At 41.3% G+C, this 72,089-nt stretch overlaps 1 pseudogene across 1 annotated transcript; it reads left to right on the forward strand.

Moving 5' to 3' along the window:
• Nucleotides 1–21,399: 21,399 nt before the first annotated feature.
• LOC311590298 (nuclear receptor-binding factor 2-like) lies at nt 21,400–42,212 on the forward strand (annotated as a pseudogene). The gene is made up of 3 exons: nt 21,400–21,430; nt 34,426–34,524; nt 41,532–42,212. The product of its transcript is annotated as a nuclear receptor-binding factor 2-like (transcript).
• Nucleotides 42,213–72,089: the final 29,877 nt, after the last annotated feature.

Below are 72,089 nucleotides of genomic sequence, written 5' to 3' on the forward strand. Positions count from 1 at the left end.
ACATAGCCCAGAGTCACCTGAATCTTAGTTGAGGGATTGCCCCGTGGGGACTGATAGTTGATATAAGAGGCAAGGCCCCAGCCTACAGTGGGCAGCACCACTCCCTAGGAGGGTGGTCTTGGGTTGTGTAAGAAAGCTAGCTGTGTATGAGCTGGCAGCCTGCAGGGGAGATAGCAAGAAACATTCCTCTGTGGTTTTCTGACTTTGGGTTCCTGATTGAGTTGCCTCCCTGACTTTTCCTCAGTAAATTCTTTCCTTCACTAAGTTGCTATTTGTCAGAGTGTTTTCTCGCAACAACAATAAAGACATCAGAAGAAAGGACTAGAATGGTTTCTTGGCTGATAACTCACTGCATAAGTATAAACACGTGAATGAACTCCTTTCACTCAGCTTTATAGGGCAACCACTAATACAAATGCCATCAAAATGTAAAAATGCAAGGAGATGGTCTTTGCAGGTTACATGTAACCAGTAAACTGGCAGCTGTACTAACACTGGAAGCATGCCACTTATCTGGCTTTCTATCCTGACAGCTAGCCATGCTCACATACCAAAGTATGCTAAATATCTTGATGGGTTTAAAGATACTTAAAGTGCTAATAAGACATGAGACTGTAGAACAATACAGGCTCCACTGGGTTAAAATAAGCTTTCCTATGGTTACCTCCTCCTCCATTACCGATATCCAAGACAAACTCCCTGAAGTTCCCTTTGAACCCCCACTCTTAGCCACAACTTCTAATCATTAGTGAACCCCATTGGATGTCATCCAAGATATGCCACCTATCTCTTCATGTCTTCCATCTCTTTTTGTGCTAGTCCAAACCAGACCATCACCATTTTTTTCTTTTGTCCTTGCAAGGGAAACCTCAGGCCAACAATCCATGAGGGTGGTACTTTTTTATTGACAAAGAACACATTTGTCAATACAAAGAACACTTCCTTGTTCACTGCTGTATCAGCCAGACTGATAAGGTGTCATGCACCTAGTGAACCTCAACAAAAACAACAACAACAATTTGTAAATGAACCGCAATCAAGGATGCCCATGGGCTGGATATCTATAAATAAGAAGGCTGAGAATGTTTGTTCCAATGGTTGTAACTTCCACTACAGAACAGAAATCACCTACATCCAGTACATTTCATGAGTTTTTCACTGGAGTGAGCAGTAATTACATATGATAAATCAAGCAATCAGTTCTACGCTCTGGTACAACTTTGCCATCCCCAAGTATGTTTACTGAAACATCTATTTTTTTTCCTCTGTAATTCTGTTTCTCATCTGTTGAATGCATGGCTGACTTTATATAATAGCGAACAGTTACTCACTTTGTTTCTCTTTAGTGGTGTGGTGAAGACATGTATGCTAATTCCTGCCCTTTGATTACTAGTATTCTGAGGATGATTTCAAATGGATTCTGTCTTTGTATAATTGTAAATGAGTTTTGGTGTATTAAACTATTAACTGTAGATGACACCTTATTATGTCAACAGTTTTTATTTCATCATCAACGTTCTCAGAGAAGCAGAAATTTGCACTGGCACCCACTTTACATTGACATGACTGGCTCTATAGTCACCATAGCAGAATGTCTATTTAGAAACTAAGCCAGCATTAAAGGCAGGATGTTCATACTGGATCACAATGAGGTAAACTATAGCAATATCTAATTCTGGTGCTCAGGTTTCTAATTACTATTTTCTTTCTTATCCAAATGATATGAATAAATGACTATTAAGACACATGGGTCAGAAGCAATGTGACATTAGCCCAACCAATATAGAATAGGATTGAATTGACTAGATGATGTGGTAAACTTTTGGAAAATATGTATGAAGTCATGCAGACACAATGAGGTTATTACCAGCCTTTTGCAGAATTATAGGTGCTTAAAATTATAGCCTGATTAAAAAATCTTTCTTGTGTGGAAGAGAAACTAATAACACTAAGACCTATCAACTCTGAGCTGTTTGAAAATTCAGAAATTCAAGTCAGGCTCACTAGGTCAGATGCTAAATAATAAGATGATCATCATTGTCCTTGAGGTACAGATCACAAGTGGATGGAGTGAACTCATTCTGCTTGCAGACAGCATTTGTGGGGTTGTGGAGTTATGCTGAGGTGTGAAAGAAAGCTCATTTACTGTGCGTGCTTGCACACACAGAGCAGCAGAAGGAGAGACAGAGGCAGAGACAGAGACAGACAGACAGACAGACAGACAGATAGACAGACAGACAAATGAACAGATAGATAGAGACAGAGACAGAGACAGAGAGAAAGGCAGAGGCAGACACAGAGAAATATAGACAGAGAAGGGAAGGAGAAAAAGAAAGAAAAGCATGAGACAAATAGAATTAGCAGCAGCAGCAGCAACAATAGGAGGAGAAGGAAGAGAAGAGGAAGAAGAAGAAGAAGAAGAAGAAGAAGAAGAAGAAGTAGTAGTAGTAGTAGTAGTAGTAGTAGTAGTAGCAGTAGTAGTAGTGTTACCAGGGAAATAAGGTTCTCTGGGTTTGCTTGTTTTTGTTTTTAATTTTAAAAGCCTTTTTATTGGTTCTTTGTGAATTTCACATCACGCACCCCAATTCCACTCATCTCTCCCTCTCATCGTACCTGTCCTCCATGTTTGCATCCTCCCTCATTGTGGAAGCTGTAGAGTGTATCTCATAGTATACCTTTTTGTACACATTTGTTTGCTGGCAAATATTCATTGCAATGACTTCTTGGTCTGGTATGAGAACTCTGGATTTTACTATTCTATCAATACTGGTACCTCATTGGGATGCTTCTTGTATATCATTTTGTTGCCCTGTATCATAGAGATCCTGTCATTTTGGATTTGTAGGACTGGCCCCTTCATCACCCATTGCAGCAGTTCACTGATGGGGTGGATGTTGGGGTGGGCCAATTCAAAGCCCTGGATCTGGGCCTGAGATGTATCTGATCTGATCAGCCCACCTCTCTCATACTCTCTGGGATGGATCACCAGCAACCCCTGCAACCAAGGAGGGACCACTCTGCCAGCGCTGCAGCAGATGAGAAGCAGACGCAGCTCTCCTGTTCTCATGATCATAGGGATGAAGCCTGGAAGTTCTAAACTGATATACTATGGTTTCCATCTACGGGAATTAATGTACCAGAGTGTAAAATAAAACATTGCTTGGTTGATTTATCACTTACCATTTTGTAATTGCTGCTGCCTCCCCTGACAATCCATCAAATGTACTGGAGCCAATCAACCACCAAGAAAGAATTCATTTGGAAGTCTAATCTCCCCATGACATCCTCAGGATGTGGGAGGAATAATTATGTCTTTAATGAAATAATTTACTTACTCTTCCCAGAAAACCTCCCTCAATGCAGTTGCTTATTTAAACTGTTGCATAATTTTCTGAGTTCTAACCCTTTAAATGATCTAATGTTTACCTTGACATTCTGGGCTTTCTTGCTTATTTCCTGAAGCTCTTTCCCTTTACTCAGCGCCATTGCTGAATATGCTGTTCCCCCCCCTCCCCCGCCTCAAACTCTAAACAAACATATGACTTCTTCTCTTCTTCTTCTCCATCTCTGTCCTTCTGGAGCTGCAGGGATTTTCATTTTTCTGGCCCTATTGTTTGTCTTTAAAACTAATAAAAGGGTTCTTGAGCTTTCTTCTGAGTCTGTTTCAAAAACATTTTCCTAAAATTTATTCTTTTCTTATATATTACATCCTGACCACAGTTTTCCCTCCCTTCTCTCCTCCCCTCTCCTCCAGATTCACTCCTTCTCCTATCCCTTTAGAATAGGACAGACCTCCCAGGGATATCAACCAAACATGAAATATCAACTTATAACAAGACCAGGCACATCCCCTCATATTGTCTGGATGAGGCAGTCCTATAGGAGGAAAATGGTCACAAAAGCAGGCAAAAGAGTCAGAGACAGCGCCAGCTTCCACTGTAAGTATTCCTACAAGAACATCAAGCTACACAACCATAACATATATTCAGAGGACCTAGATAAGACCCACTGTGTGCCTGACTCCAAAATGTGCCCATTCATATTCCTCCAAACTTTCCCCAAATCCTAAAGAGGACTCTGCACCCCAGAGATGTGCAGACCCAACATCAGTTCAGATATACTAGTTGTCTTGAGGAGACCAGGAGGACCTCATCGGATCACAAAGGCTTCAGAAACCAAGCAGGTTGCTGGAACAAACAGACAACTAGATAGCTAAAGGCCAGCATAAGAACACAATCAACAAAACCCACATTACCCCCTCCCCTCCCAAAACACTGGATATTCCAATGCAGAAGAAACAGAGAAAAATTACCTTAAATCTATGCTTATGAAGATGGTGGAAGCATTTAAAGAAGAAACAAATAAATCTCTCAAAGAAACGCAAAAAAAATACAATTAAACAAATAGAAGTCTTTAAAGGGAAAACAATATCCCTCAAAGAAATGTAGAAAAATACAATCAAACAGGTAAAGAAAATGAATAAAATGGTTCAACACCTGACAATAGAAATAGAATCAATAAAGAAAAAACCAAAATGAAACAAAATCCTGGAGATGGGAAACTTAGAGAACAGGAACCACAGCAGTAAGCATCACCAACAGAATACAAGAGAAGGAAGAGAGATCTGAGGCACAGAAGATAGAATAGAAAAATTGATGCATCTGCCAAAGAAAATATTAAATCAAAAAATTCTTAACACAAAATATCCAAGAAATCCAGGACACCATGAAAAGGTGAAACCTAGGAATAATAGACATAGAAGAAAAAGAAGGGGAGACCTGGTGACACTCAGAGGAAGGACAGCAGGTTACCGAGAAGAGACTTGATACCCTATGAGCATACACAGGGGGAGGTAATCCCCCTCAGGAACAGTCATAGGGGAGGGGAATAAGGAGAAAATGGGAGGGAGGGAAGAATAGGAGGATACAAGGGATGGGATAACCATTGAGATGTAACAAGAATAAATTAATAAAAAAATTAAAAAAAAAAAAAGAAAAGAAAAAGAAGACTCCAGGCTCCAAGGACCAAAAAGTATTTCCAAGAAAATCATAGAAGAAAATTTCCCCAACCTAAGGTAAGACATGCTGTTGAATGATTATTAACATTCAATACTGATTTATTATTTTAGTAAAATCAGTGGTTACTCCTTAAACAATTTTATACCCAAATAACCACACAGAGAGACTAGGATCTATTTAATTTGCCTATAGCACAATACTGTGCAATAATTACTATACCCTAAACCTCTATGCTAGTATAGTTTCCTCCCACTCAGATTTCCTACATTATACTTGCTTTTAAATTATCTCCTAGGCCAAGTTTATACCTCCTGATATTTCCCTGTCTCCTTTCCACAGCTCTGTCTCTTTCTCCTCCCCTCACTGGAACAGGAAGACCCACACTATTCTATGTTACTGTTCAACATTGGCTAGTTGGCTAATATTGGCAATGCAAAGAATAAATAGTGGCATGTTTACACAAACTTGAAACAGGAGATACTTAGAATAAACATCACAGTGCAGTGTCCAGACTGAATGCAGATAGTGGGGTAGAGAAGTTAGCATTTGAATGAACAAGGGTAAACTATATACCGTACAGAAGAACATTTTGCCAACAAGATGCATTTAAACATACAAGAGGCTTCCAGACTAGACCAGAAAAGAAGTTTCTACTGCCACATAATAATCAAAACACTATGTCTACAGACCAAAGAAAAAATATTAAAAGCCTCAAGGGGAAAACATTAAATAACTTATAAAGACAGACCTATCCAAATGACACTTGACGTCTCAGCACAGACCATGAAATCTAGAAGGGTCTAAGCAGATGTTATGTAGCCACTAAGAGACCACAGATGCTAGCCAAGACAAATATACCCAGCAAAGCTTTCAAACACCATAGAGGGAGAAAAAAAGATATTCCATGACAAAATAAAGTTTAAACAGTATCTATGCATCAACCCAGCCCTACAGAATATACTAGAAGGAAAACTCTACCCAACAAGTCAACTGCACCCAAGAAAATATATGATACATATAATTTCAAAACAGCAAAACCAAAAGAAGACAAACAAACAAACACACTGTCACTTACCAACACCACAATAAAAGAGACTAACAGTATTGGTCATTTATATATCAACATCAATGGACTCAACTCTGAAATAAAAAGACACAGGCTAACAGAATGGATGTGTAAACAGGAATCAACATTCTTCTGAAAACAAGAAACACAACTCAGTATCAGAGATACACATTATATCATAGCGAAGGGCTGAAAAATGTTTTCCAATCAAATAAACCAAGAAGCAAGCCAGAGTATCCATCCTTATATCTACTAAAATAGACTTTCAACCAAAAATAATCAAAAGAAAAGGGGAAAAACACTTCATTCTCATCAAAGGAAAAACCCACCAAGAAAACATCTCAATCAGGAACATCTATGCCCCAGTACAAAGTACCTGTTGAGGCCTACTCCTGTGGGTAGCATAACTAGTGATATTTTTATTTCAGATCCACCAGCCCCAGAAGCTCATCTTATAACTGATGTAAAAGAATCTCTAAACAAGGTCAGCTTGACCATAAACTATGTTTATGTTGGACATACCTTATGGACTTATTAATCAGCAAAAATTCCTCAACCATAAGCCCAGCTGCCCCAACTACCAGGCACATTTAGAAAGTTAGCTAGAACTTCTTGTTAGCAGAATAACTTGAGTCAGAGCTGACCATCCTCTTCTACCATCTGCCCCCAGTATGAGCTAATTTGCAGTTTTCACTTTTAAATATCCAATACACCCTCCCGTCAAGGACACAGTTCAGATTCTGAACTGGCCACTTCTCTGGTCTCATATAATAAAGCTTTAATTTTAAACTTCTGTATCTAAAATGAGTTTTCTCAGTTTCCATCCTGAATCCAAAATATGCACATTTGTAAAAGAAACATTATTAAAGCTTAAATAACACATTGATCCCCACACATTAATACTGGGAGACTTCAACACTCCACTCTCACCAATGGACAGATACAAGAAAATTGAATTAACCCATTGTTCTTTATCACACCACCATGGATTAAAGCTGGACCCCAACAACAACAGAAGTAACAAAAAGCCTAAATACATATGGAAACTGAACAACTCTGCTCAAAGACCACTGGGTCAGGGTAGAAATAAAGAAATAAATTACTTTCTAAAATTCAATGAAAATGAAGGCACAGAATACCCAAACATAAAAGCAGTGCTAAAAGTAATGTTCACAGCATTAAGTGCTTTCATAAAGAAATTGGAGAGATCCCATACTAGCAATTAAACAACTCACCTGAAAGCTTTAGAGGAGGAGGAGGAGGAGGAGGAGGAGGAGGAGGAGGAGGAGGAGGAGAAGAAGAAGAAGAAGAAGAAGAAGAAGAAGAAGAAGAAGAAGACAACACACCCAAGAGTAGTACATAGCAGGAAATAATCAAACTCAGAATTAAAATCAATAAATTAGAAACAGAGAGCAATACAAAGAATTAATGAACCAAGAACTTGTTCTTTGAGGAAATTTGACAAGATTGACAAAACTCTAGCCAAACTAAGTAAAAGGAAGAGTATCCAAATTAACAAAATCAGAAATGAAACAGGAAACATAACAACAGAAACTAAGGAAATTCAAAGAATCAGTAGGTCTTACTTCAAAAGCCTTTATTCCACAAAACTGGAAAATCTATAGTAAATGGACAATTTTCTTGATAGATTTCACCTACTAAAGTTAACCCAAGGTCAGGTAAACAGTTTAAACAATCCTATTGCCCCTAAAGAAATTGAAGCAGTCATGAAAAGTCTTCCAACCAAAAAAAAGCCCAAAGCTGGATAGTTTTGGTGTAGAACTCTACCAGACTTTCAAAGAAGAGCTAATAATATTATTCCTCAAACTATTCCACAAAATATAAACAGAGTGAACATTGCCTAACTCATTCTATGAGGCCATAGTTATCCTCATACCAAAACCACACAAAGACTCAACAAAGAGAATCGCAAACCGATTTCCCTCATGAACTTTGATGCAAAAATACTCAATAAAATACTCACAAACTGAATCCAAGAACACATTAAATATATCATTCATCATGATCAAGTGGGTTTCATGCCAGGGATGCAAGGATAGCTCAGTATACAAAAAACCACTAATGCAATTCACCATATAAACAACCTGAAAGAAAAAATTAAGTTATCATCTCATTAGATGCATAAAAAACTTTTGACAAAACCCAACACTCCTTCATGATAGAAGTCTCGGTGAGTCAGGGATACAAAGCCCAGACCTAAACATAATAAAGGCTATATGCAGCAAGCTGATAGCCAACATCAAATTAAATGTAGAGAAAATTTAAGCAATCCCACTAAAATCAAGGACAAGACAAGGCTGCCCACTCTCTCCATATCTCTTCAATATAGTACTGTAAGTTCTAGCTAGAGAAACAAAACAATAAAAGGATATCAAGGGGATACAAATTGAAAGTAGACAATCAAACTATCACTATTTGCAGATAAATATGATAGTATATATAAGCAAACCCCAAAATTCTAACAAGGAACACCTATAGCTGATAAACACACCTTCAGCAAAATGGCTGGATACAAGATTAATTTTTTAAAAAGTAGCCCTCCTGTATACAAATGACAAAAGGGTTGAGAAATAAATTTGGGGAACAACACCCTTCACAATAGCCACAGATAATATAAAGTGTCTTGGTATAATTCTAAGCAAACAAATCAAAGACTTATATGACAAGAACTTCAAGTCTCTGAATAAAAAAATTAAAGAAGATATCAGAAGATAGTTCTCCCATGCTCATGGATTGGTAGGATTCACAGTGAAAATGCCATCTTACCAAAAGCAATCTATAGATTCGATGCTATCTTCATCAAAATACTGACTCAATTTTTTACAGACCTTGAAAGAATGATTCTCAATTTCATATGGAAAAACAAAAAACCCAGAATATCTAAAACAATCTATATAATAAGAGAACTTCTGGATGTTTCTCCATCCCTGACGTCAAGCTATATTACAGAGAACAGTAATAAAAACTGCATCATACCGGCATAGAAATAGACTGGTTGATAATGGAATCAAATTGAAGACTCAGAAATAATCCATACACCTATAGACACTTGATTTTTGACAAAGAAGTCAAAACCATACAGTGGAAAAAAGACAGCATCTTCAACAAATGGTGCTGGTCTAACTGGATGTCTATATGTAGAAGAATGCAAACAGATACGTATGTTTATCACCCTGAATACTCAAGACCAAGTAGATCAAAGACCTCAACATAATATCAGATACACTAAACCTATTAGAAGAGAAAATGAGGTAGGGTCTTGAACTCATTGGCACAGAAGACAACTTCCTAAACAGAACAGCAATAGCACAGACCCTAAGAACAATAATTAATAAATGAGACCCCTTGAAACTTAAAAGCTTCTTTAAGGCAAAGGTCACTGTCAACAAAAGAAAATTGCAGTCTACAGATGGGGAATAGATTGTCATCAACCCTACTTCTAACAAAGGGATAATATTCAAAATGTATAGAGAACTTAAAAAACTAAACACCAACAAACAAAAATGGGTACAGAAGTACACAGAATTCTCAACAGAGGAATCTGGAATGGTGGAGAAGCACTTAAAGAAATACTCAACATAATTAGTCATTAGGGATATGCAAATCAAAATGACTCTGAGATTCCATCTTACACCTGTCAGAATGGCTAAGATCAAAAATTCAAGAGACAACACATGCTGGCAAGGATGTGGAGAAAGGAGAACAGTACTCCACTGCTAGTGGAAGTGCAAACTTGTTCAACTACTTTGGAAATCTATGCGGTGCTTTCACAGAAATTTGGGAATAGTTCTACCTCAAGACCCAGCTATACCACTCCTAGGCTTATACCCAGAAGATGCTCCACCCTACAACAACATTTGCTTAACTATGTTCATAGCAGCCCTCTTCATAACAGCCAGAATCTGGAAACAACCTAGATGTTCCTCAACCAAAGAACGGGTAAAGAAACTGTGGTACATTTACACTATGGAATACTACTCAGCTATTAAAAACAAAGAAATCATGAGATTTGCAGGCAAATAATTGAATTAGAAAAGAACAACATGAGTGAGGGATGACCCTCATAATATGTTCTCATTTCTAAGTGGATTTTAGCCATATAGTACAGAATTAACATTACTATAATTCATACACCCAAAGAAGACAAGTAACAAGGAGGATCCAAGGAAGGATGCTTAAATGTCACTCAGAAGGGCAAATAGAACAGACAGAGGTAGCAATTGAAGAGAGGAAGCACAGAGATATGAGGGTGGAGAGCAGACGTGGGGAGAGCAGAAGTGGGAGGATAGAAGACCTATAGGAAAAGAGAAGCTGTGAGTGGAGCGTCATCTCTGTGACAGGTTGGAGACCTAAGTCAGGGTAGCTTCTTGAGAGGATAGGAGGGGGATTCTGGCAGATAATTTTAGTAGCAGGAGCCATAGAGATTAAAGAGGACTCCCCCTAACTATACAAGACTTCTAGTAGAGGGAGGGGAACACCAACAAACCCACAGAAACTTTGACCCAAAATTTTCCCTGCCTATAAGATGTGCAGGAATAAAGATAGAGCAGAGATTGTGGGAATGCCCAACCAATACCTGGCCCAATCCAAGACCCATTCCATGGGAGAGAGCCAATCCCTGACATGATTAATGATACTCTGTTAGGCTTGCAGACTGGAGTCTACCAGAGTTGTCCTCTGAGAGGCTCCACCCAGCAGCAACTCAAAACAGATGCTGAAACCCACAGCCAAACATTGGGCAATGCATAGGAATTCTTATGGAAAAGTGGAGGGGGGGGTGCGACCAGGAGGGGATAAGAGTTCCACAAAGACAACTAACCAGGGCCCAGAGGGGCTTGCAGAGACTGATGCACCAACCAAGGAGTGTGCATGGACTGGACCTAGGCCCCCTACACAGATGTAGCCGATGGGCAGCTCAGACTTCATGTGGGTCCTCTAGTAATGGGAGTGGGGTCGTTCTCTGAAATGGACTTTATTCTCAGCTTTTTGATCACTTGCCCTTGGTGAGACTGCCTTGCCAGGCCACAGGCTCAGTCCTGATATGACTTGGTGAGCTGGAGTAGATGGGAAGGTGGGAGCTCCTCATTTCTGAGGAATAGAGGAGGAGGTGAAGGAGAGGGAAGAAGGGGGGAGTGGAAGGAGAGGAGGGCTGGGGCTACTACCAAGATGCAAAATTAATAAACAGATAAATAAAAATAAATAAAGAGAAAAAAGATTAACTTCCCTTCTCAATGTCAACCCAGGCCAAAGTCTTTTATTCTTTTAATATACAGTGAGGCTAGACTTTCATCTCCCTACTTGGGCATCCCAGAGTGAAAAAGGAAATGAAAATGACAGAAGCTCAGAATAAACCTGGGATGCTCTCTGTATTCAAGTTTCCAACTTAGAGCAGGAACATTGGTCAATATCTCAAACTGGGGCACGCATTGTTGTCATGAACCCTCCAAAACCCAACTGTCAAGCTTTAGGCATGTCCACAGGTCCAGTGGGTATTTTTTCTTCTAAGTGTCCTTAAATTCCTCTACATATTTACCATTATATCTCCTTTCAGTAGTTTCAGGACATATCTCTGTAGGCCATTCTTGAAGTGAGAATTCTCCTGGCTGAAGTGCAGACTTCTAGGACTACAGAAGAGGCACAGAAAACAGATAAGAGAATCTGCAGCACATGTCTGTAGCAAACAGAGAAAGGGGTCATGTGTTTGATGATCACAGCCTTTGGAATGTGGAGCAGAACTCTGGACACAACGACAATGGAAAAGACAACTATGGATGAATCTTCCTGTTGAATGTAGAGACCATTGAAATGGTCTCCACAAGAAATGTGTGTGTAAGCAATGCGATCAAACATTAAAAGAACATACACTGTAGTCAAGTAGTTTCATTACAGGGATGAAACTTTGGTTTAACATTCAAAATCAATTAAAAAATAAGGAAGTCAAATATATTATCTCATTACACACATGTGCACACACACAGAGAGAGAGAGAGAGAGAGAGAGAGAGAGAGAGAGAGAGAGAGAGAGAGAGAGAGAGAGAGAGAGAGAGAGAGAGAAGGGGGGGATTCTTTTTAACAAAATTCAATATCTCTTCAACACAAGAGTCTCACTACCACAAGGCCTCACATCTTTGCACACTTAATCCTCAACTGGTAGCCCTGGTTGGGAAATGTGTGAACAGCCTCATTTGAGGAAGTGAGTATATGGGCCTTGATGCTTTCTAGCCTGGCTCCACTTCCTGGATCATGCTCTGATTCCTGAGGATGACTGTGACAGGACCAACCAAACTTCTGCTCCTACCACTGTATCTGAAGAACCTCAGTGAGGTTGAATTTTAAAATAATGAACTAATCCATTTTGCAGAGGAAGTTTCATAAGAGGGGAACATCCAAGAGAGTGTAGAGAAAAGAGCTATGATTGTTAAAGTGGTCAACATGATTGAGGAAAAACTGAGGACAATAGAAAATGTGTCCTGAGAGCAAACCCCACCCATCAGAGAGAACATGCTAATTAAAAAGATAAAAGCCTAAATTGAATGGGAAGGGCAGTGGAGGTGGGGGAGTAAATATGACCAAAGTACAGTGATACAACTGACAAAAATGTCATCACCTCATTATGTTGTGTAGCTAGTAAAAATTTAATAGAAATAGCATTAAACATATTAAATATTAATCTCATATTTTAAAAAATTAATATCAAGTCCAAACTCCAGAATCCATGGTTGAAGCTAATGCCTTTCAAGATAAAAATGAAGTCACATGTTTGAACCCTAACCTAATATGTCTGGTATTCGCACAGGAAGAGATATAGAATCACACAGAGAAAAGGCCATGTGAAGACAGAGGTGAGAGCCACCTTCCCATGGAAGAGAGAGACTTGAAGAAAGCCAATGCTGATCTCAGACTTCACGGTTCAAGAACGTTAGCCATTAACATGGCTATGGGGCCAGTAATTTCCTGTTGGTTAGACCCTTGATCTGTGATATTTGATTGCGGAAGGCAAAAGAAAAACAGATTTATGACTTCATGGACATCATTTGCCTCATTTTCTAGATCATGGTTCTGAGTACCAGTCAATGAAATCTCTTATCCTACACCAGGACAGGTGCAAGAGGCCGGTAACAAGGATGCAGGCAAACTCACCAAATTTTGTGGATTTGTATGTGGAACCTCGTTTTCATCTAAACACTCAGAACCCAGTGTGTTCAGATTTTTAGTCTTTGACCTCTGACCTAATAAAAGCCAACATGTCAAAACAAAACAAACAAACAAACAAGAACCCTAAACTAAACAGATGAGTGTTTTCAAAGGGAAATATTCAGAGTGTTTTTCTTTGACGGCATTTCACAGATTTTATTGAAAGAAGGTACTTCCCATATAGACTGCCAGTCTGTTTCCTAAGGTTCCCTTTCCTTAGGATGGCAAATTGAAGGAGGGCATGCCAATTCAGGGCTAAACCTCTCTGTAGAATATGGAGATTTGCTGTAATTCAGTGTGATGACTTTGCATAGTTAACTTGATAGCTGTGACCATCGTTCTTAGAAAATCTGTGCTGGTAAACTTGACCAGGCACTGGCTCATTCTTCTGCCCTATTGGATAATTCTCTACAAGGCACAGGTAGGTTTATACAATGAATCGAGTTCAAATAGAAGTTATTACTAGAAGTTTACTGTATGTATTGTCCTTGGCTGGTGCCATAGGTTGAGAAGGACCCCTGGGTCCAGATCTGCCCGTCATAATGTTCTTCTTGTAGGTTTCTAGGACCCTCTGAATCCTTCTATTTTCCCATTCTCCCATGCTTCTCTCACCTACAGTCCCAATAGGATGTCTTCCTCTCTGTTCCACATTCCTGGTAAGTGAACACTTTCATGGGACATGCCCCTTGGGCTAGTGTTGAGATATAAGTGAGTATATACCATTTGAGTCTCTCTGCTTCTGGTGAACTCACTCATTATGATCATTTCTAGTTCAATCCACTTGTCCACAAATTTTGGGAATTCTTCGAACCCCTATCCAGACCTAGCCAATGGACAGGATAGTCTCCACACTTGAGTGGAAAGTGGGGACTGACTTTCACATGAACTTTGGTGCCCCATATTTAACCAACTCTCCTGGAAGGGGAGGCCTGGTGGCACTCAGAGGAAGGATGGCAGGCATCCAAAGGAGACTTGATACCCTATGAGCATATACAGGGGGAGGAGGTTCCCCTCAGTCACAGTCATAGGGGAGGAGAGTAGGGGGTAAGCAGGAGGGAGGGAGGAATAAAAGGATACAAGGGATGGGATAACAATGGAGATGTTATATGAATAAATTAATAAAATATTAAAAAGAAATGATTACTAGATACTGACAAATAAACCAGCTCCTGCAAATTACTGTACATTAGTTGTTTTCAGCTTAATTTTATTCAGAATAAACACTCTTAGCCTCAGCCTCCAGTTGAGAATGTGAGTTCTTTCTATCCTGGGTGCAAGAGAATAATCTAAGTGGGTTTTAAATTATTTAAAATGGTCACCTAGCTCCAATACTTTCTAAGCAACTCTTTAAATCATTGATGAGGGTATCAGGCCTGCCATCTGGGTGGTACATTATAAAGGAATATGGAAATGTGTGCTAGCTTTAATTACTTTTAAAATTGTAGACTCAGAGTTGATCTTACTGAAATCAGATCATAGTCATCTAATAACTCGAAGCAAGGAAACACATTTCTGCTTATATTTTCCCCAAATTTTAAAACTTGATCCTAGGTTATGAACACTGCCTTGATTAAAGATCTGGACCTAACTTCTGTTCCTCCACCCATGGCTCCAGCCTTAGAGGCATTTCCATCTCTGCTGCTGCAGGAAAGTCCACTCTCCTGTCACTGGAATGTTGTCTCTGTGGAGCTCAGTTCCTCCACTCACTACATGGAGCAAGAGGAAAGGCTTAGCCAAGCAGAGACAGCCGATTTCAGTGCTGTGTTGTCAGCTGGTGGAAGTGGTGTAACACACAGATTGGCTCTGGAGACTGATTTTATTGGCCAAATCTAGTACGATGCTATGATGCTATGATCCAGTTGCCAGCAAAGTCTCTACACCACTGATCAAAATGCCCAGAGATGCTCTTGAGATGTTAAGACACAAAGTCCTGGATTTCATAGTAGCACTTTCATCCATCTGTACACATCATCGGACTTTGCTCAAACCTTATTTAGTGCTTTCCAAGCTTACCTAGAAGTTGTGTGCCCAATAGGTATCATTATTGTCTTCCTTGTACCTTGCATAGCATCTACTCTAGTTCTCTCTCTCTCTCTCTCTCTCTCTCTCTCTCTCTCTCTCTCTCTCTCTCTCTCTCCCTCCCTCCCTCCCTCCCTCCCTCCCTTCCTCTCCTTCCCTCCCTCCCTCCCCTTCTTCTCTGTCTCTCTCTTCCCTCCCCATTTCTTTCTGTCTTATCTACTTATGTACTAACCTATTTATGTATATGAAATATATGAGCAAGAAACATATAAATATTCCCTTGAAGTAATTTTCCCTCTATCTTATTTTCATGAATGTTTTCCTCCTGACATACCAACTACACAGCATTTTAAAGTCCATTTTCAAAGTTAGGATGCGCAGTCCTGGATTCCGTAGTAGCACTTTCATCTGTTCACATCATTGTACTTTGCTCATATCTGCTCCCTTCTCTCCCACTGTCATCCATCTTCTTCCAGCAGACCCGCTTCTTTCACATCTTATCACATAGTATTTTGTGATAAGCTTGGTAGCTTTGGAGCTGTTGATAATGTTCTTGGCAGTGACCTGGACCTTTCCCTACCTGCTCTCCTTCTCCCATTTCCTTCTCACTTCTAGTATTTTGGCCTCTTATGGAAAACCTATTCCAGAAGTCTATGGTAAGTGATTGTATCATGGAAGTAGATTTACACTGTAGTTCAAAAACACACAGAAAACTCACAGAGTTCATTGTCCTCAATCAATTGCTTTTTAGCACAAATACATTTTAAGTTGAAGGAAATTTAGAGACATTGATTAAGAATGCATGGAAGGAAGGGAGGGAAGAAGGGAGAGAGAGAGAAAGAGAGAGTTAATTGTCACTTTTTCTTGAAATTACACCGATGTCATATTTTTGCCCTTTCTGCCATTATTTTCTTATGTTCTGCTCTACCCTCACCAGTACTGCAATTTACTGTGCCTAGAGACTGGGCTTCTTGTCTCTTTCTGGACACAGCTCTGAAAGTATGCTGTTTGTTGAATATGCTGTACAACAAGAGCTAGTCGTATCCTCTTTTGTGAGTGCCTCATTCCTGGGAATTCCCATGCTTTGTACATTAATAAACCCTCCTTTCTTAATTTGTCTTTTATGACACAGATCCCAGCTGAGAATAAGGATTGATAGCAGCAAAATTAATTTTCTTCATGTGCCACAGTCTTAGCCTCAGGAATAAATATAAGTACTTGTTTTATCACAGCAAGGAAGTCACCTTTTAAAAAACTTTTTATTTAATTAATTTATTCAGATTACAACTCAATTGTTATCCCATCATTTCTATCTTCCCGTTCATCCCTTCCTCCTGCTTTCACCTTATTCCCCTCCCCTAGGTCTATGACCAAGGAGCTATCCTCCCCCACTATATGGTCATAGGCTATCAAGTCTCATAAATCCCTTACCACTAACACCTCTATCACTTCCATCTCTAGTTTATGCTTTTGTCCAACACACCCACACTCTCTCCTTATGACTGCACATGTATGGCTATACACACAAACAAGGGGGGGGTTGTAGAATTCTAGCCTATGTGCTGCCAGGCACAGCTCTTCTAATTATCATATTCTTTGAGGCTAAGACTTCATAGCTTATTAAAATTCTTATGTGGAGTCTCTTCTTCAGAAAAAAGCCCCTCATCAGCATGAGCTACCTGCTAGCTTCATAAAAATTAGGAGCCTCTAAGTTTATTTAGAGTCTCATGAGGCCACTCTCTACCACACTGTTTCTTTGAGAACCTATGCATTTTACCAATTCCATCTAACAAAGAAAAGAGTGTTTTTATCCAAGATCTGTGTTTTGGCAGCTCTTCTTATCAATCAGATAATCATTATTTCAGTGACAAACCTTACAAAACTAAGCCCTACAAAATACTGAATTAAATTCCTGGGTTCTATGTAGTACAATGCATTTGTGACACTGCCTATGAACTATGCTCTGATGATTTATGAACTGGCAATGTATCCATCATATATCCATATACCCAGCATATAATCATGAAGGTTGCCTAGAGAAACAGAACTGATTAGATGTGCAGTGTGCAAATCAATCAAAGGAGATTAGTTATGAATATTGGTTCCCTGGCTATGGGGACTGAGATGCCCCAGGACATGCTGTCCGAAAAATGTGAGAACCTTTCTGTGGCCTTAACAGTTAAGCATACTGAAACTGGTCTGAAAACAGGAGGGCCAATGAAGCCAGTGATATAATTCATTTGGACATTGTTCATAGTTCTAGGCTGAAGGCTTGAAACTTATGGGAGAGCTATAGGGAAGTGACATAAGTCCCAGACAGACCTCAAGTGAGTTCTGGCATTCAGTGTAGGAGAAGATTGGTTTTTCAGCTCAGGAGGAGATAGCATTCTTCCTTCTTTGTATTTTAGTGCCTCTGGGTACTCAGCAGATTGGGTCACAGCAACTACTTGGGTGAAGAGACTTTTTCTTAGTCTGGCAATCCCTTTCAGAAATATCCTCACACACACACACACCACAAAGTGTCCCACCAGCTATTTGCGTAACCCTCAACACAGTCAACTTCATTCATAAAATTAATTATAATACCTCTATACTCCGATGACAAGTGCAGAAGCTAAAGCAGCTTAGCCTTTTTGTTATGTGTTTTGCCACTTAGTCAATGATCTGACTGCCAAAGATATTCAGGGTTTTCCCCAGGCATGGCATGAGTTCAAATGTTCTTACTTTTTTATTCTAATAAAATGTTATTACATTATTTCTCCAGTGAATATTCCATGAATAGAACATTATTGTATTTTCATAGAGAAATTTAGAAATGAGGTGCTTGCTGTCACTTAAGTGCATTTAGTCTGAAATCATCTGAATGACTCTGATAATTATTTTTGTTTTATGTATGTGTAAGGTTTTTTCTACAAAATTGTGTTTGTTTCTCTCTTAACCTGGCTATCATGCAAATAATTGAGACTACCTTGTATTTGTTTAAAAATAAGCTTTACAGCACAACCTTGATCAGTTTAAGTCTATTTTTAGCCCTCCTTGCTATTTTATCTTAATCCCAGCAAAATTCCCAGTGATACTTGCACTTTGTTGCTTTCCTCAGCTCTAGATCCTTCCTCCTTATCTTTCTTGGACCTCTACCTGTCATGACCTATCTAGTGGAGTTTGTGTGACAAACATGACAAACATGACCCAAGGCAATGACCTCACCCAAGGAGAGCCTCCTGGAATGGATCTGTTGTTCCAGCCAGGTGTAACTGATTACAGCCTTCTTGTTTCAGAACATTCTGCCTTTGTTTTTACTTTTTATCAAAACTTTTCAAACCTAATTGTGTTGCTAGGAGACACCCTAACTTGGGACTGCAGCCAAGGGCCATCCAGGTTCCACTCCACTTGTGAAAACAAACATGGCTAAAAATTAATCACCAGTTAACAGTTTAGATTAAGACTTACAAATAAAGTGTTTAAAAAAGCTCCAGATAGTGACAAAAGAGCTAAAACAAAAACAACAACAACAAAAACCCTCTCTTGACTCACAGATGTTTGACATAATGAGAGAACATTGACCTTTGATAAAGAGGGCACATGCGTACTGATACCAGTCTTATGCCTTAAAAATAATCATTCAAGGTTGATGACAACATTATTACTCTGCATCCTGTATTTTAAATTGTATGAAAAAAATGTAACCACAGCAACACACACCCGCATTTCAAAAATGTGTATAAAAACCTAACTTACTTGTCTACAAAATACAGTCAGATTCAAACACTACCCCTGGTTGTCTCTGTTTGTCACTCACCTATCTTTTTCCACTGACGCTTCGAGGACCTCCATTCCCAAGGACTTATACCTGACTGAGACAGTCTGTAACATCTACCATGGCTGAATCTCATATTTCTTCTAATTACTCCTCCCCTGGCTGACAGGAAGTCCAGACATATTCTCTCCTCTGCTCATCGATTGACTGTAAGTTGCTTTGTTGGCATAATCGAACAGCAGAGTTTATACAACATTTAGAGAGGAAATTCCAGAACAAGGCTTGCAACCATATATGGGGGTAGAGAAATCAGCATTTGAACTACACAATAACCTTATGCCAAAATACATGTATATATAGTCTGTTTGTATATTTTTCTGCTTTAGAAAATATTACTATGTGATCCAAATTGGTCTAGAATTTGTCAATTTGTGATCCTTCTGCCCATACCTCCTAAATGCTTGGATTACAGATGTACACCACCATGCCTGACTTTCCAGTGATTCATTCATTTATCTTCATTTATCTGCCTCCTCCGTCCGTGTGTGTGTGTGTGTGTGTGTGTGTGTGTGTGTGTGTGTGTGTGTGTGTGTGTAAAAAGCCATGGATTTTTCTAATATAATGAAATAATAAAACTAAGATCCAAAGTTAGTGTGATGATCATTCAGAGACAGGAAAATTGCTTTGCTACCAGGTACTCTGAATCTCAAGAGACCTACTTGATGTATTTGTTTTGTTGTTGTTGTTGTTGTTGTTGTTACTATGATTAAATACCATGGCCAGTGGAAATTCTGGGCTGGTTCTGGAATCCAACACCTATCAGACCCACTCTTCTTGATATCTTGTATGAACAATGTTACAACAGTAGAAGATTAGGATGCAGAACTTAGGTGGCAGTAGTCAAAAGAAGTGGAATATTTGAGAGAGGTTGAGGTTGAAAGGAAGGACCATGGTTTGGTAGAGGGAGAAAACTCTTAAATAGTAAAATAATCAGTTAGGGATGTGCGATATAATAGAAAGAATGTGATCCCTGTGGCTTGGGGGCTGTTGACCTTCATATCTTTAGTCTATCCATTATGCAGACATTAACATGCTCAGTTCCATGTGACCTCAGGGTCCCTGAGTGTCATACTGAAGAAACAGTGAGCAGGTAACATGTCTCAAAAGGTAGATAAAGTTCTCACATATTACCTCAAGAGGTTTTCTTTCTTTTATTTTTTTCAAGCATGAATAGAAATCCTTAAAAAGAGAAGTAAAATTATCAGATTTGTGAAAGCAAACAATGGTAACAGAAGATGACATTTGATGTTTGTTGCTAAGGAGACAGAAAGCCTATGGACCAGCTCAGACCAGAGAGGAGATCATGAGAGAGATCATAGCAGAAGAAAAAGATGGAGATGGGGGTGGGGTGGGGGTGGGTAGCACCCAATTCATTAATGCAACAGGTTCTACTTGAATACCTTTTATCTTCTATGGACTTAGTTATATGTGTAAAAGGACAGTTACCTGATCTCAAGAAATTTATATTCTAGTGGGAAACACAGCAGTAAGTACTCACATCATAATAAGAATCTTTCATTGATTCCTATCAAGGCAAACAGCTCATATAAAAAGATGTTAAGAATCAAAGTATAAAGGAAGAGTTGAAGCAGGTGACGGGGGAGAGCTAAAGAGGGGGACTTGGGGTAACATTGGAGAGTTTAGATACTAAGCAATGGCAGATTCCCTTGGCCTTACATTTAAAAAAAAAATGGTTACTTCTTTGTGTCTGTGTGAGTGTATGTCATATGGGTATAGGTACCCTCAGATGCCAGAAAAGAGGGTTGCATCCCTTGGATCTTCAGTTATGGTTCATTATGACCTAACCACCTATGTGCAGGGAATAGACCTTGGAGCTTCCAGAAGAACAGCAAGCACTCACTATTAACCACTGAAATTTCTCTCTACCCCCTTTGCCTCTCATTTTTTAAAGATCACTAGCTGTATGTGCAAACAATGTGTTATGGTGTGATTTTAGTAACACAGGTGAACAATGTTCAGGTGTTAATTTAGGTGATCATTGCAAAGGCAAGTAAAAGCAGTCAAGATGTGGAAAACCCATCAAAATTCAGCTTTTGAGAGAAAGGTGTTCAGAAGATTGTTCATGAAGCCCTAAACAGGAAAATAGTTCCATAAGCCATGGCCTATCTTCATACCAACCATGTTGGTCCCTTGGTGATATCATTACCTGTCCCATGATAAGAAGAGAAGAGTGGGGCAACAGCAGAAGAGGACACAGCATATGGCAGGTGCGACACAAAGAGCCATGCATGTACATGTCGGAACATGACTGGCAGCCACAGTAACTCCTGGGGAGGTAATGAGGCACTAGTACAAAGTCACTACTAAAATATCTACTTCAGGACAATGGAGAAGTATGAAAGGGAAGGATTTTGTGGATAACAAATGGGCTACAGGAGAATTAAGAGAGGGTAGGGTAGCTTATGGTAATTTTGCTGATGAAATCTGGGCATAAGTGTGAAAGAAGAGTGTCTCTTAACTGGAAACAGCTTCCTATGAGAGGACCATGGCAATTTTATTTCTGGAAGATTCTTCCTTAAGCAATGGAAACCTAGAGTCAGGTCCCAAAGGAAATGGGGACAAATGGCTAACCGGGGTGCCTTTTAGCATACCAAAGTGTCTGCTTGGCCTCTAGGCTCACTCTGTACCTGAGGCTCCTCCTAGCACTTCTCATCCCCCCTCATCCACCACATACCCTAAACCTCTCCAGCCCAAAGGCTTCACTTCCCCTCCCCCAGCTCCTTTCCTATATGATCCTTCACTTCCCCTCCCCCAGCTCCTTTCCTATATGATCCTTCACTTCCCCTTCCCCAGCTCCTTTCCTACATAGCCCTCACTTCCCCTTCCCCAGCTCCTTTCCTATATAGTCCTCACTTCCCCTTCCCCAGCTCCTTTCCTATATAGTCCTCACTTCCCCTCCCCCAGCTCCTTTCCTATATAGTCCTCACTTCCCCTTCCCCAGCTCCTTTCCTATATAGTCCTCACTTCCCCTTCCCCAGATCCTTTCCTATATGATCCTTCACTTCCCCTCCCCCAGCTCCTTTCCTATATGATCCTTCACTTCCCCTTCCCCAGCTCCTTTCCTATATGATCCTTCACTTCCCCTTCCCCAGCTCCTTTCCTATATAGTCCTCACTTCCCCTTCCCCAGCTCCTTTCCTATATAGTCCTCACTTCCCCTCCCCCAGCTCCTTTCCTATATAGTCCTCACTTCCCCTTCCCCAGATCCTTTCCTATATGATCCTTCACTTCCCCTCCCCCAGCTCCTTTCCTATATGATCCTTCACTTCCCCTCCCCCAGCTCCTTTCCTATATGATCCTTCACTTCCCCTTCCCCAGCTCCTTTCCTATATGATCCTTCACTTCCCCTTCCCCAGCTCCTTTCCTATATAGTCCTCACTTCCCCTTCCCCAGCTCCTTTCCTATATAGTCCTCACTTCCCCTTCCCCAGATCCTTTCCTATATGATCCTTCACTTCCCCTTCCCCAGCTCCTTTCCTATATAGTCCTCACTTCTCCTTCCCCAGATCCTTTCCTATATAGTCCTCACTTCCCCTTCCCCAGATCCTTTCCTATATGATCCTTCACTTCCCCTTCCCCAGCTCCTTTCCTATATGATCCTTCACTTCCCCTCCCCCAGCTCCTTTCCTATATAGTCCTTCACTTCCCCTTCCCCAGCTCCTTTCCTATATAGTCCTCACTTCCCCTTCCCCAGATCCTTTCCTATATAGTCCTCACTTCCCCTTCCCCAGATCCTTTCCTATATGATCCCTCACTTCCCCTTCCCCAGCTCCTTTCCTATATAGTCCTCACTTCCCCTTCCCCAGATCCTTTCCTATATAGTCCTCACTTCCCCTTCCCCAGCTCCTTTCCTATATAGTCCTCACTTCCCCTTCCCCAGCTCCTTTCCTATATAGTCCTCACTTCCCCTTCCCCAGCTCCTTTCCTATATGATCCTTCACTTCCCCTTCCCCAGCTCCTTTCCTATATGATCCTTCACTTCCCCTCCCCCAGCTCCTTTCCTATATAGCCCTCATTTCCCCTTCCCCAGCTCCTTTCCTATATAGTCCTCACTTCCCCTTCCCCAGCTCCTTTCCTATGTAGTCCTCACTTCCCCTTCCCCAGATCCTTTCCTATATGATCCTTCACTTCCCCTTCCCCAGCTCCTTTCCTATATGATCCTTCACTTCCCCTTCCCCAGCTCCTTTCCTAAATGATCCTTCACTTCCCCTCCCCCAGCTCCTTTCCTATATGATCCTTCACTTCCCCTTCCCCAGCTCCTTTCCTATATGATCCTTCACTTCCCCTCCCCCAGCTCCTTTCCTATATAGCCCTCACTTCCCCTTCCCCAGCTCCTTTCCTATATAGTCCTCACTTCCCCTCCCCCAGCTCCTTTCCTATATGATCCTTCACTTCCCCTTCCCCAGCTCCTTTCCTATATAGCCCTCACTTCCCCTTCCCCAGCTCCTTTCCTATATAGTCCTCACTTCCCCTCCCCCAGCTCCTTTCCTATATGATCCTTCACTTCCCCTTCCCCAGCTCCTTTCCTATATAGTCCTCACTTCCCCTTCCCCAGCTCCTTTCCTATATGATCCTTCACTTCCCCTTCCCCAGCTCCTTTCCTATATGATCCTTCACTTCCCCTCCCCCAGCTCCTTTCCTATATAGCCCTCACTTCCCCTTCCCCAGCTCCTTTCCTATATAGTCCTCACTTCCCCTCCCCCAGCTCCTTTCCTATATGATCCTTCACTTCCCCTTCCCCAGCTCCTTTCCTATATAGCCCTCACTTCCCCTTCCCCAGCTCCTTTCCTATATAGCCCTCACTTCCCCTTCCCCAGCTCCTTTCCTATATAGTCCTCACTTCCCCTTCCCCAGATCCTTTCCTATATAGTCCTCACTTCCCCTCCCCCAGCTCCTTTCCTATATGATCCTTCACTTCCCTTCCCCAGCTCCTTTCCTATATGATCCTTCACTTCCCCTTCCCCAGCTCCTTTCCTATATAGCCCTCACTTCCCCTTCCCCAGCTCCTTTCCTATATAGTCCTCACTTCCCCTTCCCCAGCTCCTTTCCTATATAGTCCTCACTTCCCCTCCCCCAGCTCCTTTCCTATATGATCCTTCACTTCCCTTCCCCAGCTCCTTTCCTATATGATCCTTCACTTCCCCTTCCCCAGCTCCTTTCCTATATAATCCTCACTTCCCCTTCCCCAGCTCCTTTCCTATATAGTCCTCACTTCCCCTCCCCCAGCTCCTTTCCTATATGATCCTTCACTTCCCTTCCCCAGCTCCTTTCCTATATGATCCTTCACTTCCCCTTCCCCAGCTCCTTTCCTATATAGTCCTCACTTCCCCTTCCCCAGCTCCTTTCCTATATAGTCCTCACTTCCCCTCCCCCAGCTCCTTTCCTATATGATCCTTCACTTCCCCTTCCCCAGCTCCTTTCCTATATAGCCCTCACTTCCCCTTCCCCAGCTCCTTTCCTATATAGCCCTCACTTCCCCTTCCCCAGCTCCTTTCCTATATGATCCTTCACTTCCCTTCCCCAGCTCCTTTCCTATATGATCCTTCACTTCCCCTTCCCCAGCTCCTTTCCTATATAGCCCTCACTTCCCCTTCCCCAGCTCCTTTCCTATATAGTCCTCACTTCCCCTTCCCCAGCTCCTTTCCTATATAGTCCTCACTTCCCCTTCCCCAGATCCTTTCCTATATGATCCTTCACTTCCCCTTCCCCAGCTCCTTTCCTATATAGTCCTCACTTCTCCTTCCCCAGATCCTTTCCTATATAGTCCTCACTTCCCCTTCCCCAGATCCTTTCCTATATGATCCTTCACTTCCCCTTCCCCAGCTCCTTTCCTATATGATCCTTCACTTCCCCTCCCCCAGCTCCTTTCCTATATAGTCCTTCACTTCCCCTTCCCCAGCTCCTTTCCTATATAGTCCTCACTTCCCCTTCCCCAGATCCTTTCCTATATAGTCCTCACTTCCCCTTCCCCAGCTCCTTTCCTATATGATCCTTCACTTCCCCTTCCCCAGATCCTTTCCTATATGATCCTTCACTTCCCCTTCCCCAGCTCCTTTCCTATATAGTCCTCACTTCCCCTTCCCCAGCTCCTTTCCTATATAGTCCTCACTTCCCCTTCCCCAGATCCTTTCCTATATAGTCCTCACTTCACCTTCCCCAGCTCCTTTCCTATATGATCCTTCACTTCCCCTTCCCCAGCTCCTTTCCTATATAGTCCTTCACTTCCCCTTCCCCAGCTCCTTTCCTATATAGTCCTTCACTTCCCCTTCCCCAGCTCCTTTCCTATATAGTCCTCACTTCCCCTTCCCCAGCTCCTTTCCTATATAGTCCTCACTTCCCCTTCCCCAGCTCCTTTCCTATATAGCCCTCACTTCCCCTTCCCCAGCTCCTTTCCTATATAGTCCTTCACTTCCCCTTCCCCAGCTCCTTTCCTATATGATCCTTCACTTCCCCTTCCCCAGCTCCTTTCCTATATGATCCTCACTTCCCCTTCCCCAGCTCCTTTCCTATATGATCCTTCACTTCCTCTCCCCCAGCTCCTTTCCTATACAATCCCTCCATTTCAGCCCCTAACTCTCTTGGTTCTCTCCCTCTTGGTCCTCTGGTCTAGGTCCTCTTGGTCCTTGGCTCCTCTCTTGGCCTGCTTGCCCTCTCTCCTCTTCTTTCTTTCTTCTCTTCTTTCACTCTACCCACCTCTCTCTCTGCTTCTGGCCTGATTCAGTCTGGACTTTTCCAGAAGTCCCATAAAACCTTTCTCCTCAACCATACCTGGGAACAGTCACATCCTTATTTCATTTACCTAGCGACATGATACTTCTTTTCTGCATCTCAAATGGAAACCTCTCTATTTAAATTAATCTTCATCCTGACTCTTGGATCCAAGGGTCCCTTATACTTTATTTAATGAGGTCTAGTGAGGAGACTCAGGGTCTCACTTGGACCCGTTTGTAGACGGCCAAGGCAGAATGTACATATGCAGAAACGGTGGCAGAGTTCATGCAGATGTGGCTCTTTTAATCTCAGTGTAACTTCTGCTTCATCAGGGAGCCGAACTGGATTGGCAAGCCAACCACTAAGTGAGGAGAAAGAGCCCTGCCTGGCATTAATTCCTATCCTGTAAACTCATTTCCCACAGACATGTCTTGCTTAGGTGGTTAGGTGTGACAAGGTACTACAGAAGTGAGAAAAGCAGCCAAAGATGTGGCTAATTACAAGCCTTGGTCCAGAGTGTATGTTCCATGTCTCATTATCAGCTCTGCCACTTACCTGAGATCTTGAACAAATTAATTCAACTCTCTGAGCCTTAATTTCATCATGTGTATAAAAAGTAAGCAACACAATTCCCATTTTCTAGGTGCTTAATTACATATATTATTTTAGGTCCTTTAAGTGGGGGTGTTGTCGGTTAAACAACAAACAAGCTGCAAGCTATTCCAAAGCTTGTCAGGGATCATGTGGTCAGTAAGTGACACAGCCACAGTTAAAAGCCAATCCTGTCTCAGTCCCAATGCTTCCCGGCTTTGATGGGCTGTAAGGCTGTGGTAGGAACTTGATTGAATTAAATGAGATCAAATGAAGAAACAGAAATAAATTGGCCACCACAGTGCCTGGCGTGTACAAGTCACTCAGCAGATACCAGCTGCTTCACAAATATTTAACCATGACCAGTCAGTTCATTTCTTTAAGGCTTTGTTCTCGTGCTCTTTGAGTAACCTTTGACCTCGAGTAGATTAAATGTCTTAAAACACCCATTATGCACACACATTATCCTGAAATATATTAAGTAAAGATGCAAACATTTTGTGCTTATAAGAGATTGAGTACTCTCACAACTGGTCAAAAAGTTTCGAAGAGCAAAGAATGAATTTAGTTAGGAGTCATTACGGAGTTATTAATGAAGAAGGTAGAAGTGAAGTCAAGGAAATTTGCATACACCTTAATTGTTAACATCGTTTCCACGAAGTCTACTTTTATAATGGAGATTAGTTCATACAGCAAATGGGCATGACTCATTTCAGTACTCCAAGCCGTGAATCACTCAGAGTAACATGATGGGTAGTTTTAATGTAACATCCTTGAGGTCTACATCCCTTTGTTAAGTGCTTCTACTGAATTTAATAAAAAAACCCAAAACAGTTCTGGTCTTCCTGTAATTTTGCAACCATTGTAATTTCCTAGAAATTCCTAGAATGAAGCTGTGAGTCAGATCAGAAAACTGCATGAGAAGCTAAGCTGGATGTCAAGGCAGAGAGGCAATTTTAGAGTGACTGTTGTGACTAACACCAACTGAGCTGCTATCCTCAATCCCTGACACTCTCTGTGCATCTGATGCGGCCACCATATAATCTGTCCATCATTATCAAATACCTGAGATAACAAAATTATAAAGTGAAAGGGGTTATTTGGGCTCATGGCTTGGGGTTTGAGTTCTTGATCTGTAGCCCAGTTGATCGGAGTACGGCAGGGGTGCATGGTAGAGTGCAGCCACTCATCCTATGACTAGAAAGTGAAAGGGATCAAGAGAAAAGACCAGGGTCCCACAATCCTGCCTGACGACACGTTCCCCAGTGATCTGAAGATCTGTCCACCCGGTGTTATCTCTTAAAGTTTCCATGACTTCCCAGGAGATTTGAAGGGAAGGAAAACAAAACATTCTCTTGTATGATTCTAGGTTCTCAGCTGAGGCTCTCTAACAAAAATAAATTTAAAGGGGAAAGGGAATAGTGCATTAACATAATTTCTGCATAAAAATATGGGATAGATGTGGGGATGGGTTACTCAAAGGGGGGATTTGAATTTGAATTTGAAGGGGTGATCAACTAGAGGTAAAATGAAGGAAATGGGGTTGGTACTGGGGAGGCAGCTCATAAGAGGAGGGCAGGAGAGCAGTAAGAGCATTGTGAACCAGGGTAAGGCATGCCCAGCGTCTCTTGTAGTCAGCAGTTCTCTTCCTGGTGCAGAATGGGAGACTGCCTATGTCCATAAATGGAAAATATACGCAGTCTTTAAAAATTCTCCAGGGTCTAATGTTTCCCAAAATAATATTTATGCCAAATAGGTGGATTTTCATGCCAATAAGTTTGCACTTGTGGTTGCCTATGGATGTTAGGCTGTGAATTTTGATTGGCCATGATTCATCACATAATACAAATGTTCTCTATTTTGATAGTGGGAAATTACATAATTTCATATATTTGCCAAATCTCAAACTGCACACTTAGAAAGGTAAATTATATCTCAATAAACCTGACTTTAAAATTTCTTTTATAAAATGTCCAAAGTCTTTACTGTTCCTTGCTCTTACACTGTGAAGGCTATGGAACTACTCTGTCTCCTCCAGTGTTGCCCCATGCCCATTTTACCCTAGATCTTCTCTCTTCAAAGGTCATTGCAGACTGCCCTCTGCATGAAGAGCAATGCTTCTCTCACTTGGGATATGTGGCTTACAGGACACCTTCCTACCTCTTTCATCTTGACTTTTGTCATTGTGTGGTTCGGACTTCCATTAGTGAGCAAATTTTTGCTGCTATGTCTAACACATGGGACGGGGGTGGGGGAGGGACAGAGGGAGCGGGGAGAGGGAGAGGGAGGGGCAGGGAGAGGGAGAGAGAGAGAGAACACACCGGATTTGTACTCAGTACTTTGGCCACTTAATGTTTCACTGAAATGTCTGCTTCTCTTCTCCTGGCTGGATTCTACTTATTATTTAAGACTCATTGTTCCCTGGCACTGAGCTCTACATCCCTTATTAGGTTGTGTTTAGTGCCTTCCTTCGGTTCCCCAGGAAAGTCTCTGATGATGGCTGAATAAGGCAGGATATAGTATTCATTTTATCTTATTATATTTTATTTTGTTATGTTGTATTTCTATCTCCTTGAAGCCTATTCTTTTCCAATGAAACACAGGAAGGAAGAGGAAGTGGAGAAAAACTGGAAGGAGTGGAGGGACGGGAGGGGATACGCTAATCAGATTATATTGTATGAGAAAATGATCTGTGTTTAATAAAAGGAGGAGAAACGAAGAAGAAGCCAGAGTCTTTGCAGTGAAGTCTTCTGGGAAGTGTTTCCTGAGAGCCAGCACACGGAAGCTGCATTCCAGAGGCAGCCAAGGTTGTACCTCACGCTAGCAACTGAACTTGGTAGTTTAAGAGTCACGCAGGTGATACTGGTTTGAGAGTATTAAGGGGTTATAGAGAGGAACTGAGACTTGGCACTAAGAAAAGTTAGGAGAGGCCATTGGTGAAGGTGCAGCCTCAGTGGTAGTTAAAGGTCCAAGATTGAAAGGATCATGCAGAGAAGTTGACACTCAGCACCGTGAAGAGACTCTATGAGAGGCTATTGATGAAAGTGCAGCCCTGATGCAGCAGAAGATCCCAGCGTTTTGGAGATGCCAGTGCCATGAGATAACCACCAAGAACAGCAGCAACAGTTGAATGGAGCCAGCCAGAGCCTGGAAGAAAATCTGTGTGAGTTGCAGGGGACAGAGATAGAGAACCCCCTTGGAGGAGCCCAAAAGATCATGAGTGAATCCAAGCCACTGGACATTGAGTTATTACACTTTTGGAGTTTGTTTTTTTTATTTGATTTGATTGTGACTGTACCCTGATTTATTCCTGTTGAAGTAAGAAAGTACTCAATTTACTTAAGATTTTATAGGAGCCCACAATTGAGAGACTTTGACATTGAAGAGACTTTGGATTTTAATAGAGATTGGCTATTTGATAAGACTGAACTTTTAAAATGTTTGAATTTATAAAGATGGTGTGATTTTTAAAGTTATTTATATTTGTAATATGAGATCTTGAAGATAAACGAGACAGGAAAGGTTGTGGTGTAAAAAAAAAAAAAAAGACATAACTCAAATATACGAGCTAATGATGCATCTCAAGGTCTTTGAAAGCTCAGAGCAAGCCAACTCCAGATCAGCAGGTAGAAGCTTGAGTGGGAATTAACTACAAGAAGACTTCAAGAGCATCACAAGGATCAATGAAACTAAGTCAGTGCTTGAAAAATGCAAGCAAGATTGACCTATTCAGCCAAACTACCTGAAAGAGAAGGACAACCACTCTAAACAAGACCGTGCGTAAGTTGGGGGACACGACAACAGATGCCAGTGAAATGCACGGGACCACGTGGGAATGCTTTGAAAGCTGGGAATGCTGTGAGTGCAAAATCTAGAAGGATTGGACAAATTCCTAGACAAAATCAAACCAAGAGGATGGAAACAACCTAAATAAATTTACCTTGGATGAGACCATTGAAATATAAAGTCTCTCGCAAAGAAAAGTTCAGGTCTGGGTAGATTTACTGATAAATCCCAACAGATGTTAAGACAATTAACACCAATGTTCATCTAACTACCCCATACTGTAGGAAGGCAAGAAAAAAAATCAGACTCACCTCAAGACATCAGTATCATCCTGACACCAAAACCAGACAAGAACAAAACAAAGAGAAATTAAAGATAAGTTTCCCTTATTAACATACATGTAGAAGTTCTCAAAGTATTTGCAAATCAAACTCAACAATAATAAATGATCACCCTACACTGAGGTTCTACCTCACCCCAGGCAAGAATGTTTATTATCAGGAAAACAAATATTAAAAATGTTGGAAGGGATGGAGAGAGAAGAGCTGTATGCTGCTAGTGGAATGTAAAATGGAGCAGCCACTCTAGGAATCAGGCTGGGCATTTCCAAAATAAAAGATAAACAGACAAAATAAAATAACCACATGATTCAGTTATACCACCCTTCAGTGTGACCTTCAGGAATCTAAGGCAGCACAGCACTGAGGTGTCTGTATATTTATACTCTTCACTGTAATGGAGTTATAGAATCAGCTGTGATGTCCATCAACAGATGGACAGAGAACTGCATAAACACTAGAGTTTCTTTCTGCTATAAAGAATAGTGGCATTTATGGGAATAGAAATAATATTCAAAAGGCTCAGGAAGACTGACACTTGTTCAGGCCAGTGTAGGCTACACAGTGAGTTCTTTACCAGCCTATTGGACATAGTGCGACCTTATCTTATAAGAAGAATGGAGTGGGGTGGGGGCGGGGCTAGAAGAAAAAAATGAAAGAAAATAAGGGGGGAGAGAGAGAGGTAAAGACGGAGGGAGGGAGGGAGGGAGGGACGGAGGGACAGAGGGAGGGATGGAGGAATGGAGGGAGGGGAAGGAAAGAAGGGAGGAAGGAAGAGGGAAAGAGGGGAAGAAAGGAAGAATGAAGAAGGAATGAAGGGGGAGGGAGGGAAGGAAGGAAGGAAAAATACATTCTGCATATTTTCTCTTGGTAGAGGACTGGGATAGGGCAACTTCCTAAGACAAGGTTCCAGGGGGTGAATATGAGTAAATGCATGATATACCTATATGAAAATGTCAAAAATGAAACCTATAAAATAGGTGTTTCTGGTATTGCTCAGTCAGAAAATTACTTGACTTGAAACAATGGGTACCTGAGTTTGATATACAGAACACTTTTTAAAATAGCCCAGCATGGCAGAGTATACTTGTAATCTCAGCATTGGGCAGGCAGAGACAGAAAGCCCTGTGAGGTACACTGGAAGTCTAGTGTACTGGGCAAAATCCAGGTCAGTGGCAGACCCTGTCTCAAACAACAAATGTGGAGGGCACCCAGAACATGACACCTAATGATATGCTCTGGCCCCTACACACATTCATCCACATGTGTTCTCTCAGATGTGTGAGCACTCATACACACAGAGAAACTATGTACAAGCACATATAAATAACCCACCCAAAACTTCAAACACCCACAGTCTGCTCTGTTGCTTGTGTCAATGTTCCAGAGGCTTTGAGTCCTTTGAAAGCACCAAGCAGACACTATGGTGAGACAACCCACACACACTTTCCTCTGCACCAAGCAGACGCTATGGTAAGACTTCCCACATACACTTGCCTCTCATTTCAGACTTATTTTTATTTTTATCCTCACTTAGTTACTACTGTTTTTGAACTATTGATTTTAAAAGTCAACCAGGAGATTTTTAATTTTAAATTTGCTAACGTTTGGCCTCTGCTCCACCTATTTAATGTCTAGAAGGCGGTAAACTTTGACATTAATTGAAGAAAGTGAAATTTCACAAGTCTTTCTCTATATATTTGAGTGTATGGGGTAAATATAATTTATTTCTTATTAAATATGTTATTATATATATTCAGATAAAACAGTATTTTGTTTTACTGTCTACTAGCTTATGTCCTGCTGTGTTTCTGTAGCAGTTATTAATAGTGAATAACCTGGTAATTTCCTGATACTTTCCTTCAGCAGAAACAGGAATAGTATATAGAGTTTGTCTATTAGATCAATGCCATGCTGTGTTTCTGAAGCAATTATCTCTGTGGTTTAGCCTGTTGATTCCACCTTATTTCTCTTTAACTTATCCAGGAAAGATTAGGCCAGAATCTCACTATTTCCCTTTGAGGTGTCACACCGGATGTTAGGATCTGCTTCTCAGGTGGGAAGAAAAAGCAAAACGCGTATCTTTTCAAAATGGCAATCCCATTTTAACAAATGGTGTCTTTTCTCATGCAAACAAAGAAAAGCCTGTACCACTGTACTATGGTAACTTCTGAGGTTTGTAGGAGGTCATCTTCAAGACAAGTGAGACATCCAAGCAGGTGTTTGAACCACTGCTTTCAGGAGGAGGAATCAAAGCCACAATGGGGCATTCTGGGTTTCTCTGCATCTTATCTCAATTCCAATGACCTGGACGATCTTATGGGAGTTTAGTCTGTAATCCTAAAAAATTATGTGACTGGGAAGTCAGTGGCTCCCTTCCGCTGCAGCCATGTAGAAGAATCTGGATGAATAGCCACTAAATCCCATGAGCTTCACAGCAATTATTGCTCTCTCTCTCTTCCTTCCCCTCCCCCAAGAGTCCTCCAAAGAAATGTGTTCTTTTTGTTTTTCAAATGAAGAAGGGGGTTTCTCAGAATGATTAAGCAAAACTTCCAGATCTTCTTTATTAATTATGAGCCAAATTAGAAGTAAAAGTTAGGTCAAATGAGGGTATGGTGGCACACATCTTTAATATCAGCACTTTGGGGGCAGAGGCAGGTGGATCTGAGTTCATGCCTAGCCTCGTTTACAAATAGAGTTCCAGAACAGCCAGAGCTAGCTACACAGAGAAACTCTGTCTCAAACAAACAAACAAACAAACAAACAAATATATAGTTATGTCAAGATCAGAACTAAACTCTGCCTCAGCTTAACTCCTTTTAATCTCTTAGCGAGACCTGTATCAGAATAATTTATCACCACTAATCTTGGGCCAGCATGACATATCTTTCTTGTTTCTCTATGAATTTTTACAACATAGCTTTGGTGCAATATCAAATACTAAGGCCTCTTTCCCCACTTCCTATAATGTAGGTGAAAGACTTAGCAGGTTAGGAAGAGGTCTACCCTTCAGTGCTCTTAAAACAACTTAGAAAAATGTCACACACCTTGTCAAACCTCCAAGGATCCCCCTAACATCTCCTGGGAGCTTCTTTACAATAGCCAGCATTGACTTTTGCTTCCAGCTGAAAGAATGCCGTCCAAGTATTTATGTCAAACACCCAAGGCATTAGGTTTCTGCTGGGAGTCTACGGCAAGAAGCATTTGTCCTAAATAGACTGGAAATAGCGTGCATCTCCTAAACTTACTGGGAAGATTAGTTCCCACTTTAGGTATCTTCTGTGCTATTCAAAGTTACTGTACCACACTTTGCCCCTCAGGCCTTCTTCATCCGGCTCCAAATGCAGGGGCTAATACTGTCTGAGTCATCTTTATGATGACTAAGTATTTCCAGTATCCAAAAGAGGGCAAAGATCAGAAGCAAGTGCTAACACATCTCAGGAATGGCACTATAGCTACATCCTGATGTCCACCCCCAAGTCTCTGCAAGACCTTCTTCCTACAAAGTGTATCCCTGCATTCAGTTTCCTGGCTTGATGCTCAAAGGCAGTAAACAAATTCAATGAAGATGACAAGCAGCTTGCTGGCTCCATCTAGTGGCAGTAAAGAAAGAAAGAAACAAACAAATACATTGTGCTTAATGACCTTTTCATAAGGAGATGTGGAAGTGGACACTTTATATTTCCTTCCAGGCTGAAGTACATGAAAGGGTACATGTACATATAGAGTGGATCAGAACTGGGGTACCTACCACAGAGAGAAAAGCCAAGAGGTTAAGATATTCCAATGTCCTGAATTGAGGTGACTGGTTTTAGGGATTTCATTGTCTGTTTGTTTTGTGGACAGAATCTCAGAGCAGCAAAAGCTTGCATAACATTTTTCAAATGCTTTTAGCAGTTGCAGCTGAACGCTACTCAGCAAAGAATCGTAATTACTATGTGTCAGGTAAGATGTTTATTTAATTTTCAAAATCACCTCTTGAGCTGGTATTCTTGGTCTCATTTACATATGAAGAAATCCAGGCCCAGAGAACTTAGAGATTTGTAGCCTGTAGAGGTGGTAACGGGACTGAGCATCGCACAGGAATAGATGTGCCAACCCTATCTCCAATCTGTTTGTCACTGTGGAGGACTAATTCCTTGCTTCAGCATCCTCCTTGCCTTTAAAAAATTATGATGCTTTAAAGAAGGCAGCATAAACAAACACAGAAATATGCCCTTGGAGCCTCTGCAAAAATGGTTGTTTTTTAGAAATCATTGACTAGTGGACAGACTGATACCCTGATTTCCTTCCTCATAAAACATCTTCCTTGTGGCTGGAGAGATGGCTCAATGGCTGAAAGCACTGGCTATGCTTCCAGTGGACTCAGATTTGATACCCGGCACCCACATGGCAGCTTACAACCATCTGTAACTCCAGTTCCAGGGCATCCAACTCCCTCTTCTGGCCTCTCCAGGTACCAGGCAAGAATATGGTGCTCAGGTACATATACAAACAAAATATCTGTCTTGGTTAGGGTTTTTATTGCTTCGACAAAACACCATGACCAAAAATCAAGTTGGGGAGGAAAGGGTTTATTCAGCTTATTCTTAAACATCGTTATTTATCATAGAAGGAAATCAAAACAGGAAACTAAACGGGGAATAAACCTGAGGGCAAAAGCTGATGCAGAGGTCATGGAGAGTGCTGCTTACTGGCTTGCTCCTCATGACTTGCTCGGCCTACCTTCTTATAGAACCTAGGAACACCAGGCCAGAGATGGCACCACCCACAATAGGCTGATCACTACTTAGCAAAATGTCAATGTAGGTGTAATCTCTTGTGTACTGTATACAGATTCTTCACCTGTCAATAAACAGCTGATTGGCCTATTAGCTGAGGCAGGAAATAGGAGGTAGGAGTTCCAGAAGAGAGAGAGAGAGGAGAACTCTAGAATAGAACCAAGAGGTGGGAGGATTCACCTCGGGACACAGAGGAGGACAGACACGTGAAACCTGAGCAGAGGTAGCCAGCCAAGTGGCAGAACTTAGAAGAGAATAAACAGGATATGAGTTATGAGCAAGTCAAGGAACATGCCTAGTCATATTTGCTTAGGCTTTTGTAAATATATTTAAGTCTAAGAGTCATTATTTCTGGGGACAAGGGCATGGGTGAAAAACACAGATTACAGAAAACCCCATTAACAATGCCTTGCAGCTGGGTGTCATGGAGGCATTTCCTCCACGGAGGCTCTCTTTCCTCTCTGAGGGCTCTGGCTTGTGTCAAGTTGGCACAAACACCAGCCAGTACAATACCCACACACAGACATTTACAATGCTCATGGTCTCGCCACCTATGATAAAAGCACGCAATTAATAGTAGTATATTAGCTTGATTTTTAAATTCATCAGAATAAAAAAAAATCTATCTGACTTACACTTCCAGGTCATGAACCGTCATTGAGGAAAGTCAAGGCAGTAACTCAAGCACTCTCAATGGGGACCAGCAAGCCTTGAACTCACAGAAATCTGTCTTTCTCTGTCTCCTAAATCCTGGGATTAAACACGTGTGCCACATGCTGAGCCCAATATTTACAATATAGAGAATTAGAATGATTTCATGGTCAGGTCATTTTGACTACTATCAATTAATTTACTGGGGCAAATTTATTCAAAGTCAAAGTATGCTAAATATAACTTCTATATCTTCTTTACATGAGACATCTTTGAAAAGCTTTGACATGAATAAAACAATGAATATTGAGTTTGAGCTGAGAGTGAGACACCACAAATTGGAAATGGTCTCCAAGGAGCATGTCGGGTACTTGTAGGTGAGAGTCAGGTTTTGATGTCTAAATATAAATGTAAATAGCTCACAGGGACATTTTATTTGAATTGAAAAAATTCAGACATATTTCAGAGCAATATCACCATTGGGAGCTGCAGCTAATATGATTAAGTAAACACCACCAACATAATGCCAGTACTTAATGAAACTCCCCCCCTCCCCCACCCCACAAGTGCACTTTTATTAAATCTTAACTGACACCTTCTAAGAGCTCTGGGTTTGTTGATATGTAATTTGTTTATTGGTCACATTAAAGTATGCTCTCTTTCATTAATGCGTCGCCACCTGAGCGAAAAGATACATTGGTATGGACCCACACTATCAACTCCTAAGAGATTTGGAGCCTGCTGCAAGCCCAGGAAGTGATAGAAAAATGAATAGGCAAGGAAGGAAAGAAAAGGCAGAGGGGGAGGAAGAGAGATGTATTATACTTTGGTTCATCTCACTAGGCTGTAGAAAGGTAATAAGTTGTGATTGGTAAGAGTATGAACTCCTGGCTTCTAGCAAAGTGATCCTGGATTCCCTCCTCCCCCGGCCACACACACAAATATTATTATTGAGAGGAGTTTGATACTGCAGGATATGATACCAATGGTATCATTTTACATAATAAAGTCATTGTAGAGAACACATTTGTTTGAGAGTATATTAAACAAATATGATTTTTAAAATATTATATGATAAATTGACTAAAATAGCTAAAACAAACAAACAAACAAATAAATAAAAAGAAAAGTCTGGGCATGGTGCCACACAGTTTCAATCTCAGCATTTGGAAGCAGAGGCGGGCAGATCTCTGTGGGTTCAAAGACAGTGTGAGTTCCAACACAGACATCTGTGTTCATAGTCAAAACAAACAAGTGCTTAAGTAAAAGAATATAACATAAAATGAACTTTGGACAGAGCTTAGATTATTAGATTTCAGTTGTTTCCCTGTGTGTAATGGCATGCAATTTCAAGTAAAGGTTTAAAGGTCACTTTTAATAGCAATGATTATTATGTTGTAGAAAATACAAATTATACATAGATACAAAAATCAAAACCTAAAAGATGTGCTAAATATAGAAATAGATGGGCTTTCCTGGCTTGAGAGGGGATTTGATCAACCATCACATCAATCCTAAGAATAATCCTTCTATCAGCAGTCAGAAGAAATAGAGAGGCAACAGCAGGAGGGACAAAATTCCCAGGAGGCAACTTTACTACATAAGCTGGGCGATATGAATACATTGGCTATTAGTGGGTATTTGCCTATTTATATTAAGATCATTTATACTTTAATCCATACAAATCTTTTTGTGGGGAGAGGGTCCTGGGAATGGAAGATAGAGAGGTTAATCCTTTCTTTTGAAACCTGGAGGAAGGTTTGCCCTCTGTATTTCAGCCAAGCAACCAGCGGGCACCTGCCTCTGGGTAATTTTGCAGCTGGCCAGTTGCCTGGTGTGCTCTTAAGAGTCTAGCATCATGGAGGGGGCCAGGGCAGGTTGCAGATGGCTCTATACATGGTCTCTTGACTCCCTGGTTTTGCAACTGAGTCCATCAGAGTCTGATTCCTGCCATATGTCTCACAGCCTGAGCACTTTATAGACACTGCACCCCTCTGGCCCCAACACCCAGTGTTCCTCAAACTTTCTGATTCGCATATGTTTCAGGTTTTGTCTTTAAAATCATCTGACTTTTATAGTCTCTTTCCTAAGCAGATGATTGACTCTGTTCTTAAAAGCTCCATGCAGATCCTATATTGTATTCTATGTTATGGCGTGACTGACCACTCTACTTCACTGGTTGGCATCCCCTCAGTTAAGATTATGACATGTGAATGGATTTTAGATAAGAATGGCTTAGTGGCTGTCCTAATTATAACAATCTGACCTTGAGAAAGTAATTATGGACACTGTGAACTTTCATTTCCTACCTTCTGAGGGCCATACCTTGGCAGGTTGTCATGTGAGTTTAGTGGCATATCAGATGTAAATAGTGTAATATATATTAGTTCATTCCACTGTAATAATGCCACCTTCTAAGGTGCAGCAACTGGGAGAAATGCTTTCAAGGAGTCAGGTCTACTGACTTTCAAACCTGAAGGGGCTTATGGTACGTCCCCACAGTGGCTCCTACAGAGACTCCACACCAGTGCCACCCACCACGGGCCCGAGAAAGGCCCCATGTAATCCAGACCCCAGATCTTGCACTGGATATTGAAAATTCGATCTGACTTAATTTCTAGAAAGTAGGCAAGGCAGGCCTATCAGGACAGCTCCCGAAAAGCCTCTGTCCCAAGTCCAGTTTGGAGTCCCATTATAGGTTCAAAAGCCGCAAGGTGGGGCAAACAAGCAAATGAAGTTTTACAGAAGTGTGTGTGATAGTCAGCAGGTGGTTGAGATCAGCCCATTGTTTCAGCTGTTTCTGCAGGTCATTCTGTTCCAGGTAGCAAGTAAAGCCTCAGCTAGTAAATATGCAGTATAAGAAGTGCAATCACTAAATAAACCAATAAATCAGTATCTAATAATTGGTCTTTCTTGCTTTATTTTACTTCAACTCCAAGCTTGTCTAGTCTTTTTCTTAAGGTTTATTTTAGCTTTATATATATATATGTGTGTGTGTGTGTGTGTGTGTGTATATATATATGTATATATATACACATACATATATGTATATATGTATGTATTAGTATGTGCACATGAGTGTGGGTGCCCATGGAGGATAAAGGAGGGCATCAGACTACTCCTGGAATTGGAGTTCCAGGCAATTGTAAGGCACCCAGGAACTCAGATGGGCCCTCTGCAGGAGCAGTATGTACCTGTCTTAAGCAAAGTTCTATTGCTGTGAAGAGACACCTTGACCAGAGCAACTCTTACAAAGGAAAACATTTAACAGAGGCCGGCTTCCAGTTTAGAGGTTTAGTCCATTATCATCACAGCAGGAAACATGGTGGCTTGCAGGCAGACATGGTGCTGGAGAGGTACCTGAGAGTTCTGCGTCTGGATCTGCAGGCAGCAGGAAGAGAGGGACAGTGGGCATGGCTTGAGCATATGAAACCTCAAAGCCCAGCCCCAGTGACACACTTCCTCCATCAAAGCCATGCCTTCTAATATTGCCAGTTCCTATGAGCCTACAGGGGCCATTTTCATTCAAACCATTGCAGTACTCTTAATCACTTTCAAATGTTCTCCCATCCCCCTCCCCCATGAAACTTCCTAAACCACAACAAAGTCCAATTAACTGTCACATGCAGCTGAGTATCTTTACTTCTGACCCTTTTAAGTGTCTTTATCTATTTGGATGAGGCGTGGGGCTATCTACTGAGGCACTGGTAGCCCCCCAGGGCCAAATCCTTGAAGAAAGCTGTTCTCCCTCCCCTCAACCATCAATTGCCAAAGCTCTTCAGACAGGGCAGAACTTCATGAGCCCTCTTAATCCATGCTGGCAGTTTGGCTGGCTTGATCTCATGCAGGTCTTGCCACTGAGAATTTGTGTGTAAAATAGCCCTGTCATGTCCTGTGTTTGAACCAGACAACTCTCTCTAGCTCTTACAATCATTCTTCACCGCCATCCTCGGCCCCTGAGTCATAGAGCCAGGCAGAGTAGATGTCCCATTTAGAACTGGCTGTTGATTCCTGTAGTAATCACTAGTACAATTGAAGTGGTGGCAATTAAAAAAGCAACACGAAGAGGTGTGTGTGTGTGTGTGTGTGTGTGTGTGTGTGTGTGTAAAATTTTTATTATTTTTCTAGCACATTCTTACTTTTAAGTTATAAGACTAATACATGTAGTCTTAACCAGGCAGGACATTTCAAACATTTCTGATGTAGAACTAATTAGTCTTCTCTACTCTATCCATTTATCGTAACTAGTGTTGACAATTTGCTACAAATTCCTCTAAACCACTGAGTCTCGCTGTTCCTAACGCTTGAACCTTTTAATACAGTTCCTTGTTCTGTGGTGACCTCCAACTATAAAGTCGTTTTTGTTGCTACTGTTATGACTCGTCAGGTAATTGTCTGTGTCTGACTGCAGGTTGAGAACCGCTGTTCTTGTTTTTTTTTCACATTTTTTTCCTTTATTAATTTATTCTTGTTACATCTCAATGGTTATCTCATCCCTTGTATCCTCCCATTCTTCCCTCCCTCCTCTTCTTTCCTTATTCCCCTCCCCTATGACTGTTCCTGAGGGGGATTACCTCCCCCTGTATATGCTCATAGGGTATCAAGTCTCTTCTTGGTAACCTGCTGTCCTTCCTCTGAGTGCCACCAGGTCTCCCCCTCCAGGGGACATGGTCAAAGGTGAGGCACCAGAGTATGTGAACCACTGTTCTAAACCACACTCCCAGGTGAGAGTGTTCACCTTCTCTCATCAGACAGTTGAAAGAGAGTCTTTCATTCTTGCTCCAGTTTGATAGTTTTATTTACTAGTGAGAACAAACATTTATCCATCAGCCTTGGTGATTTGTATTTTTCTTTGCCAGTTGCTGCTCAGTTTATTTTCATTGATCAATAGCTATCATGATGTGAAATATTCATCTCTTTTGATGACGCTATGTCAGTGTTCCCCAACCTTTCCATCTTCATTTATTGTCTAGCCCCCCTTTTTTTTTAATGAAACACAGTTACTTTATTGAGGTCTTACAATCAAATCCTGCTAACTGGCATTACTTTCACACATGCATCATTCAGGAGAAAGGGGAGTTCTTCACTATTTTCAAGTGATGCACTATATAACACAAAGTTAGAACCTAAAATGCACCATAATTAATTATGTAAACTGGTAATCTTTAAAAATGTGTAACTAAAAATTTGGTTCCTTTCTTCATAAAATAGAAATCTAAATATTTCTCCTGATAGTCTTGAGGTTACCATTATCTTACAAGTCGTGCAAACTGTGGCAGGTACAGTTCCATCTGCAAGTGTGTATATACACATTGTATCTCAACAAGCAGAATTTGCATAAAATGCATACAGTCAATGCGGGATAGAAAGCATGTTCCAAATACAAGCGAGCCTCTCAGGCCACCCCATATTTAGCTTTTGCATTATCATTTATGGCATTATAGAGCAATTACACATGACATACTTTTATACATTTGACTCTAAAGATAAGAAAAATAACTGTTTGAAAAATTATTCCAGATAGCTATTTGGTTTGTATCATAAAACAGCTTGTCCTCATCCAGGAGAGGTGGAAGCGTGCAAAGCCTGAGGAGCGGTTGAAAGCACAGCAGAGCACAGACAGGGATGGAACCCCCCACCTACAGGCATCTCACAGACCCTCTGAGGACATGGAGGACCTAGAGCCCTCTTTCTCAGAAGCGTATCCTTCCCACAGACAAGCGCCTCCCTGAGGTGCAGGGGGTCTTTGACAGGCATTCGGACACACTGCTATTTTTACTTCTGCCAAAGAATGAGCCATCAGAGCCCTGTATTGGAAGCAAAGCCCCAAAAGACGAGAAAACAACAGGCAACCAAAACTGCACATTTGAAGAGGCATGTGGAATTTCTTGTGGCTGAGAATGAAAGGTTAAGCAAAGAAAGTGAACAGCTGAAGGCTGAAAAGGCCAGACTTCTGAAAGGGCCGCCTGAGAGGGAGCTGGTAGATGCTCACTTTGTAGAGAAGTCGGAGCTGTGGAGAGTGCCTCCACACACGGAAACTGCCACGGCCTCTTTAACCTGGCAGAAATTCGCCGCGAGAACCAGGGAGGCCAAGGACATTCCGATCCCCAATCTTCCTCCTCTGGAGATTTCCGGTTTCCAGAGCTTCCTGTTATGGAGCGCTCGCTGAGGGACGTTCTGAAAGGGTCCATGAATGACTGAGATGGAGGCCACTGGAGAGGCCAGTGACAAGGCAATCCAGAAAAGAATACAAAGGGAAAGCCACGCCACAAGGATGCCCTTCACCTGGTAGACTGTGGGAGAAGAAGAGGTGCCAAGACCCGGGAAAGTCACTGTGAAACATCACTTATCTTCTTCATGACGAAAACTCATGATTCCGACTCGGCCGACACTGAACTCTTGGAGGGTCGCTTCCTTCCTTCCTTCCTCTACCTTCCTTCTTTCCTTCCTTTCTTTTTTTATTTTTCACATATCACATCATGGCACAAGTAACTTGTATTAAATGAATAACAATTTTAATATACGTCAAAGATGACTCTAAAAATATCTTTTGATTACAGAACATTTCAATGCCTAAGTGTCATATTACTTATTTCAAATATGAATCAATTGCATTATTTCAATATACTAGAAACATTTCAGATATTAATGAACCAAGATCTGAATGGCACGACGCATGCCTTAAATCTCAGCACTGGGGAAGCAGAGGCAGTTGGGTCCCTGTGAGTTTCAGGCCAGCCTGGTCTACATAGAGATTTCTGGGCCAGGAGGGGCTTACACAGTGAGGAGGGGGGGGGAGGGGCGAGCAGAGGGAGACGAAGAGGGGGAAGGGGTACAACAGAGGAGAGGCAAGGAGAAAGGAAGGAAGTGAAAGAGGGAGGGAGGAGGAAGGAAGCAGAGAGAGGGGAGGGGGCGAGATCAACCTATATTAGACAAATCCACCAAATGTGTTCAAAAGGTAATAGAATTGTTTTCTCGTGGGCTATTTCCTCTCTTTAGGTATACATTTAAAATACTTTTCTGTAGTTAGTATTAAGCTTGAAGGAGCTCGTTTGTGCCCTAAACTTTCTTAGATGCAAAACTAGGAGGAAACGCTGCTGTACTCAGAGAGCTGACACATTAGCTTGGGGACGGTGCTACGCAGGAAGGTGGGCTGCATCTCAGCGCTGGCTTTCTGCTTTGCTTCTTTCATGTGTGAAGCCTCAAAACAGCTCTGTGGCAGTGGCCATTTTCAGCAAAGATGAAAGGCGTGGGCTGAGCCTAGTAGTCAGCCTTCAAAGCAGTTTTTTTTTTGTTTTTCCTTTTCCCTGGATATGGGTTATGGACTACAATTTATGATTTTAAAGATCCGGGCTCAAGACAAGGCAGTGGAGATGCAGTCTGCTCCTGCTGATCACACGCTGTGTTCCTGCTGGCCAGCTCTGCACCAGTCTCTTCCCCCTTGCTCACTGTTGTTTTGTGCTGCATAGTGGATTTCTCAGATTATTCTTTTTGCATTTTTCTTCTTTAAATTGCTAAGATTATTAGTTATTAGTAAAATAAATTTATTTTACATGTGAAAATATATGCATCCCTGTAAGTGGGCTATGTCCAAATTTAGCACATATGAGAATAGCATCCTGGACCTCAGCAATGAAAACAGTTCAAAGGGAAGCTGGGTGAAAAGGTCTGTGTTTGGCCTTGAAAATTAACTGAGCTGAGCACAGCAAATAAAGATAATGCCAAACCCCATAGAAGGGAGGATGCTAACACTACTTCAAATGGACCTGTTAGATCAAGTATGGACCTCAGGTTTGGTGGTACATCTATGTTATCCCAGTGCTTGGGAGCTGAGGCAGGATGATTGTGAGTTTGAGGGTACCTCAGGCTACGTGGTGAGACCCTGTCTCAAAAAACCAAACAACACACACGCGCGTGCGCGTGTGCACACACACACACACAGACACACACACACACACACACGCACACGCACACATGCACACATGTGTTGGTGAGTTTGAGGTACCCAAAGCTATGAGGTGTGGTCCTCTCTCAAAAACCAAAGCAAACCAAACAACATATATAAACACACATACACACACACACACACACACACACACACACACACACACACACACACGTTGGTATATATACAAAGATTCAGGACTTCGTGTATTCATAACACATTATAATGAAAATAGGCAAGTTTAAAAACCTGTAGAAGAAATCATGAATGATACTGCTCACACTAGCAGCCCCTTTAGTATGCCAGTCAGGATCTCCTCAGCAGTCACGCCCACACTCAGGCTTTTTCCTGATTCAGCACATCTGAGCTTCCCCTCAACTGCAGCGTTCCCTGGAAGTCCCTGGAGAATACTCTCAGCATAACTACAGCTGAGAAAATTAATTAGAACTTGCTTGAAACCTGACAGAAATTGGGCCAAGCCTTACAAAGATAAACCCCAGAGAAGAGAGGTCATAAAATGAGCATAGTTTAAAAAAGCAAATTAAAATTAGAGGGTCCTGTGTTGCGCCTGCCCCTCCTTAGCAGTAATGTCTTCTGAGCTGAGTTCACTGCAACATGCAGTGTTGTGTTTAGGAGGGGAAAGTCTCATTTTCTTATGGACACACTTTGTACTGAACACTGAAAACTTTCTTTTAAAAAAAAAAACTCAGCGTACACAAAGATTGGCCTTCAGTTCCTTCCTATCACCTGTAGAAGCTTTGTGTCTTCAGCTTTTACAGATGGATCTGTAAACTGTACTGCATTATCATAAGAATTCGGTAAAGGGAGACTATGATACTATTATTTCCCTCAAATGCTCTCCCCCCACCCCAAATGACCTTGTCACAATTGCTAAAAATCTATTAACTCCACGTAAGCCCCATTGATCACAATTACCAGTGGTTTTAAAACACTTCCAGTTCCTCAGCTCCATTTCGGTATCACCTAATTTAAAACTACATTTTGAGAAGTTAAGACTGTGAAATATTGGTAAATATAACAGCTAGGTTACTTTTTTAAAAAAAAAATCAGTAGAACAGGAGGGGTACATGAGCTGCCACCCATAACTGAGGAGCTCTGACAGTGATGGCTTCTAGAGAAGGGAGACTCATTTTTTCTTGAAAAATTTTTTTCCCCTGGCAGGTGACCACACTCCAGTGGATAGCCCCATCCCAGGAGAATGTGGGTGGCACAAAGTGATCTCAATGGGTTATAAGGGTTATAGGGTTTTTGGTTTTATTTTTTTAAGTACAGGAAGTTGGGAGGGGCTGTTAAAGTAGAGGTGTATCCAGTAGGAGTTAGGGGGAGGACTTTGGGGAGGGAGAGATGATTAAAATACCCTGTATGTATGAACTTCTCAAAAAAAATTAATAAATATATTTTAGTGTGAGTTGAACATAGATGAATAGGTCTATTTCTGGACTCAATTTTGTTCAGTTGTAATCATTCCCCTGTGTTCTAGCTTTTATGACAGAGAAGTGTCTCCAAGGTTACATGTATTCTTTTCCTTTGGTATATAAACAACATTCAACTAATCAAATTGGGGAGCATCACCATGAGATGGCAATGATGTCTAAGTTCCTACACCTCCATCTGGAAACCCAACAGACCGTACCAGGGCGTCTTACTAAGGGAATCCAGACGAGGCAGTCACCAATCACACCATTTCTTTCTCTGCAGCTGCATGGCTGCCTTTCCCCTGTAGCAGCCTTCCTAGTGTGCCAATCCCACTGAGCGCATGAGCCACAACTAACTGGGCACTTCCTGGCTCCTGAAGGGCTGGCTGCTTAGCATACAGACTTTGATGTACAATTCTGATGTACAGAAGTTTGTCGTTTAGCAAAACACGCGCCAGAGTTAGAGAAATCTTTCTGGAATGCTCCCGCTACATGCAGTTTTAAATTAACTTTCCATGTTTCATTCTTAGCTCAAGATCCCAATCTCTCTCTCTCTCTCTCTCTCTCTCTCTCTCTCTCTCTCTCTTTTAAACTTGGATTCTGTACCAACACAACAGTATTTTCTTTACAGCCTGTAATGTGCAAGTTTTGGAGCAGACACACTGCTTGTAGAAGTGCCAAGCATTCTGGAAAAATAGTTTGGAAGATTTTAATTTTCTTATAAAGTGAAATATGTAATTATCAGATGAGCTAACAATTTTACGCCAGAGTATTCACCAAAGAAGAAGGAGATGCATATTCACACAAAGACATAGGCATCAATATCCCAGCAGTTTTAATTATTATCACAAAAAAAAGAAAGAAAGAAAGAAAGAAAGAAAAAGAAAACAAACTATTAACTCCTGAGATGTTGAGCTGTAGGAGAGGGGCTGAAGGCACTCGCTGCTATGAACATATACAGGGGGAGGAAATCCCCCTCAGGAACGGTCATAGGGGAGGGGAGTAAGGGGAAAATGGGAGGGAGGGAAGAATGGGAGGATACAAGGGATGGGATAACAATTGAGATGTAACAGGAATAAATTAATAAAAAATTAAAAAAAAAAGAAAGAAACCACCAACGATGGTATCTGATGCTGTCAGTCCACGATGGCCTCCTAAACTTGTGGTTGGGAGGGAGAAGCAGGATACAAAGGAGTTTGTGGTCTGACCCTATTGATGTGAAATTCTGGAAAACGCAGAATGGTAACAGGAGGCAGGCCAGTGGCTCATGGGAGCCAGGGGTGGCAGTGGGTTGGACTGCAAAGGGGCTGAATGCAGCTGGGCTGCGTTCGTTACGTTTGTCAAAACTGAAGCAGTTCTACATTTAAGCTGGGTGCCTTTCATTGCTTGGGCGTTCATTTTAAAAAATTAACAAATTAGCGATTCCTTTTTGCACAGTCTTGTTTGCGTAATTTGCATTTTTTAAACAAAAAAAGCCACATAGCTACAAATATTAAACACTTGAATTTGTATTCAGTGGGCTCCATTATCACAGTGTAGTACTTAAAGTTAGACAATGAATAGCTGACATTAAGTTACGCTTGCCTTGCCAAATAATCTTTGGATTACAAAGAGCTCTTTCGAGCCTTTGATTTTCAGTCAATTGTTTAAAAGGCTGATATTAGATTAGAGACGAATGTTAGTGCCAGTGAGAATTTAAAAGATTACATGAGAACATTGTGGGTAAGGAGGGAGACTCTTTTGATATTTTAGGGTCAATGTAATGGAGAGTTAGAAGACCATACATAGTGTTAGAACCTTTGACCTTGGAGTACAACACCATGAACATGCAGAGAGAAAGGGGAGAATAGAAATTTAGGGTAAATAGTGACTAGCCATAGTAGGATTGTTTGCTAGCAAAACATAGGAGAAAGTGGCCAATACATAATAGAAACTCTTTTTTAAAAAAGTGTAAGGGCTGAAAAGATGGGTCAGCAGCAAAGAGCGCTGGCTGCTCTTGCACAGGACCCAGATTTGGTTTCCCATCTTCACATGGCTGCTCACAACAGCCTGTCACTCCAGTTTCAGGGATTCTGATGCCCTCTTCTGTCCCCTAAGAGCACTGCACACACATACACATATATCTACACAGGCATACACAGAAACAAAAAGAAATCTTCTAAATGTAAGTATTTTTTTTTATCATTGGAAGCCCCCATAGTTGTAAACATTTAATTTTTTAATTTTTGACACATTTCTGACAGAAAATTTATAATGAAGAAACCAGCTAACCATATTCCTTCATTTCCCTTTCATATAAATCCATTCATGTGACTCAAGCAAATCTTTTCCAACATTCTCCTGTCAAAAGCTGTCTTTGAAAGCTTCATAAGTCCAAAGACAACATAAAGTTTTATCTTTAATTAACTGATTTGTGACAGTAAAATTATAATAGTAAATACGCAAGAAGGGGAGGCCCTTTGTATGTTACAGTTACTGTCTATTAGGCGTGGTGCTACGAACGGAGGTTATTCACCGCATTGGCAAGCATTCCCCCAAGAAAACACGCCCGCAGACAAGCCTGCGCCTCACACCCTGATGAAGCCCAGGCTCTGAGCACAGCTGGCTGGCCGTTGACTTTGGGTGCCAGATGATCCTTAGAGGTATTTTTAACCTTCTGTTTTGTTTTTTCTGACACTGAAGCTAGAGCTCAGGAAATGTGCTAGCAAGTACTTGGCCACTGAGTCACAGCCTCTACCAAGGTTTACCTTTTTATAATGTTACTTCTCTGGGGAAAGTTAGGTGTAAATCACAAATGGATCTCCAATAGACCAGAAGAGAATAACTTGAAGTGCCGCTGAGGATCATACAGGACACACAAAACCTAAGAGATTTGAATGGCTCCCGGAACAGAATGCTGTCTTTGATTAAAACACAAAACCCAACACTCCTAATACAGGAAGACAAAATAACAACGTTGTATCAATACAACTACAAGTTCTACATTTTCCAAGGGTGAAAAAGAATGATACCACGGAAACCAGAATGCTTCAGCATGCCCAGGGTGTCCAGCACAACAGGAGCCACTTCCACTTGAGTTTAAGTTGTTAAGTTGTGCACTGCTGAGAACCCTTGTTTTTATGCCCAGTTTGCAGAGCATGGCTCATAATGTCCTAAGTAATTACTTGATTCTATGTAGAAACTAAAGGGAAGAGAGAGAGAGAGAGAGAGAGAGAGAGAGAGAGAGAGAGAGAGAGAGAGAGAGGGAGGGAGGGAGGGAGGGAGGGAGGGAGAGAATTTTGAAAGTGTGCAACTTAACATTTCTTTTCTACCATAAGTTTGTATTTAATACTATTTTGTATATATGGTATTTTCTAATAATAAAAAATAAATTGAAAATTAGACATTTCAGTTAGGAAGTGGTGGTGTATGCCTTTAATCCCAGCACTCAGGAGGCAGAGGCAGAGGCAGAGGCAGAGGCAGCCTGATCTATAGAGCAGGTTCCAGGACAGCCATGGCCACACAGAGAAATCCAGTCTCAAAAATCCAAACAAAACAAACAACCAAGAGAGAGAGAAAGAGAGAGAGAGAGAGAGAGAGAGAGAGAGAGAGAGAGAGAGAGAGAGAGAGAGAGAGAGAAAGAAAGACTATTGAACATTTCTGTTTATAATGAAAGTTCTTTGAAGAGGTAGGAACAGTTGACAAGAAAAATGACAGCTTTTGGCAAAACAGCTTAACTGTATTTTGGGAGGGGGTTGTTGTGCTTTTGGTTTGTTTGTTTGATTTTGGTTAGAGCGAGGTTTCTTTGTGTAGCCTTGGCTGTCCTGGAAATGGATTTATATTCAAAGGAGGTTTAAACAATAACTTGTTTTCATCTTTTTCAAAGAAAGATTTATTTATTTATTTAGTGTATATGAGTGCTTTATCTGCAGAAGAGGGCATCAGATCACATCATAGGTGGTTGTGATCCACCATGTGGTTGCTGGGAATTGAACAGGTGAGGTCATCAGAGAGATTGTCAGATTATCTATACGGACTATTATGTCATATTCAAAAGTAATTATGTTGCCATTATTTGGCCTTCATTTCCCACCTAGCAGCCAGCTTCTTTTGTAGCAAACACTAATCTGAGAACATGGAACACGTTATAGGTCAGGTTTGGCCCTTTTGCCACTGTCTGCTTCCTCCACTTATATTATCACTGGATGGGCAGGTACAATGGTGAGAAGGCTTAGCCATCACCCTGGGAGCATGTGTTCTGTCAGAGGACAGTCTTCTTATGCAAGCTGACTTAGGCTATGGGAACTGTAATTCCCAACTCACTTCTCTGATAGTCAATGCCCCAACAGCAGCTAACTTTATGATTGGTTTTACACGTTCTATGGTGGATTTTGCTAAGTAGGTAAGAGAGACCGAGTGTTTAATTATCCTCCAGCGGGGGGGAACAATCTATTCAGTTCTATATCTTTCTTGGATTTCAAATTAATTTTGACAATGATCCCCTCACTCTCAAGGAGAAATTTTAAACAGATCTAGAAGAAACAACTAATTTCACATACCAGTGTAGACTTTAACATCATCCAAGGACAGAAACTCCCTTATCAAAGAATGCCCATATGCTCATATCTTTTTATTTTGTTTTAAACTGGTTATATGAGTGACTTGAATGAATCCTTTCATTTCATTATAAAAGTGAAACAAAACCAGAAGAACGCCAAATCCCAACACTGGGAGAGTCAGGGATGATCCAGACCCAGCATGTGACGTTCGGTGGATGACAACGCACTCATTGTCCAGCATTCTTAACATTGTGACCTCCTCCTGCCACCATCTTTGCCATCCATGGAAAAGACTGTTCTGCTTCTGGAAGCTTCTCCCTCAGGCACTAAAATATCCCCTTGCTTCTCCCATGGTGAAGGTACTTCCTCTGTGGTCTCCTTTCTCTCCAACCTCCATGCATGTTTTCTAGAGTTGGGTTTATTTGACCACACAGCACAAATGCCTTCTAGAAGCCAGCATCAACATGCTCAGCTCTCTTAGCCAGGTCTCTCCTAGGAGTCCAGAAAGCAAGTTCCAGAAGTAGATTCTCGCCTTCCACCATTCTGGGCCCAGGGAAAGAATTCAGGTCATGAGGTTTGACAGGAAGCACCTTTGCCAGCTGAGCCATTTCTCTGGCCCCAATAATACCATGCTTTTTTTTTTTTTAAATGATTCTTTAAATGCAGTTCATTGTTTCTCTTCCAGAGAGATTTTTCTTCACATTTAAAATTGTCTTTAGCATTTTGAAACTTCATAATGACATACATACCTTTTAGGAAGATGGGCATTTTTTTTCTATAATTACCTTTTCCTATTTGGAAATGTCTAGGTCTGAGCCCCGGGGAGTCCTCTTGAAGCGTGCATCCACTCAGGCTCTGGCCAGAATTTTCACCCTTTTCTTTTTCTGGAGAGCCTTAGCAGTTCTGACCCACACCAACAAGCCCCTCCATCTTGAATCTTTGTGAGCTCTTTTCTTTCTGAAATATTCATAGAGTTGTAGCTTTCACCTCTTCTGTGCAGTTACTTGTCCCATTCTGTATTTTATTATCTAAGAATACACTCTTCTCTTGGTGAAGCTTTTAAAAGCATCTTTATCCTGAATGCAGTTTCTTCTCAGTGAAAATATGTTTGTAAAAATAAAAACAATTGGCATCTACTCTATTTTATCTTGGAATTCTCTCTTTTCTCTAAATCAATTTAGATTTTTAAAAAAGATGAATTACTCTTCCACTGATCAGAGAGGCATTCAGCATATTTATGAATTTGTCTTGCCAGCTGCTGAGTTTTTTTCATCCAAATATTTTGTGTTATCTCTATAGGTTTCTGTATTTAGTGCTTGAAGAACATAAAACTCAGATGTTAGCTTCACTGAGTCTGGGTAGCCCAGGCTGCTGGATGAGTCCCAGCTCAGTACATAAAGGTTCAGGAAAGTTCCCTGTTTTTAACATAAAGTGGCATCTCATGCCCCAACCGTAAGATTGTCAATATCTCCAGATGTTTTCAAATTGAGTTCTCTGGACTTTGGCTGTGTTAGGAAAGTACCAGAGGAGGCCAACGTTTCTTTAGAAACTCTAGGAATTGCAGATACAGTTCAGTTGGTGAAATGTTTGTCTTGTAAGCATAAGGGCCAGAGTTCAATTGCCCAGAATCCATGTTTAAAAAAAAAAAAAAAAGCTAAGTGTGGCAGCAAGTGCTTCTTGTAATCCAAGCACTGAGGAGGTGTAGACAGTCTCACTGGCTGGACATCGTGGCTTGCTGGGTGTGTTTCAAGCCATTGAAAGACACCAACTCCCAAAGCTAAGTTGGATGCTCCTGAAAAATGAAACCTGAGACTTCCCCTAGCTTCTACATGCATGCGCACATGTGAGCACACACACACACACACACACACACACACACACACACACACACACACACACAGAGAGAGAGAGAGAGAGAGAGAGACTCTCTCACATACTCACAAAAACATAGACGCTTCTTTAATTTATGCTTTTTTCTTTCAGCTCCTGCTCATCCTCTAAAAAAATAATTTCCTTCCTCCACTTTCAGATCACTTCCACCAGCCTAGGGAGAGCGTCATTTACTCCTTGTTAGCGCCACCTACTTTAGACATAGTGTGCAATTGAAGTTGAGATTCAGTTGTCCATTCACTGTGGCCAAACCCCAGAGTTTCTGCTACCATTTCTTATGTGCTCATCTCTATCCCTGTGTGCTTCGTCTTTTGCACTATATTTTCCTTTAGTTTTACTCTAAAGGTGACTTATAAAGTGATGGAGACAGACCATGTGTTCAGTCTTCCTGCTTAACTATATGTCTGCACACATGGAGATGAAAGTGTATTTTTGAGTAACAGGAGATTTGCAGAATTCTCCTGATTATTAATATGGAGAAATTTACATGCCTCCAAGTTGGATGGTTTTGTTCCACTGAAGATTAAAGCAATGGCACAGAAAAGACTTATCCTTAGAATGTAAGCCCCACCTCAAAACCACAATTGTGCAGAATTATCAAAGCGTTAAAGCCATAGCTCTGTTGGAGAAAATTTCAAACCCCACGAGTTTTGTTGTTTGTATTGTCACATGTTTTTTCCTCTTGATTTTCATTTACCTTGGTGCTCTCGTGTTGGTCAGCCAGTTTTGTGAGGTCAGTCAAATCTCTACCATGTTTGATACAGCACTCAGTCACATGTTGGATAAGCCACAGGACAAGTCAATAGAATAATCTTAAGCCTTGCTGTGTTTTAGAAATGCCTAAAAGGCCCTCTCTGCGAAGATCCTGGAAGGCATCCTACTGAAATTCTCTAGAAATACACAAAATAATGACAAACAAGGCGGCTGCACTCACGTTGGGTTTCATTGTTCCCTTCCTTCAGATCAGCTAACAGGCGTCTCCAAAGCAGGGATCAGTATGAGATGGCGGCTCTAGCCTGGTTTTGCCTTGGTCAATCAGCATAGATTGACTCCCGTTGTGTGATTATTTCTTCTGTATTGAGCATCCTTGCGTGGAAGCAGGAGGAGGCTCATTAACATTCAGGAAGCTTAAAGGTTCAGAAAGCTCATAAAGCTACAATATTCACAAGGTCACTCCTCAGGGTTGTAAACACAGTAAGCATCACAGGGGAGAGGCGTCTTCAGGAAAGGCCACCTGCAAGTAGGGCAGAGAGCTTCAGGGATGCAGCTTTTCATGTTTCTTGTTGATGCAGCTATCTTTGTGTCACCCATGCTCCTGTAAGAACCCCTGATCCATACTCCTGTAAGTATCACTGGCAACCTCATTGGTTCACTAGGAGAAACTTGGGTGAAATAACTTCTTTGATCTGTTGTTGGTGCCTATCTGGGGGTGAAAAAACAGTTCTTTGCTGCCCAGGGAAACTCACAAAACTATTCCTGGGCCTTTGACATTTTTTTCTTGAACCCAAAACAAAAATTTAATGGTTTCTCTCAGTGAGCAACTATTACCAAAATATAGTGTGATCATCAATACTATTCCCATTTGATATTTGTTCTTATAGATAGAAGCTGAAAGTTATGGATATAGGAGAACCTGTGTCACTTTGCACACTGTGACAAAATACCTGAGACAAACTACTTAAAAGAAAGAAAGGTTTGTTTTGGCTAAAGTTTTGACCGATGATCAGTTAGCTATGTTGTTTTAGGGTCTATGGTGAGGCAACACATGATGGTTGGACAAATTGCTCATCCTATATCAACTAGAAAGAAAAAAATAAAGGCACGATTCTAATATTCTTCTTAATGCTACCCGCCCCCCCCCCCCAATCCGACTTCTTCCAGTAAGCCCAGTCTCTTCAAAACCCTTCATCTCCTAATGCCACAACCTGGTGAGGACATGTCTTCATTTTAGTACTTGAGAGACATTTAGGATCCAAACCAGAATGGAATAAAGAACTATAAAGGATTCCAGGCAACCTGGAAGGTAAGGTCCGTTATTTTATGAGGCTTTGCAGTTTCCTTATATCTTGTTTTCGTGAAGCTGTTGGGATGCTGCGAGTGAGGAGGGCTTCCTACCCACTTCAGGAGCCGTGGGAAGCAGAGAGTCTCCCAAGCCAGAACCTGAATCTTGGATGAAGACTTCAGTTCTCTACATGGGATGAAATTGGTAGTCTTCCAGAATTTGCCCAAAGAAGAAAGCGCCACTCAAGAGAAAACAACGTGTTAGGAGGAACTCAATGTCTAAGAAGAGACAAAGCATTTCATCCTAACTATAGGTTGGACAAATATGAATCCATCTAAACATTTGATCTGGTTAAGCCAGCCACTAAATTAGAATTACCTGTATTTTAAATTTTATTTACTTTATTATTTCATGTGTATATGTATGACCTTGAGTGTATGTATGTGTACCATCTGTATGCAGTACACAGGGAGGTCAGAAAATGGCATCAGGTCCCCTGGAACTGCAATTACCAGGCACTTGAATATTCATTATTTTAAGCACAGGAAATTAAATTTTCATACAATTCTTAAATGATTCAAATATTCAGAAGTTCAATAAGGTTATACATGAAAAAAACCAATATTTTAGGGTTAACAATAGTATTGGCAATTTGTTATAGTAGTGTTATGACTTGATGTTAAACCTCTGACAGGGGACTTTAGACTTCTTGTTACCTAAACATCTGGCTCTTAAAGCCTCCCCACCCCGTAATGTCACTCATAGAATGGTGGAAACTTGACTGATCTTTTTCTTTTTTCATTTCTTTCTTTCTTTCTTTTTCTTTTCTTTTTTTTTTTTGATGCTTAAGATCTATACTACTTTTTTTGTGTTAGATATTGTAATCAAAGTATGACAAGCATTATCTAAATTAGTCTTGTGCTTATGTAGCTTTTGTGCTTATCCTCTGTTAAGCAGTGGAAAAGCAGAATTAAGAATGTACATGCAGAGAGATGGAAAGCTGGCTGGGCAGATAAGAGCTCTGGCTGCTCTTCAGAGGATCCAGGTTCCATTCCCAGCACCCGAATGGTGCCTTACAACCACCCTTACCTAGGTCTAGGACTTCTGATGCCATCTTCTGGCCTCCATGCACAACAGACACACACATGGTGCGCAAAAATGAATGCAGACAAAATAACCATACACATAAAGTTTTAAAATACAGTAAAAAAGAATCGCCACGGAACTGGCCCAGAGTCACCAAGCTGGAGGGTGGTGGAACCTGAGTCACTAGTGGAATTTTCTCTAGTACTAATGAGTGTCTTGTGTGACCAGGCTTCTCCTGCAGGTCCTTGCTACTGCAGACCTGGTTGGGGGTGTAGTCTCCACCAGGTGCCCTCTCAGTCTCCCTCCAGGCAAATCTGAATCTACTTTCAGGAGCCCTCAGACTTCCACCTGTGGAAGGTTCCAGGGAACAGTTGTGCTCACAGAGACCAGTTCCCTGAGTCTTTGCTGAAAGCAATTCCCTTTCCTTCTTCTAATTCCATCCTGCCTCCTCCTCCTCACCATCCTGCCCTCATTACCTGAAAGGAAATGGGAAACGTAGCAGAAATACTTCCTGTCTCCTTCTTCTGAAAACAAACAAACAAACCAAAACAAACAAAACACTTCTTAAGTAAAAAGACACTTTGCTGTGGGAAAGAGGCCAATGAGGCCATGATACTCTTTTGGACTCAGTTTGTTGCCATAGTGCCTTGACTTTGCCTATGCCATGACAAGCAGATCATCTATTAACAGCTAACTGCACTGAGCACAGAATGCTATAGTCAGAGGAAGGCGAGTCTAACAGCTGCTCTTTCAGAAAACAGTCAACTTATCAGGAAGCATAAAGTCATATAGTATATCATTTTAAGGATTTATTTACTTTTAAAGTTACGTATATGTGTGTGCCTGTATGTTTGTGTACCACTTGCATGCAGTATCTGGTACTGTGGAGACCAGAGGGGATCAGTTCTCCCAGAACTGGAGTTATAGGAAGTTGTGAGTCCCCACGAAGGTTCTGGGAGTTGAACTCAGGTCCTGTGAAGAGCAGCCAGTGCTCTTAACCACTGAGCCATCTCTTCAGTCACCATGATAAGTAATTGTAACTAATTTTCTTCCATTTATTTTTTTTATCACACTTAAATTATTAATTCAAGGACATAAAGACACATATCTATTTCAGTTTTGCCTTTATCCCCCTAGTAATGAACATAGTGTCTAAAAGAGATATTAGTTAAGTGGATGAATAGGCAAGCAATATAACCATTAACATGGGCTATTTGCTCAGAATACAGGTGCACCATGCAAAAAGCATCTCTAATTACATAAAGACTCAATGGTTGATTGCACATTTGAGAAAACATGAAGTATAAAGCGATGTGGTCCACGCCACAAATTTGATATGCTCTAGTTTATTATGACAGGAATTGGAAGTTGGGGATATGATTATGACTTAAGTAATCAGTGGTCTCGGCTTTGGTGGAGGGGATTCTGTCAAGCATTGGATGGCAATCGAAGATTGAAACTGAGTTCATAAGGTACAGCCCAGCCCTTCTCTGCCTTTGACTGAAAGAAGCCTATGCAACCCAACTCTACGTATACGATAAATAAGGAAGTGATTTTGGGATCATATTAATTTTTGAAACTTGAAAAATATGTGGATGGTGTGTGTCTGCATGTATGTAAGTGCACTGTGTGCATGAAATGTGAGCAGAGGCCAGAAGAGGTTGTCAGATACCCTAGAACTGGGGTTACTGGAGGCTGTAAACTGTCATTTAAGTTCTGGGAGCAAAAGCACAGTCCTCTGCTAGAGGACTCTTATCCACTGAGTAATCTCTCCAGCCTCCAAATATTAAACAATTTAAAATTAAGGAACAATATATATTACATAGATATATATATGTATTAGAGTTCTTTTTTTTTTTTTTTGTAGAAGCCAAATAGAAATTTATTAAGCTGGTAGTTTCTAATGAGGTTCAAAGATGCTTCCAATGTGGTATCTTAGGTGGATGTGATAAGATTATTTTGAGTAAAGGGCAAGAAGGAACTGACGAGAACAGACAACGGGAAGATAAAATCGCTTGGGTGCCTGACATCTAAAGGATGTCTGAAGTAAGAACATTTGGTGAATACATCCAATCATAAAGTTAAACTGTCAATTCTTTCCCTTTATCTAGCAAGTAAAGGAGCAGGAACAGTATGGATAATGGATAAGCGCATGAACTACAAGGGGCTGGTGAGACATCCCATAAATCAAGGCTGTGTACTTCTCTTGTAGATGACTTAAGCTCTCTTCCAAGTATCTAAATCAGGTGGTTTAAACCCTCCTGTGATGGTAGCTCCAGGGCTCTGATACCCTTTTCTGAACATCAAGAGCACCTGCATTCATGAGTATACATATCCAAAGACAAACATACTCACATAATTTAAATTAATAATATACATACATCATTTCTAAAGAAGGGCAGCTAGACTTGAACAGATACTTCACCATTCTTACAAAACGTGCAGTCATCATCAAACCCCTACCCAGATCTAGCCAAGGGACAGAACATTCTCCACAGTTAAGTGGAGACTGGGGACTGACTTTCACAGGATCTCTGGTGCCCCATATTTGGCCATGTCCCTTTGTTGGGGAGGCCCAATGGCACTCGGAGGAAGGATAGTGGACTATCAAAAAGAGACTTGATACCCTAGCACCATATTCAGGGGGAGGAGGTCCCCCACAGCCACAGTCATAGGGAAGGGGGATTGGGGTGAAAGTGGGAGGGAGGGAGGATTGGGAGGATGCATGGGATGGGATAGAAAATGAGATGTAATATGAATTATTTTAATTTTCAATAAAAATGTGTTATTAATTAAAAAAATAATAAGAATGATTGGCAGTTTGGCCAAACACCACTTCATAACATTATGTACAAGGTATATTAGAGTTCATACACCATATGAAAGACCACACCAACTTGGGGAGAGCACCATAGGCTATCTAGAAATAGCTTTTAAAAATACTACGATGCCCATGAAAATCTCAGTCTTCTGCAGCATTAAGTGAATAACAAGAGCAGGAAAATTCAAAGGAGAGGCTGAAATCATAGGCTTTTGAATTGAGTGACCAGGCTTTAAGAGCCTGTTCCACACAGTTCCTCCCAATTCTATGACCTGAGTTGGTTGCAGACACTATCACCAGGATTTCACATGGCGCACAATATAAAGTAGGTGTTTCATAGAAAGTCATTAGAATCTCTCTTGGGGAAAAGAAGAAACTAACAATGAAAATAGTTCGGGGAAACCCAGGCCCTAGAGGAAACCGGGGTAAAATGACAAAAATATATAAACTATTCCATGGAAAATGTTTCATAAACAACTCATAGAGTCTGCCCAGATAGAAATTTTATATTTCAAGTAAATATTAACTGAACTGTTCAAATAGGACCATGTTGTCTGCATGACTGAATTTGTGCCTTGCTCAGTGGCTTTTATCTGGAACTCATGGACCAACTATCCTAAATGTGGCATCATGGTTTAAAAGCTAGGGAGTAAAGAGAATCCTGGGTGGTGACATTTCAAACAGAACTTTGGTCTTTTGAAAGGCTATGGTCTGGTGTTTCTCACAGCCCATTTTATCAAAGTTTGAGAGAGTATGCAGAGACCACTCAATCTAACACTGATTTAGCAATGAAGCTGAAGTCAAAATATTTTTCACGGGATTGTAGTGTAAGGCTCTTGGAGAAAGAACACAATAACAGTTTCCTTCTGCCATGAGAAGCATACTTAGGAACAGCTGTGAGACACGGATAGGTAGGAAGTCCAGGATTCACAGGAAAGTCTGGGAGAACAGGTGTGTCATTAAGTATGAAAACTGAGCTTTGTGATTGTATGCTAAAATTTATCTAGTTATCAAAGCTTTATATTTACTTATCTTAAAAACTTTTTAAGACCCATTATGCCTATGAATGCTTTGTCTTTATGTATGTCTGTGCATCACCTGGGTTGCAGTGCCTTCAGAGGTCAGAAAAAGGCATTGGAGCCCCTGGAACAGTAGTTATAGACAGTTGTGAGCTATACAGAGGTTGTGAACAGCCATGTAAGTTCTGGGAACCAAGGCCCAGTCCTCTGCAGGAGGGCTCTCATCCACAGAGCAATCTTCTCAGCCTCCAAATAATTACAAAAAATTAAAATTAAGAAATATAAAACAATTCAGGGAAAAACAACAAGGAAATAGAACTCAGGTCCTCTGGGTAGAGGCTTTGCTTGACAAAGTTCCAGAGTCCTCTGTCTGCCCAACATGATCTCTAGACACCCAGAACAGCTTTTGAGGCTTGTTTTACAAAGTTCCAAAGATCTCAGGATGATCACCACTACCCTTAAATATTATGTATGTTCCAAGTGTAAGTTTGCCTAAAAACTATTTTCGAATCATGCGTGTCTTTCTGGGGTCTGGGTTACCTTACTCAGGATGATCATTTGTAGTTCAATCCATTTGGGGTTGGACTCCTGGTAGAGCACTGAGAGTGGTATGGAAGAATGGGGGTGGGACTTAAGGACCCAAAGAATTTAAGAGACCCACAAGGAGACCATCAAGACTGGCGGATCTGGACCCAGGGGTGCCTGCACAAACTGTTGCACCAGCCAAGGACAACACGTACAGTAAACCTAGACCACCTGTTCAGATCTAGGCAATGGACAGTTCATTTTCCACATTTGTGGGGAGAGTAGGGACTGCCTCTGACATGAACTCTGGTACCCCTGATTTGACTATTTCTCCTTGATGGGGAGGCCTGGCGGCATTTAGAGGAAGGGGATGCAAGCTATTTAGATGAGACCTGAGGGAGGCGGTCTCCTTCTGTCAGAGGTCTAGAGGACGGAAGTAGGGCAGAAGGGGGGAGGGAAGGTGGGAACAAGAAGATGCAAACCAGGGGATAACGTTCTGGATGTGGTCAGAATGAATTATAATAAATCAAAAATTAAGAATTAAAAAAATCTGCTTTTCCTCCTAAACGTGTCCTTCTCTCTATTTCTCAGTCCTAATGAAATTTACACTGGAAAACTTTTTCCCACAGAGAATATTGAAAAAAGTCATCTGGCCAAAGGCTTGAGATAGTGAATCTCGTTTTGTTTCTGACCATTAATACCCAAGCAGAAATTACTTGAAAGAAAGTTAGGACCTTGACATAACAGTACCTTTCTAGATACTGTTATCTGTAGAAAAGTTTCTTTAGAATCTGCTTTGAATGCAATAGAACATGGGCTTGGAACATCATGCTTTGTAGATATTTTTTTTTACTTTATTAATTTATTCTTGTTACATCTCAATGGTTATCCCATCCCTTGTATCCTCCCATTCTTCCCTCCCTCCCATTTTCCCCTTATTCCCCTCCCTTATGACTGTTCCTGAGGGGGATTACCTCCCCCTGTAGGACAATACAGGCAGTAAACCTTAAACCCCTACCCAGATCTAGACAATGGACAGAACACTCTCCACAGTAGAGTGGAGAGTGGGATATTACTTTCTCACATACTCTGGTGCCTCACCTTTGACCATGTCCCCTGGAGGGGGAGACCTGGTGGCACTCAGAGGAAGGACAGCTTTGTAGATATTTTACAATATAGGACCCCTTGGCAGTTTGCTTAGGCTCAGATAAAGATGATTAGCACACCTATTGGTTTGGGACTGGGAGTAAGTCAAGTTTTTTCTTTGTTAGAGAACATTGAGTTTCAATCTATGTTGTTATTACACTCATGTAAACACAATAGCTTTAGCCTGGGGAAATTTATGATTAAAACTTTCCTGAGCATTGTTTAAGAAATAATAATCAGATCATACTGACCACTGCTTGGAAATCAATTGATTTTTGTTGTATGCTTTATTGTAGGTTATACAGAACTGTTTGTATTTCTTTGTTAGATTGTTCTCTTGCTCTGTTGATTTTTAAATACTCTATTGATTGTAAAAGATGAGAAAATCACGATATAAACTGTAATGAAAAAATTGAACTTCACTTTAAATAAAGTACTAGGGTTGGCCTAAGGGGCAGGTAACAGAGACAAGGAAAGCAGAAGAAAAATGAAGTTCTCCTGGGCTACAAGACCTTTCAGTTTGGGCCAAACATATGCCTGGGTGTCAGTATTTCTTTTCTCCTCCGTCCCTCAACCTCTCCTCAACAACCCATTCCTTTGATTAGTTGTTCAACCAATAATTGGTTTCTCTTAACCAACTGTTCATCACCTGCTCAATTTTCCTTACCACAGAACCACCAAGACTTTCTTTTCTCTCCTCGTAATTGGTTCCCGGAGCTGGTCTATGGGAATCCTCTACATGAACAGCCAATCCTCTTAACCACAGATAAATCTATCTAGCTCCATCACTTCTACTTCTGTTGGATTTCTCCATGCTTCTGATGGTCAGAAGAGGCTGACACGGGTCACATTGGCTCTGTACTGAAAGCAAATAGAATATGGAGCAAATGTGGAAGGTGGTAAATTCAGGACAATGAGGCCACAAAACCAGTCAGATGCTAATGCTGCCCAGTACTAACCTGTTTTAATGAGAAGATATTCTGTGGAAATTCTATGTGTTTCACCACCAGATTTTACAGGTTATTCCTAACTATCTGGCAACCCTATTTTGAGACTTAGAAAGCTATTATGTCCTTACTGTTAAAAACTTTGCTGGAAGCTGGTACTTAAGCTCCTTGAGGTCATGATTGTCATGTAAGAGGATGCTGTCACTTGCAGTCTGTGGACAAATTGTCAGAAAGGACATCTTAACAAGATTAGAACTGACCTGGAAACTCACCAGTGTTTCAGTATTGTATGAAATAGTGCAAATCCAGAGGGTTGAGAATACAGGTATTTTTAGATCCCTTCCTCAAATTAGTTTTCTTTTTATTTATTTTATTTGTGTGTACGAGTGTTGGTGTTTTGTTGCCTGTATATGTGTATTCCACGTGCATGCAGCATCCCTGAAGGCCAGAAGATGGTGTCAGATCCCCTAGAACTGGAGTTAGAGACGACTGTGAGCCACCATATGGGAGCTGGGAACAGAACCCAGGACCTCTGCAAGAACAACTAGTGCTCTTAACTGATGGGCCATCTCCCAAGTCCTAGTCTATTTTTAGTTTTAATAAAAATTCAAGACTCTGAGAATCAGTCTGAAACATGGGATTGCACCTTAGTTCCAAAACTTTTTGATAATGGAGAAAGTAAATGTCATGGAGACTGGATTCACATCCTACTTCAATTGATTATTAGTGTGCTCAGGCTACTTAAAATCTGCACATCCCCATCTATTCATCAGCATAGTATTTATTACACACATTCATATTGTATTGATCAGAAAATTCAGTAATCACATTCCTAATCCAGAAAAAATGTATTGAGAATTTATAATGTGCCAACAATGCTTTTAGGCCATGAGCATAGGACAATTATTAAAAATGAGTCATATTCTAGTGAAATGAGATTAAACATTTAAGTACATATATTGTTCATAAATATGTGTATATATGTATAGGGCATAGGGAAAAAAAAACAAAATAGGACTAAGAGACAGAGAATGGACAGCCGGATCTAACCTGTAAAGCACAGGCAACGCTGTTTATTACTGAATAAACAATGTGTCCCAAGCTAGCAATTTAAATGATATACAACATTCATTTATCATTTCAGAGTACCTAATGGTTGAGAATATGAGTTTGAGACAGCCTTAGATTCCTCTCACAATGTTGCAACCCAGGAGTTGAAAAAGGACTGAGGTCTCCATTGAAAGCTTGCCTGAGGAAAGAGCCATTTCCAAGCTTCCTTGCATGGCTTTCAGCAGGAAATTGCTCTTTCCTGGGCCCTAATCTGTAGCGGAATCCCTAGAACATGTTAACTTAGGACCAGAGGCTGCCTGTTCTTTGTCTGTTGGGGGCTTGCCTTATATAATCAGCAAGAAGTAGCTAGAAGATGGAAGTAACAATCTTGAATCTTGAATCACGAAAATCTTCCATTTCTTAGAAACAAATCAGACCATGAGACAGGACTACACAGGTGAAAAACTCCAGGTAGTAAGAGTCTAAGAATAGTTCTGTAGACTTCATGCCACAGAATCTTTTCTTATGGAGAGAGGGGGGGGGGGAGGGAGAGGATAATGCAGGGCTAAGTTTTCCCAGGAAGCCTGGGCTCCTGCAGCACAGGGGGCAGGAGACACAGAATGACAGTAAAGAGCTTGCCTTATCTCTTTGGATTTCATTCTCAATGAGATGTGGGGGTCATTAGAAGGCCTTGGTGAACAAAGTTACGGAAATGAGTAACCCGTTAAGAGGCTCTGGATGCTGTGGTTGTGGGGGTGAGGAAACAAACACAGAACTGGGTATTGCAGAAGAGAGGCAAGCCACAGCCCAGGTGAGGAATAAAGATTGCTACAGGAGGATGGCAATTATAACTGGGAAAATGGAATGTATTCACACAGTGTCAGCCAGACTATTACTATTGCTGTTTTCACCTCCACAAATTTCAACTAATTACTCACATAGACATTGCCTGTGGAACCTTTCCTGGATATACATTTGAGATCCTGCCCCTAGGGGGTGACAGCTTAATGCATGCCGAAGATAGATAGCTGAAACAAAAGTCTGCTTTTTAAAGTTTTAATTAATTATCTTGATGCTACATGTTCCTGGCTACATGCTGAGGAGTCATATCTTTGTGGTTCTTATATTTTCACAACGCAGGAAGCAGTTGTGATGTGGAGAAAGCCCTACCCCAAAGAAAGTATACAATTCCTTCTACAGTGCAATCTGGCATGCCCATCATGACCTGAGTGGTTCTGCCATGGAGAATACAAACATTTTCCTTCAACTCCTGCCTTATTCCCATAAGCAGAGTGGCGAGGAGAGAGAGGCTTCTTTCTTTACTTAGTTTTTCCAGCTCATTCCATAGGCCAGCAAATGTGTCTGTTTTAATCAACCTTCAGGGATGTCTTCAAAGAAAATGTGCTGCACAAATTACCAACACAGGTACCAGAAATTAGAATTATGTTCCTCTCAAGTAGTGCTGACAACAGCAGCAGATCACATTTGACACATTTTTAATGGCATGAACATCTGAAAAATGGCTTGGGTATGTGGTCAACCAGCCCAGGCCAGCCCAGCAGCCCTATTCTATCCAACGAAATGAAACTTGCATTTAATTGAGCCAGTGATATTTTATAGGTTGTCTGTGGTGTGTGTGTGTGTGTGTGTGTGTGTGTGTGTGTGTGTGTGTGTGTGTTTGTGTGTGTGTATGTCTGTGTGAAGAAGTCTTGGTTGCTTACATATTGCAAAGATATCTCCTCTGGATTAAATTACTTACTCCCACAGGAGGTTGTTAAGACTGAGGATGTAAAGAAAGAAGGCCCAGGAAGTAAACACAACTAGCAAGTCTCAGAAAACTTTACAAGATCCATAATTACCACACCACCCCATCTCCCATGTTATTTAAGCAGTAACCAATGGAACAGGAGCCTTTTAGTAAGTGTTACAGGTAGATGGTGCTCCCTGATATGGGTATTTCTGAAAGCTGAGGGTCTTAAGCCCAGGGGACAAAGGGGTCACAAAAACCAGACTATTGATAGTTGTTAACATAGCAGCATCAAGGTACCAGCCACAAAAGAAATAAAAAGAAATGAAAGCCAACTCTGTAAACTTCCCTGTGCACTAGCTGTATAGGGAGGATGCATGTGGTAGCCTACAAATATCACCATAGCAACAAAAAAACAAAGGTAACGTTTACACAAACGTTCTGTTTCCTACTGAAGCTGTGGCAGAGATCTGTAGACCTGAGTGTGAATTTCTGGCAACCTTTGGAGGACTCAGTGTTCTGTCCCCTACCCCAAATTTGGAAGCTCTTCCCTGATTGGTCCCATTTTGAACCTAATTTGCAGATCCACATTCAGCCAATTAGAACCCAATAAAGGTCTTGTAATTCAGACACCCTGAGCCTTTGGAGGCAGAACCACTGCATAAGTCTGTGGAGGGAGAGGAGGAGGCCGACTTCGGGACCTGGCTCCCAACCAGCTCACTCATCACGAAGACGAGGCTGCCTTCAATACTGATTTATCAGTCTCCTGCACCTAAGGCTTCTGCGTCAGGCAGAGAACCTCCTCAGGCTCACATTGGGCCAGAATCCAGGACTAGACCTACAGCAGTAGGTGGCTATGGTCCTGCCTTAGCCTCCAACTCAGCATCTCATCTACAGACAGGAATCTATCCTCGCAGGTGCTTGCAGCCCGAGAGACTCTCAATTGTAGCTTCAAGCCATCTTTCACAAGGTGGGGAAGCTGCTGCTCCTGCCTCTCCCATTGCACGTGTTCTGCAAACATGCTCACTCTCATGCACCACAGCCTGTTGGGATCACAGCTATTACACTGGCCGCTTTTTGTGTAGGCACCTCCAAATCTGCGGGAGAATTAACTCTGTAAGTGCTGCCACCAGGGTCTCAGACTTTCTACTTTCCTACTTAAATTGTTAAACCATGGTGTGAATACAGCACCCCTTGTTTTCTCCTTTCTTCTTGCTCATCCCACTTTTAGAAGGATGGACACAACCTAGTTACTACCTAGTTACCATGAGTGAGTGTCACCTCTGCATAGCGCCTTTTGCTGTGTTTCTTCCTTGTTACAGGCTTAAAAGAGATGAATTTGACTGGCATGTCTGAGGGAATCTGTCTTCCTTTAAGTTGATTCACTCAGATGTTTTGTCACAGTGATGTAAAATGGTCAACAGAGTGTCTTCCTAGAGACGGTCTTCTCAGACATGCAAAGTTATGTCTGCCACCCTTTCCTGTGATTAGAAGCAAGAGTGAGCCACTCCTCATTCCAAGACAGAAATAATGGATCTCGATTTAGAAGAACTTAAGATAAAAAAATTCAAATATATGAGCTCCTTAGGCATGCATAAGCAGACAGAAGAGATTCATAGTTTAGCAGAATTTTGGCCTGAAAACCGGCAAAGATGAAGATTATTCCCTGTGACCTTAACTTTAGTTTATCCCTTTTGACCTTCTTGATGGAGAAACAGATTAATGTGCAACAAAAAAAAGAATAGCCCACCTTATATGTGATTCTTAAAAAAAAAAATAAGGTTGGTATTCAAGAACCAAATAGAATGTCTGGTCCCCTTAGTTGGCTCCATATGGTCTGACTGTCTGTCATATCCATTGATATGCAGTGGATACTCATTCAGTTAGCTGGGTAGTAGACTTTCTGTATATGTTAGCAATTTGACCAGTCCTCTTAAATGAGATTAAAAAGAACAATTTTATTACCACTTTTAATAATCTTAGCAGGAGGAGGTAAATAGAGCTGTTTAACGTTCATATGGATTTAAGAAATAGCCTTAAATATAGTACAGGGTCAAGGTGCTGGCAAGAGATACTAGCAGGCAGGGATGCACGCTGTTTCTTACCATGCCCCAAATTAAGATACAAGCTTTGATGGGAAGTATGCCTGAAGGCTAGACTTCTTTTCCCCTTCTTGTTATTTCCCATTGGTAATAGCCAAGAGACAGTGAGTACTTGTTTATAGACAAAATCCAATATGCTCTGCTGGAGAAGCTGATGTCCAGTTAGAATCCTGTGAACATCCTGAATTCTGAAAACTTACTTTCCGGTAATGCCAAGTCTCTGTGCAATTGTTAGGTATTATAAGAAAATGGGATTTGACGATAACAAAGAGATGTCCTTGCTGGAGGCCTGGACTCTGATTGTTTCTTGGATCAGACTGGATCTGCTTCTTTTCCCAATGTCTCAAGCTAGCCCATATATCATAGAAAAGCATACAAACAGAGATTATTCCTTAAGCCAAGATGTAAGTGAAAGAGAAACTAATAAAACATAAGTTATTGCTTTTTTGGTAGATAAAATTAATAGTACCGTTTATTCCACAGTTAAACTACATCCTAACCCTAACCTTTGACCATGTCCCCTGGAGGGGGAGACCTGGTGGCACTCAGAGGAAGGACAGCAGGTTACCAAGAAGAGACTTAATACCCTATGAGCATATACAGGGGGAGGGGAATAAGGGGAAAATGGGAGGGAGGGAAAAATGGGAGGATACAAGGGATGGGATAACCATTGAAATGTAACAAGAATAAATTAACAAAAAAAGGTGGAAAAAGCCTAGGAAACACATGCAGAAACTTTGTCCTCCTTCCTCAATTAAACCTGTTAAAAATAATATTCTTAAAAGGAGATTGCACTGACTGCCGATGTGAAGATTTCTATTAGTTCTGTCCTCAGGGAATCCTGGACCAGCCTTTAGCAATTCAACTCTTCTTAATCAGAGTGGACAAAATGTGGCTGAGGGAGCCTATGGGTAACTCACCTGTTTCATCCTGTGTGCAAGGATGACATTGAGGGACTGTCTGCCCTGATGGAATTCAAACTTGAGGTAAACTCTTCCTGAAACACATCTATATTCACTGAATATGCAAAACACATTTTAGCGTTTCAATGTCATTTTTACACTAATCTTCATCACTTACTGTTCCTCTTATCTGTGTTGGAAAGTGCATGAGCATGAGTCGGTACTTACATGGTTTAGTAGCTGGCGAGGTAATGAGACTACTTTCAACAATAGAACAGAAAAGAGATATCCTAGTTGCATGTTGTAAAAGGAATTTTTATTTGCCTGTTTCAATAGTCTGGGAAGCTTACTGCCTCCTTCTGCTAACTTAGGCCCAGTCCTGGAAGCTTCTAGCCACCTTACAATCCAACCTAGGCCTAGAATGTTTTCAGCCTCTGAGACCTACTACTTAATAAGTTCACCCTTTCTTGTTCTTTCTGAGCCCATAGCTGGCTGGTTCAATTAAACTGTTCTGACTCAAACTCCTCTCCTAGATAACTTATTCAATCTGGATTTTCTCTTGGCCTTTGAGTTGTTCTGCTTGGCCTCAAACTAACTCCAGCAATCTGTTCTAATCTTCCAGCTCATTCTTATTCTCGAGATCATTCTGTTTTTTTCTGTGTTTAGCTTGTTTTCTCATTCAACCTCTCTCTGTAAAACTCTCTCAGTAAAACTGCCTTCTGCTCTCTCTCTGTCTCTGTTTCTGTCTCTGTCTGTCCATCCCTCTCTCTCTCTCTTTCTCGCTCTTTTTCTTTCTTTCTCTCTCTTTTTCTTTCTCTTTCTCTCTCTCTCTCTCTGCATTGTCCCTTAAGTAGTTTTCATTTTCTTTTCCTTCTAGTGAGAGTTGGATGTATCTTATTCTGTCAAGTCTTTCTTCTCTGCTTCATCACTTTTTCTGCCATCACTTTCAAACATGATCCTTCCTTCCACTAAATAACTTTACCTTCATTGTTTGTGATTAAAGGCATGTACCACCATGCCTGGATCTATGCTTTTCTTTATGTGCAACTTGCTCTATACCAGGCTGGCTTTGAACATAGGTCTGCTTGTCTCTGTCTCCTGGATTAAAGTCATTTTTTTATCCCAGCCGGATCACAAAGACCTAGAAGGTCTTTGGGTGTGATCTCTTGCCAGAGCAGCCATGTTCTGAATTAAAATTACTTTCTAGCATGCTTCCCAGTCTCTAGGACTGTGAGATGTGACTCCATCCCAAGAGTCAAAGTTACCTTTCCAAGCAGTCCTTACATACTAACTCTAATGTCATGGGCAAGGCCCTACCTCCCAGCTGTCCTTGGCCAAGGATGATTATGATGTGGTTGCACAGTGAAATGTGCACCCTAGAAACACCTAGCTTGACTTCCCACAATGCAGAATTGTTGAGAAATCGCATTTTAGTTTGTTCTCCAGGGTTTGTGCCTGCTTGAACAAATCATCTTTCCACTAAGCCACTGCACACTCTAAATAGACGAGCCCAAGCTGATGTCGATTCCTCTGTTTCTCCAGGTGGAGAAAGCCTCACTGTTGCCACTAGGTCATGCCTAAGACTATTTGATGTAATTTGGACATATTCTATCTATCTTCCACCTAACTGAAAAACAAAGAAATTCTACTAACTGTCTAGACTTGCTAGACAAGTTTATACTTTAATCTTCTTGAAAAAGTGTTAAAGTTTTTCTTTCTATTATGGATGATTTCATTATTTCCAGCATATTTATTCCATTGGTATTGATTATTGTATGAAGTCATCAATACTGTGTTATTTTGGGATGCTTTGATACTTTTGTCTAACCTGACTGTAATTCATTTTCCCCCTCTCTTTCTCTTTGTTTCTTTTTTGAGATTGCAACAACTGATTGCATTAGGTCACACAGTTCTTACTCCCATATGCACAGGGTGTTCTAGGTACACAGTCTCTGAAGGGCTTTGCTAATGCTGCTGGTATTGACAAAATATATTTGCAGATGATGCAAGCTTTGTGTAAAATCTGATACTTTAAAAGTTAGAAGGACTCTTGTCAGGTAAAGCAGCATCTGCCTGAATTATTCCCACTAAAGAAATTGAGGTAAAAAGATCTTGAGTTTGAGGCTAGCCTGGGCTAAACAGCCAAATCCAGCCTCCAAAAACAACACAAACAAAAGTTGGAAGTATCATATGTATCCAATGGGTAGCTTAGTCTTCATGTGGGTCCCCTAGTAAGGGGAGCAGAGGCTGGACTCTGTTGCCTGCTTTCCCATCATGAGCCCCTGGCAGTACTGCCTTGCCCGGGCTCAGTGGAAGAGGATGAGCTCAGAGTCCTGATATGACTTGCTGTGCTGAGCTGAGTTGTGGGCATGAGGCTCCCCTTTTCTGAGGTGTAAGGGAAGGGGAATAGGGGAAGGAAGGTGAGAAGGTAGGACAGGGAGGAGAGGAGGGAGGAGACTACAATCCAGATGTAAAGTGAAAAAAAAAAAAACAACCAAAAGTCTTGTTGAAGTGTCTATAGCTTTGCCCTGTTGCAATGTATCTCTACATTTTGAACTGTGTCTAGGGCTCACTGCTGACTTTGTACCTTTAAATCTATGTAGATTTGGATTCAATATAATGATGAAATCACGTTTAGTTCTCACTGATTTCTAGTTCTTTTGTCCTCTATCCCATGTTAAAACCCCAACAAACACCAGCTGGTGATGTAGGAGGGGGTGGTTAGTTCTGGGTGAGGACACAACTCCTTCTGCATTTTTGTGGTATCTCCAGCTGAGCTGAAGTGCCAGGGTACCCCTCAATCTGCCTTTCCAGCTAAGCGTCACTGCTGCTGAGCCTTTCCTTCAGTCTGCCTCCACACTCTGACAACTGTCCCTGATGCTGCTTGTACAGCTGGAGCACACCATATGTCCTACCTGTTCACCAGCCTCACATCCGCTGGATGCCTTGTCGTGTCTGGCGGACTCCGCCCTGAGATAGGCTCATAAAAAGAGATGCCTGTTTAAAAACAGCTCTTTCCACAGAAACCAGAGAAACAGAAAATCCTAATGCAGTGTGGATCAATGGCATAAAACAGTAAAAATGAAGGTCATAGACACCCGGAGGAAGAAGGGATTCATTTCTTACCAATCAAATTTCCAAGTTTTATACAAATTGCAACATCTTAGGCAGGTATGGCTCCCTAGTTCCCCCTCCTGGCTATTCTGCCAGTCTCCAATATTTCATCTTTCTGATTTGTCCCAGGACTGCATTTTCTAAAGGAAGGTAATTTTGACCATATTTTTCCTCAAAGGTTACATGTGACAATCTCATACCACTCAGAGACAAGAACATTGGGAGACCAGAGTTCCCAGCCATGATTCACTCTGCTTCTGAGTTACAGCTCCCTTCTCCCTTGCTCGTCATTATCATTTGGTATATAATAGGTGCCACCCACTTCAATTGCTTATATAATTAGTTTCCAGAAATGCCGTGTTTCCTTCTTGATTCATCTTTCTTGTGTGTGTTCATGTGCATGCCTGTATATTTGTATATACGTGTGCATGCATGTATGTATGTGTGTATTTCTCTCTCTCTCTCTCTCTCTCTCTCTCTCTCTTTCTCTCTCTCTCTCTCTCTCTCTCTGTGTGTGTATGTGTGTGTGTGTGTGTGTGTGTGTGTGTGTGTGTGTGTGTGTGTGTGTGTCTGTAATCCAGAGGACAACCTTGAGTGTCATTCCTCAGAAACATTATCCATCTCTCAATAGCGTGACGCCAACGAACTAGGTTAGACTGGCTTCCCAGCAACATCCCCAGGACCCTTCTATGTTTGCCTTGGTAGTGCTGGAATTAGAATTGCATGCTCTCACGTCTGGAGAGTTCTGGGGATAGAACTCAAGTTCTCATTTATGCAAGGCAAGCACACCTTTACCAACTGAGCCATCACTGCAACCCCTGATTTGTCTTTTTCTAAAGAAGCTTCCACTTCTGCCCTTGGAAAATTGTGTGGCAAATTGACCATTATAATTCACTCTCCTTCTCATAAAACGTCCCCTTCCACATTACATTTAAGTAAAAATTACCTTTTTTTTTTTTTTTTTTTTTTACAAATCTCACCAGGTTTGTTAACCTCCTTGGTAGGAGGCTTCCCTCCCCCTGTTTCTGCACACTCAAGGGGTTCAGGTAGCATCAGAGGGTTTTCCTTGAGTGTCCCCCTTGTGTGCTCTTTCTGTTGAGCTGTACCATTAAAAATTTGCCTCTCTCCCTCTCCTCTCTCTCTCTCTCCTTGAGAAACATGAGACCTATGTCAAACTTTTTCCTCCTTTGTTGTCTTCTTTCTCACAGCTCTGCTGCTCAGGTCTCTTCCTTAAACCCTGAAAGTTTTGCCTTTGCCGGCTTCTACAGTCTTACTCATGGCCCCAGGCAGAGTAAGGTTTAAATGTGGTAACAAAGGAAAATCCTAAATCCAGTGGCTTAACTGGATTTTGAAATTTAATTCTAATATAAAAATACCTGAGAAGGTGGCTCAGAGCCAATAGAAGGCTCATAGGACTGAAATCTGTGATAGGTTGAACGCGAATGTTCCCACAAAGTCTCCTTTGTTTGAATACTTGGTCCCTGGTCCCATTTGAGGGAGCTGTAGAAGTTGCCGCTTTGCTGGAGGAAGTCATTGAGGGCAGGCTTTGGGGTTTCAAAGGCACATGCCACTGCCCGCCCCCCCCCCCCTCTCTCTCTCTCCTTTGTGCCTGCGGTGCAAACATGAGCCTACAGCATCTGCCCCAGCTGCCATGCCTGCTACCTCCCTCCCCATTGTTATGGGCTCTAATGCTCTGGGACCATAAACCCAAATAGACTCTTCCTCCTCTATGTTGCCTTGGTTATGGTGTTTTATCACAGCAACAGAAAAGTGACTATGGCAAAGGTATAAAACAGTGTGAATCATAC

The sequence above is a fragment of the Acomys minous genome (assembly GCF_964271855.1).
Source record: "Acomys minous genome assembly, chromosome: 19".
NCBI lineage: Eukaryota > Metazoa > Chordata > Mammalia > Rodentia > Muridae > Acomys > Acomys minous.